This window comes from Acinonyx jubatus, chromosome A1 (assembly GCF_027475565.1).
Source record: "Acinonyx jubatus isolate Ajub_Pintada_27869175 chromosome A1, VMU_Ajub_asm_v1.0, whole genome shotgun sequence".
Lineage (NCBI taxonomy): Eukaryota > Metazoa > Chordata > Mammalia > Carnivora > Felidae > Acinonyx > Acinonyx jubatus.
Genome location: NC_069380.1, coordinates 105,247,698 through 105,319,786, shown reverse-complemented (window position 1 = coordinate 105,319,786; position 72,089 = coordinate 105,247,698). Strand labels below are relative to the sequence as shown.

The 72,089-nt window shown below is 40.1% G+C and overlaps 1 protein-coding gene and 1 long non-coding RNA gene across 2 annotated transcripts; both read right to left on the bottom strand.

The window, feature by feature from the left end:
* Nucleotides 1-2,385: 2,385 nt before the first annotated feature.
* LOC113604570 (uncharacterized) lies at nucleotides 2,386-9,265 on the bottom strand. Its single transcript, XR_003426549.2, has 2 exons — nucleotides 6,582-9,265; nucleotides 2,386-5,918 (listed from the first exon to the last, which is right to left on the bottom strand). It is a non-coding gene; the product is annotated as an uncharacterized LOC113604570 (long non-coding RNA).
* A 28,297-nt stretch (nucleotides 9,266-37,562) lies between these two features.
* ISOC1 (isochorismatase domain containing 1) lies at nucleotides 37,563-55,212 on the bottom strand. The gene is made up of 5 exons (XM_027076776.2): nucleotides 54,839-55,212; nucleotides 45,387-45,506; nucleotides 45,074-45,277; nucleotides 43,330-43,446; nucleotides 37,563-38,679 (listed from the first exon to the last, which is right to left on the bottom strand). Exons 1-5 carry the CDS (start codon nucleotides 55,139-55,141, stop codon nucleotides 38,533-38,535), a joined length of 891 nt encoding a protein of 296 aa, XP_026932577.2. The 5' UTR covers nucleotides 55,142-55,212; the 3' UTR covers nucleotides 37,563-38,532.
* Nucleotides 55,213-72,089: the final 16,877 nt, after the last annotated feature.

Sequence of the window (72,089 nt, the reverse complement as noted above, 5' to 3'; positions counted from 1 at the left end):
CTTAAAGTTGACAGCTGTAGCACTATAACCCTCTGTGGGAAATCTCTGAAGGAAAACGGGGAAGGGGATCTTCTCCATGGGCAGTGCGTGTGGTTTTTCACTTTGCTTGGAAGGAGAAATGGGCAGATGTGCAATTATATACCAATTCATGGACTGTAGCTAATAGTTTGGCTGAATGTCCAGGGATATCGAAGGATTATAATTAGAAAACTCAAGATAAAAAAATTTTATGATGAAGTCTGGGGCTTATCAATCAGCATAGAATGCCTTATCAATCAGCATAGTATTCCACAAAGCAATGCTTTAGATCAAGGAAAGTTTTTTATAGCAAAAGAAGGACAGTGATGGACCCAGGCTCATAGAATTCACTGGTCTTACTATGTTCCTCACCACCCCAAGGCAACTAGCTAGATAAAACAGAGTAATGGCCTTTTGATGACTCAGTTACAGTGCCATTTAAGTAGCAATTCTTTGCAGGTCCTCAACAAGATACCCTAGAATGCTACATACACTCTCAATCAGTATCCAATATATGATGCTATTCTTCCAATAGCCAGAATAAATAGCTCCAAGTATCAAGGAGGAGAAATGGCAGTGGAACCACTCAGTACTACCCTTGATATCTACTAGTAAAATTTTTGCTCTTTGTTCTTGACATAATAGGCTCTGCTGGCCAAGCAGTTTTATTTCCACAGGTAGGAAATCTATCAACAGACATAAAATGAGTCCATTTATCTGGAAGGGAAGATTGCCACTGGCTGGCCACCTTGGGCTCCTAATGTTTCTGAATGACCTGGCCACAAAGGGAGTTTTACTGTTAACTGGGGTATATTGATCTAATACCAAGATAAAACTGGACTCCTACTCTATAACGGAAGCAAGGAAGAGTTTGTCTGGAACAGAGGCAATTCCTTAAGGGCATCACTTAGTAGCATCATGTCCTATACTTAAGGTCAATAGAAAACTACACTAACCCAATCCAAGGAAAACTTCTAACTGCTCAGAATCAAGACCAACTGATGTGCTTCCTCAATACAAAGGGAATACAGAATGAGAAGGCGAAGAAAGTAATTATAAATACCAGTTACAACCATGGGACCATCACACAAATTAGGACTATTTCTGTACAATACACACACACACCTTTTCTTTCCTCTTATTCCCTTACCGTGTAACATAACATGTATTGATTTTGTACCTTAGTAGTCAAGTATTATTAATTCAACATCTTAGGGTAAGTTATAGGATATCAAGGAAAAGATAAAGCATTATTCAAGGATTTTACCTTCTTTACTGGGAAGCAGCTACTCCATTTTCAATTGTACACAGGGCAGTTGTTGCCTAATAGGCAGAATTAAGATCTTGTTATTATTATTTAGAAATTAGATATGGTTTAAGGAGATGTTGTGGGGGGCCAAGTAGATAAGATGTGGACTGGTGGTTCATTTTATGTGTCAATTTGAGTGAGCCATGGGGTGGGTAGATTAAATTATTGTGATGACTTTTGGGGCAGATGTGTCCAGATGAGATTAACATTTGAATCAGTGGACCCAATAAAGTAGACTGCCCTCCCCACTGTGGTGGGCATCAAGCAATCTGAGGAGGGTCTGAACACAAAAAAGGCAGAGGAAGGAGGGATAGGTCTCTTTTTTCCTGCCTCATTAGTTGAGCAGGGCCATCCCATTTCATCTCTTTTGGCCTCAGACCAGACTCATATCATTAGCATCTCTGCTTCTCAGGCCTTCAGACTTGGACTGATGGACACCTGCCAGCCTTTCTGGTTCTCTAGCTTGCAGGTGGCAGAATGGGAGACTTCTAAGCCCACATAACCACGTGAAATAATTTGTTAATGAACTTCCACATAGAGACACCCCAAAGCATATGTACACATATATGTACATATCCCGTTTCTGCTTCTTGCTAGAACCCAGAATAAACTAGGTTTCTCTCTTGAACATTCTAATTTTGTCATTGCTTACAAAGAATCAGAAAAAAAAAAAGTGTTCTTTGAGGCGAGCACCCCAAACGACTCTCAAGATGACAAAGGTTACAAAGCTCAGACTTGAGCAAAGAAGTCATCATGGCTCTAAACCACAGTCTGATCAAGTACAAGATTCCTCTCAAAATGTAGTTCTTCTGAAGAGAAATATGGGGGGTATAGCAGAATCCAAGGACTAAATTTTTCCAAGAACCTTCCATCATGGACATACGGACATACTCTTCCCAGTATAAACATTTTTTGGAGCCCTAACATTTATCTGTGCAAGACAAGCCCAGGTACCAACTGAATTTGCACAAATAACAATAATGGGACAAGCTTATTTAGTCAGCAATGTTGCTACTCCCAATTAGCTATCCCACTGTACCAGAGAGGATTGGTAAAAAAAAAAAAAAAAAAAAAAAAAAAAAGTTAATCTTACTAAATAAAAAAAAAAAACTTCAACATCAATGGATTTAGCAAAGTAAGATTTAAAGTATCTTGAAATAGATGTTTCATCATAATCCTTTACCCACTCACAAGAGTCTAACTGAACAAAGTCAGAGCTGAAAGGTAACAGCCAGGAGAAATTGAAGACATTCCCTGTGGTAACTGCATTACTAACAGTTCCTTGGGTCCATCATGCCAAACTCAAGGGAGTTCATTTTATTGACTCATCTCAACGTTTAACAATTAAAAAAATTTTTTTAACATTTATTCATTTCTGAGAGACAGAGAAAGACAGAGCATGAACAGGGAAGGGGCAGAGAGAGGGAGACACAGAATCTGAAGCAGGCTCCAGGCTCTGAGCTGTCAGCACGGAGCCCGTCAACATATAATAATTTAAGAAAAGAGAAGTCTCTATTTGAGCCATAGAACAAAGAAAAAAACTCTTTATTTTTGATTCTGTATTCATGCCAAACATATTACATCTCTAAATTTACAGATAATAAGCAGGTATTTCTAATTTATAATAAAAAAAAATAGCACCTTTTCATATTGTTTGCATGTTTTACAGTCTTTCCACAGATACTTTGTCACATTGAGCAGCTATAAATTTGACCAAACCAGGAATCTAATAATCCTTATTGTCTATTTTCTGTTTCACTTCCAAAATCCAACCTATTTTCAAGATCCTCATCTTTGCCTCCTAAGCATCTCTGAATGTGCTTAGTTCTCTCTATCCCTGGGGCCATCTAGCAGGCTAAGTCCCTGTTACATCTAACCAGGATTACTAACACACCCTACTAAAAAAACTTGCTGGGTGCAATCTTGCCCCATTCAGGTAATTCTCTATTCTGAAATCACAGCTATCTTTTCAGAACACAAACAAGTCATGATTGGATTTCATGATCTACTTCAAATTCTTACTATGTCCCTTAGGAGAAGGCTATCTCAAGTGTGGGCCACAAACCTGCAGCATCAGCAACACATAGAGCATATTACAAATGCAGGAAAGCAACTTTCACTTCAGACCTATGGATTAAGACTCCAGGCTGGAGTAAGATTACTAGATGTTTTGAATACACATGTCCTGCATCAGGATACAATCCAAATTTTTCTACAAGGCTCACAAGGGTCTTCATGAAGAAGCTCCCATTTACCTTTCCTGCTGTTTCTCTCAATAACCCCCATCCACCCAATGAAGACGCTGAGGTCCCTGCCATCTTTTCCACATAACCCTAACTCCTTCCTTGGTGACCCAAATCTTTTAAAAATTATTGTCAAAACAAAACAAAAAGACCTGACTTGGTGGACTGAGAGGTTTCAATGAGGTACTTGAATGACCCCTCTACTTCTTTATTGTAGAACAACTCTCAATATCGTGATAGTCTGTGTCCTCTGGAATACCGAAAGCACTCCAAAAATAGAAACACAGTTTAAATCACTTACTGTTGTGTACAGCACACCAAAAAATAACATGCATTCATGTACAATACATACGTATTCAAAAGTTGAAAGCAAAAAAAAAAAAAAAAGTCTATCTCATAGCCCAGTTGGGTATTTTTTTACCCTGCCCAACTATGCAGAAGCATAATTTTGTGTGTTTTTTGTTTGTTTTGGTTTGGGTTTTTTTGTTTTTGTTTTTAACTTAAAGGAAACCTGAATCTGGAAACCTAGGCGGAATATTGTAGAATAATGTACTCAGAAACTTGGGTCCATCAATCTTAACCACTACCGCCTTCACAATAAAGCTGGGATTGGCAATTAGGGAAGAGGAGACAATCCAAAAAGTAGTATCTCTGAAAATAAATTCAAAGCCAGGTGGACGGTCTATGAAGTTGTTAATCTTTTTTTTTAAAATATACTTAATGTTTATTTTTGAGAGATAAAGAGACATAGCCTGAGCGGGGGGTGGGGTGGGCAGGGAGAGGAGTCACAGAATCTGAAGCAGGCTCCAGGTTCTGAGCTGTCGGCACAGAGCCTACACGGGGCTTGAACCCACAAATTGCGAGATTGTGACCTGAGCCGACGTCAGATGTTTACCGGATTGAGGCACCCAGGCATCCCAGAAGCTGTTAATCTTAAAGTGGCAGTCAACATGGGCACTGACATTCATATTAGTGGGACAGACAGGGAGTCAATCGTATGGGAGCAAGCTGGTTAGTGGGACAGACAACAGGCAAAATTGCACTGAATATAGTATATAGCTTATAAAGAGAAGTCTGCAGCCATACCTGCAGAAGGTATGGTTTGGGGCACCTGGGTGGCTCAGTTGGTTGAGCGTTGGACTTCGGCTCAGGTCATGATCTCACAGTTCATGAGTTTGAGCCCCACATTGGGCTTGCTGCTGTCACAGCCTGCTTCAGGATCTGAAGCAGATCCTCTGTTCCCTTCTCTCTGCCCCTCCCCACTTGTACTCTGCCCAAAATAAATAAAAATTAAAAAAAAAAAAAAGGTATGGTTCAAGGAGCGAAGAACCCAACTGTTCAAAACGTTATGCTTTTCTGTTCTCTTTCAAGGCTATTTTCTCTTCCTCCTCATTTCATTCCTTTCATGTATAGTTTCCACTTAATGCAGAGGAAAATTTCACATTCCAAGTAATTTGCCTTTTTAAAATGCTGTATCCTCTATATAGCTCTGTGGATAAGGAATTACTGGACTTCCAGAGTGGATGCTAGGAAAATCAGTGTCAATAAGCCAAGCTAGTAATTATCAGTATCTAGACAGAAATTGTGGCAGTCAAGGTGGAAAAGATGGGACACATTTGACTGACATTACAAGGTAGGGTTGTCAAAGTAGACTATGAACTGGAATACAGCCTCATTGGTCATCTTGTTTAATACCACAGTATCTGATGTTTCTAATACATGGCTGAGGAAACTTTAAAAATAAAGTATTCTCTTCCTGGGCCAGCGCTCAACCAGCAGGACGTAATTCAGGCAGGGCCCTAAAGATGGTGAAGCCTAAAGGTGAAAAGCCACGCCACTTCTTTTCTATGTCTCTCAGACTCTCCTTAGGCTGGAGGTTAATTCATATGTGAAGGACCAGCTATGGGAGCTGAATATAATAGCAGCCAAGGAAACTGAAGTTGACGGTCATCAGAAAGCTATTACAATCTTCTGTTCTTTCTATTCCTCAACTGAAATCTTTCTAGAAAAAAAGTCTGTTAAGTCCATGAGTTGGAGAAAAAGTTGAGTGGGAAGCACATTGTCTTCAATGCTCAGGAGAATATTTACTAAGCCTACTTGAAAAAGCTACATAAAAAAAAAATAAATGCATTCAAGAAACCACACTCTGACAGCTGTGTACATGTGGTCCTAGAGGATGTAGCCTCCCAAGTTACGCTGGGCAAGAAAATTGAAAATGGATGCCATGCAGCTCACAAAGGTTTATTTAGATAATGCATGGCAGAATGATGTGGAACATTAAGTTTCAACTGTTTTTCGTGTAAGAAGGTCGTGCAAAAGATGCTCATTTTAAATCCCCAGAGTTTCAGCTGTAAAAAAAAGATGACAAAATATCATTCACACAAAACCCAGAAACATTTATAAGAAACATCTTATTAACACCTCCTTATTACTGCATTAATATCATGTGCACTCAGCAAAGACCAAACGCCAACTCTGGAAGTAAGGCCCAAGGTCGAAGGTAAGGCCTACTTTAAAAGTAACCTGAAACAAATTGAAACCAAGTCCTTAAAGATTAGCAAAGCACATTTTGAAAATTGACATCCCAAGTAACAGGGGCTTGAGAAACTTCCCTAAGCTTTCCAAAGATTCTAAGAAAGCATTAAATCAAGACTACACAAGTCCTAAATGTTCAATTAATAATTTAACTGCATGCTCAAAAGAAAAAAACCTTAGCGTTTGTACAAAATGTTTTCTCAGTAATGTGCTTTCCACATGAAAAAAAAAAATGCAAGAATTACAATAAGTATTGTTAAACATAGCTAAAACAAACAAACAAAAAAAACCCACAGTCAGTAGATACCTAACCTAAATTGGCTAAGATGGTAAATTTATTAGACAATATTTAACACAGGAAGTATAAATACGCTCAAAGAACTAGAGGAAAGGATGTTCTCATAAGTAGAGGAAAATACAGTCTTCATAAATAAACAGGAAATAGAAGCTGAAATACAAAAATTATCAAAACTAACCAAGAAAACTCTACTTCTGTCCATCAGTGGTTAATTTTGAGAGGATTTCACTTTCTCTGTAAGTAGAAAACCTAACAAAATACATAAAACAAGTGATATGTATACATTATACATTTGTTACTTCAACATTACATTGTTTACCTTCATTGCCTTTTTAATTTTTTTTGAAATGTTAGTTTTTATTTACTTTTGAAAGAGAGAGACAGAGCAAGCAGGAGAGGGACAGGGAGACACAGAATCTGAAGACAGGCTCCAGGCTCTAAGCTGTCAGCACAGAGCCTGATGTGGGGCTCAAACCCATGAACCTTGAGACCATGACCTGAGCCGAAGTCAGACATTTAACAGACTGAGCCACCCAGGTGCCCACCTTCATTGCATTTTTAAAAGCACCATTTCAGGCAGCCCTTATTAAAGCAGACTGTGTTAAGACTTTTAGATATAAAATATAAATATTGACTAGAAAGTTCCAATTGTATTTTTATATAAGTAATAAAAAATTTCTCATTTTTTCTAGAGCAGTATACCTTATAGGTAATATAATTTCTCTTTCTCCTGTCAAGTATAACCTTTTACTTCCAGAGGAATTTAAGTGTGTCTTTAAGACAAATACTCTGGGGCCTTAAAGTAGGAAACAAAGAAATTGGCTGCGATCAGTAAAAATAGCAATTGTTGATTTAAAAGTGAAATTTCTAATTTGTCAATTCTAGGTCTTAAATCCATTTTTCTTAAAATGTTAGCATGAAATATAAAGGAACCAAGATTATTTCATAAAAAAGTACAGAATATTTAAACGATATTAGAACAGAATTTGGAATAAGTATTTGAAATAAGTATTTTAATAACTTAAGTTCCCATAGTGTATTTTAAATATCTAATCTTAAGCAAATTTTAAATAAAAATTATAGCACATGTAAGGATGATGCTTTTTGAGAAAAAAAAACCCATTGTTCTTATTAATTCATTCATTCAACAATATCTATTGTTGAATAACTACAATGCTCTTGGCATTGTTGGAGATGCTTGTAGATGAACATACTAGAGAAAGATCTCTTCCGGCACATACCTTATATTCTACCATGGAGAGAAAGAAGTGATTTGTACACATGATAGATTAGTAAAGTAACAGTCTAGTAGTTAATAAGTGATTTGAGAAAAAGTATAAAGAAAAAGTAAACCAGAGTACGAAAGATCAAGAGTGCCAGGGTTGTTTACGTGTAAAATCATCTTAGCAAATCCACTGTAGGTATTTTTTCCAACATACCAGTACTTTAATAAAACATTTTATAGTGCAAATATAGGGCAAATCCTTAGATCCTATCTTAAGAATGCAATATCCAGAGGCTACCTCTGACCCAAGGTTTATTACAGAACAAACATTCCTTTAAATTGCCATCTCTTTTGGAATTTCAGCTAAACAATGTTCACTGCTCCATGCCTTATATATCATGTGAAATAATTTTAAGAGCCATTCTATTAAAATTTAAGAAATATCTAACTTTTCTGGGAACCTTTTTTCGGGTAAAACAGAATTTTCAGGTAAAGCTAGAATTGTATCACCATCTATTGCACTATGCAGAAAACCAAAAAATCCTTAGATATTAGCCAGTTAAAGGTTAAAAGTAAACGATTACCTTGTACCAGAGGATAGTTTGTAATATTATTTATAGTCATATATATATATGTATGTGTATAAACATTATTTAATGCTGAAATTTACAAAATGGTCAATAGCTATAGTTTACTACCTTCATTTTTAATACCTATAATTTTTATTAATTTTTAGTACTGCTTAATTGCAAACCCGAGTAGACTTCGAAGCTGCTCAGCTTAATAATATCCCTGCTTCAAGGGTACTATTGGTTCACAGATCCACAACAGCCAAGAACATGGGTGTTTATTAATGTGCCCTGGGAGTAGTCATTTGCCTGTTGAGTCAGCTACCAAAGAAGAGGCCCAATCCTTCTGAAAAGAAGCTGTTTTAGGTACCACAGTGATAGCTCAGTAGAATGTTCATACTCTAATAAACTTCAACCCAGAGGGCGCCTGATCCAAAGGCACTCCTCCACCTGCAGAAGTTAGACAAGTCAGGCATCATTAATTTCTGCTCTCCACAGCCCAGAACCCTCAGATGGCTTCAAGGTAGCATCAGTCATTAAATTTTTTTTAAAAATGGTTTTACCAAAACATAAAAGAACTAGTCTTTATAAGCTTTATAAAATTATTAAAAGCTTTTGAAATTTAATAATGGAAAGAAACCTTTGAGAGAACCAAACGTACCCCGATTATATTAAATAGGGCACATTGAACACAACAAAACTAGAAGCCCTACATGTCCACAAATAAGCAGCTGAAAATCTGAAAATGTGGCCTCCTCCCACTTAGCTGTACCCCCACTATACTCCACCCGCCTTGAGGTCTTTACACTTATTTGGTTTTAATTTTGCCTTCTTATACACCTGTTAATAATAATAATGAAACAGCACCGTAAAGCAGTTGAATGGGTCAGCAGGCAAGTAGAAGATACTGATGTCTAACAGAACACATCAAGAGGCTCCTGGGTGGCTCAGTCATTTAAGGGTCCAACTTCAGCTTGGGTCATGATCTTATGGTTCGTGGTTTCAAGCCTGGTGCCTGCTTCAGATTCTGTGTCTCCCTGTCTCTTTGCCCCCTCCCCTGTGTGCGCTCTCTCTCAGAATATTAAAAAAAAAAAAACAAAAAAACAAACAGACCATGTCACAATGACAAAATGGACAAAATGACATTATTCTTGAGATCCTGGTCACACAAACACACCCAGGTTCCTCATTCTTCTGTCACTTTTACCTTCGCTATAAATAGATATGAGGTTAACTTGTCAACTCAAGTTAAACTTCTAAACGCTCATGTTTATTTCCATAATTATACCTCATGCTTATTTCCATACTTTCTTCAGGGGCACCTGGGAAGCTTAGTCGGTTAAGGGTCATACTCTTGATTTCAGCTCAGGTCATGATCTCAGGGTCATGAGATCAAGCCCTATGTCTGGTTCCTCTACTGGGCATGGAGCCTGCTTAAGATTCTCTTTCTACCCCTCCCCCCACTCCGCTGGCACACGTGGTCACTATTAAAAAAAAAATCCTTTAAAAAAATGGAAAACTCTTGAACAACTGTCAAGGCTACAGACTACAGACTACAAAAGGTACATAAGGAAGGGTTGCGTTAAATCACACTTTAAATGAAGGCCAATTAAAACACAGGTATTAGAAATTAAGTTACTTATGCTTTGACTGTGGATCAACAAACTCCTAGGCACGAGGATGAATGGCTTAGGTATGTCCTAGCATATACTCTCTTGAAAACTTGGAACTTGCTTTACCCAAAGGGAAGAAAAAAATGGAAAAAATTTAAAAAAATGGAAAACTCTTGAACAACTGTCAAGGCATTTCTTGTGTTGCCCACAAAAAGTTCAAGACCTATTTTATGTTCTGCATTCCATGTACAATTTAGCAAGGAATTCAAGAGGTACAAAATTAGTTCCTTAAAACTAATTGTACAGGGCAAGAAACTTAGGTTACAAACAAGACTAGAAGCTGGTTGGGTGAGGTAAGACAGGTACGTCATTCTCCCCTCTCCAACCGAGAGATGGCTACTAAAAGAGGTGCACAAATTTAATTCAAATGCAGGCTTCCCATAGCTTTGGGTGTCATTCCAAATGCAAGCAATAGCACCTCTCTCACTGATTCCATGGAAATTTGTACCTCTACCAAGTCTTTCTGTTTTCCCTCATGCTTAGTTCTTACTGTTTCTTCTACTCAACTGTCATCAGCTTTACTTCAAGGATAATATAACCTCTTTAACTGTCGCAGTCAATACAGTACTTTTCACCCAGAAGACACTAAGAAGTGTTCACTGAATGAAAATGGTAAGTTAGAGGACCCCGACCTGAGGCGCTCCTCAGTCACCAAATGTTCCCAGATTGCTTTTTAAAGGGCTGAGTATCATCTTCGGCAAAATAAAATACCAACTGTTTTATGGTTAAAAAAAAAAAAAAAAAAATTAATTTCAGCAACTTGCCTAGGAATTCTAAGACACTAAACAACATACAGCACTTGACGATTACCAAACTACATGAAATAGGGAATATTCCCTTTGCCTAAGAACCTCGACTGCATAGGTCATTCCAAACATATATTAATCACTGCTTATACCCTAAAGGTACTTTTCTCAAAATGTGTGCTCCTAACTCCTTCTAGTTTCAAAAGATTTACACATCAAGACAGACTACAAAAGGTACATACGGAAGGGTTGCGTTAAATCACACCTTAAATAAAGGCCAATTAAAACACAGGTATTAGAAATTAAGTTACTTATGCTTTGACTGTGGATCAACAAACTCCTAGGCACGAGGTTGAATGGCTTAGGTATGTCCTAGCATATACTCTCTTGAAAACTTGGAACTTGCTTTACCCAAAGGGAAAAAAAAAATTTTTTTTTTTTTTTTTTAAGTTTACTGACTTATTTTGAGAAAGACAGAGACAGCATGAGCAGGGAAGGGCAGAGAGAGATAGGGAGAGAGAGAGAATCCCAAGCAGGCTCCACACGGTCAGGGCAGAGCCTGAAACGGGGCTCAAACTCACAAGACCATGAGATCATGACCTGAGCAGAGGTCACGACTGAGCCAGGTGCCTCCAAGTGAAGAAAATATTTCAAGGACCAGCCAAGTTTCATTGCCTTTAAGGAAAGAGAAAATTAGAAAGAAATTAATGGTTTTGGGAAATGTAACTGACCAGGAGGGCAAGTGATTTTATAAATTACTTAAACACCATCTGTTGCAGGTGGCAGAGGGAGGCAGTGCCAAGAGGCAGCGGGAGTCGTCTGTTTTCAGAAGTCAGTAATGAGGCTCTATCGGGAAGTGATCTTAAACACTCAAGCTGGAGAAGGGGAAGACATTTTTGTTATGAGTAACTGATACCAAGAAAAAATTTTTTCGTGTCAAAAAAACAACACTGGGGCACCTGGGTGGCTCAGTCAGTTGAGCATCCAACTTCTGCTCGGGTCATGATCTCACCATTTGTGGGTTCATGCCCCACGTCTGGCTCTGTGCCGACAGCTCGGAGCCTGGAACCTGCTTTGGATTCTGTGTCTCCCTCTCTCTGCCCCTTCCCATCTCACACTCCCGTGTCTCTCTCAAAAATTTAAAAACAACAACAACAACAAAAAAACACACCACCACCACCAGCAGGCTTATCTCAGAGAGAAGTAGCATAAAAAACAGGGCCTTGTCAGAATCAGTGTTGGATATGATCTCACTAGATATTGAAGTTTGCAGATGGCCATAGTAAACACCTCTGGACATTCAAGTGTGTAACTGATGAGAGAGTGCTCCAGAGCTATACGGATACAAACAGTCCAAGCAAGGTCAAGTTAGTGGGTATACTAATATATAGAGAAGGAAGTGAATACAACTCCAGAGTCCATCAGCCTTAGTAAATCAGAATAGGGATCATTTCCATCCTTGCTAGCACCTGAACCTGACAGTGGACAGTGGTCATTAAAGTCATCAAGCAGACACGAGGGGAAGGAAAATGGAGACCCATCACAGAGAACCCCATCTGTACCCTATCAAATACAATGAAAAAGGGATTATTTAAGCAGTAATAGCATTATACTTCTTTTCATTATAGATTTGTTTTTAACTGAACTATTAACTACTGAAAAAATGTTCAAGTTTTATAGAGATGCATGTATGTTGATGATCAATGAGGATCATCAGTGTATTTTGGCTCTTCAAGTAATTTTTTGACACTGTTATGACAGTAATCAAGCCCTCCCACAATAATCTTTTGATGCCTCTGCCAGAGACAGAGCCCAGACCTAGATGGAAAAGATCATTTAATCCAAATCGTGGAAAGACATAAAGCAAAGCTTAAAGGTTGTACCTCTTCTTTGGTTAATAGCCTGTAAAATTTTATACAATTAATAAAAATGTTGCTTTGTTTGATGTGAGTCCTCTCTTTACCCCTAGAAATACATGTTTTATATGTTAAAAAAAATGTATTAAGAAAAAAAAAAAGTTTCCCCAAGAGTCACCTTTCCTCTATCCACCCAGTGAAGTGAAAACACGTCCTGCCTGTTTGAGTGCCCAGAGTATGCGTCCTGCTGTTTCATGGTTATTTAATTATGTAATGACTCATCAACTTCTCATTTAGTCACAGAATTATAAAAAAGCAATCATCATGAAATCAACACTGAGGATAAGTTATACCAAGGGGCAGGATTTAGCAACGTTCTATTGCTGTTTTTCTTCTCTGTTGGCCCCTAAGCCTAGCATTCTGGATGTTGGTCAGGAATCACTCACCAGTGAGACTGATGAAGAATTTTCAAGATGTGTTGATGGAACATTGGAATATTCTCCGTTTACCTCTGCCTGCTGGCATTTTTCTGCATCTGCTTATGGTCTTTAAGACAAAGAAGGTTATTTTAAAATCCTAAGACAGTTTTAGAAATGCTATGGCAATGAAAATGAAGTCCTATTCAGATTACTCTATGCAGTAGACAGCAGTAATAATCTTGATTGTGTCCTGGCTGAGACACAAATTAGGCCATTCTTCTCAAGTGGTGCATTAGGCAGAGTTGGGGGCCAAGTATAAAACCCAAGAAATTGAGCCTGCAACTACTACCATTAAGAAACCCATGTCCACGAGAACATCGGCTACCGGCAGGTAAACAAACAACTATGGAGGCAAGTCACTAACAAGCAACACAAAAATAAATCAACTTGTAAGAGTCAAGAGAATTGTAGGTGGTCACGAGGGAATTAGAGACTAATAATTGTCTCCAACTGTGAAAGTCCATGGAAATATACTAATGAAAATAAAGTCCACAAAGGAGTTAAAATGGAGGTAAAAGCCAAACTACCCAGAGGAACCCCTGAATAGCCCCAGCTCAGTGCATGCAGCATAAAGCGCAGGAATGAAAGGAGTAAAATAAAATACAAGTTTTCCTATCATGTCTGTCTACAGAGCAAATACACCAGCCAAGTACACACATACACATAGCTTACCTCCCTCTTGCAGCATAAGACACTCTTAGCTTCTTGCAAAGATCTGTGCAGAGTATCAAGAGCTGCCTGGAAAATGCTGCAGTACTTTTGTGGGTGTGGATATTCCAGAAGAAGTCCTCATTCTGGCATGTGGGGAACTCCTAATTTACAAGGCAGTTCTCTGGCTCCGACCACATGAACTGTTAGTCAATAAGACTTAACTCAGAGAAATACAGACAGACAGCCTTTACACTCAGCATTCTCATTCAGGGGAGAGTCCTAATGAGTAAAGCACATGTACATATACCACAGAAACCCGTACCAAATACTTGCTATCATCAGGTTTTTGTTTTTTTTGTTTTTTTTAGGATTTTATTATTTTTAAGTAATCTGTATACCTAACGTGGAGCTTGAACTCACAACCCAGATATCAAGGGTTGCATGCTCTACTGACTGGGCCAGCCTGGTGCCACATTTTTTTTTTGTTTTTTCTTTTTTCAAGATTCTATCATCACGGTTTTAGATTTCTAAATTTGAGCAAATAAGGACTCATTATTGGCCATATGAAGATACTCAGTAACAAAGAAGAGTAAGATAAACAAAAGTGATCATGATTAATAAGCAATTCAACAATAAAAAGATTTTATGTAATAAGCCGTCCAGATTCTATATATCTTAGCATATATCGCATCTTAAAATGCAATTTGTTCATCAGGCCTAGAATGGATACGGTCCAAATGAGAATAGGAATCAACACACTCTAAAATGTCTGTCTTCAAATAAAAATCTCCTGACTATATTCAATAATAGAAATAACTAAATGTTTGGAGAGATTTGGGTATTTCTTTTTGAAAAGTAAAGGGTTTTAAATACAATTTTTACAAAATTTTTTAACCAAATCTGAAGCAAATTAAACTGTGATCTGATTTTTGAGCAATAGAGTAGGAGAAACTAATATTCACCTGACTTGTATGCTTAGAATGTAAGAAATAGGATCCTTGCACCTATATAAATTTTGCAGTAGAGTATACATGATAATAATGCCCTGGATTTATTGCTTTTCTACATTTAGCTTCAATCCACAGACAAGGCCCAGAAGACAGTGTTGATAGCAAAAACAAAATGTGTTAAGTATTTGTATCAATTTCCTGTCATTTGGAGCCATTTATTTTTCATTGTTCTGTAACAAATTAACTAAAATCTCCCAATTGTTAGAGGCCATTTGCAGTTCTTAACTATGTGATGCTCTCCCAACAGGGGGCTTACTTTTTCCAATCCACCAGGAACATCTCCCTTCTGTCTCACAGAGCAGAGCAGTCACAGGATGGACTATGCCATCACCTTCACTGCTGTCCCCTTCTATTCATGAGCCCTGCCCTCATTCAAGGCGAGGAGACTATTTAACTCCGCCCACCACACTATTTAAAAGTGGGCACTGGTTCAACCTAATGACTGGTTTCCAAAGAATCAAGTAAGAACAAGAAAAATAACTTGACAGTAGAGACACCTGACCAACACTACTGTAACCAAGGATGAAAACTAGTATCACCAGGGATTTCGTGGGCATGTCATGTGGCCCTGACGGGACGTGGACATTTCACTCCTGTGGTATTCTTCCTCAGATCTCGTAATGCTAATATAATCCTGAGAAAAAGCACGATTCTTCTGAACATCCAACAGCACTCAAAGCCCTCAACGTCATTGAAAACAAGGGAAAAACCAAGAAATTGTTGCAGACTCAAGAAAAGTAAGGAAACAGGAGTAAATTCAATTGCAGTAATCCTGCATTGGAAACTCAAACAAGAAAGGGACAGTAAGCAAACTAGGGAAATACACATCGAGTCTGGTATTTATTTATTAGTGATGTACCAATGTTGGTTTCTCATTTTTGACAACTGTACAAATGATGAAGAATTTAACAGTAGTGAGAAATGTACTTTCTACCTCTGCAATGTTTCTACAAATCTAAAACTCAAAATAAGTTCATATAAAAAATATGTTGTTAGTCACTACTATTTACATCTGACATAGTAGACACATAAGGGAAATTGCTTAAAGGTGACAGAGGATACACATACGATATTAAGTTTAAAATATACTCAACAGAAGAGATAAATTACTCATAACTTTTGGAGAAAGGTGAACAGGGTGGGTGGGTGCAGTTAAGTGCATATACAAGGTTATCAGTAGTCATTTGCAAAGGAATGTAATTGGCTTGAAAATCAGTTTGGCAGTTTCTAGTACATCTCTGTGATTGTACTACTTACAACAGAGTAATTCCATTCCTATTAATCTACCTAATGGACATCTGAGCATATGTCCACCAAGAAGATATACCAAGATCGTTTGAAGCAGTCCTATTCAATGTTCCTTAATATCAGGGCCGCTAAAAAACTATTCAACAACAGGCAAAACTCTATTGTATTAGATGCCAGAACAGAATTTACTTTCAAAGGGAGGGAAAAAAAGAGGACAGAAAAACACAGAGTGCTTCTCAAGAACTGATCATCTATTTCTCAATTTGCTGATTATGCAAGTTTGGCCACTTTGTGAATTCATTTAGACATTCAGGTATGATATGCATACTTTTCTGGATATCAGCTATTAAAAAACGTTGATTTTTTTTTTTAGGAATTGGGGTGGAAAAGAAAGGAGCAGGCATGTTGTTGGGTTAAAAGATTTTAAAATATTTTTCAAATCTGCATTTTAAAATTCATGTCAATTTTTACTTTTTTTTTTTTAATGTTTATTTTTGAGAAAGAGAGAGAGAGAGAACACGCACACATGCGAGGGAGGGGCAGAGAGAGAAGGAGACACAGAATGCAAAGCAGGCTCCAGGCTCTGAGCTGTCTGCACAGAGACCCAATGCGGAGCTCGAACTCACGAACCGCAAGATCATAACCTGAGCTGAAGGTGGACGCTTGTTCAAACGACTTAGCCACCCAGGCACCCCCTGGTTGACCTTTTTATCTCCAGCATAAAACATGGCACCTACTAATAGTACATACCCCAACATCTATGGAATGAGCCAGTTAATGAAGGCAAGACTAAGAGGCAACTTGAGAGTAACCGGGAAATCAAGTGCACTGAGAATATGAAGTAGCTTCAACAGAGAAGCAAAAATCCTAGGCATATATGATTAACCCGGAAAATAAACATTCATTTGTATTTGACTTAAAGATATGAAGGGAACCATCACACACCTATTAGAGTGACCGAAGTACAAAACAAAGACACCACCATGAGCTGATAGAGGTAGGCATCAGCAGGAATTCTCTAGCTCACTGTTGGTAGGGATGTGAAATGGTATAGTCACTTCGGCAAAACATTTGCCTATTTTTCTTTTTTTACAAAACGAAACATATTCTTACGTATGATCTAGCAAATGCATCCCTAAGTTACCTTAAGGAGTCGACAATAAATGCCTACATGAAAACTGTACATCGATCTTTATAGCAGCTTTATACATAATTATCAGGACTTGGAAGCAAGCAGGTGCCCTTCAGCAGGTGAACTTAATAAAGAAACTCAGACAATAGGATGCATTTGGTGCGGAAAGAAAAGAAAAAAGCAAAGCAAAGCAAAGCAAAGCAAAGCAAAGCAAAGCAAAGCAAAGCAAAGCAAAGCTATCCTGGCCTGAATAGACAAGGAGGGACCTTAAACACATATTACTAAGTTCAAGCAGCAGATCTCAAAAGCCAATCATACTGTAGGAGTGCAACTATATTACTAACTGGAAAAGGCAAAACTAGGCTAACAAAAACATCAGTGGTTGCCACAGGGGGGTGAATGTGGGAGGAAGCGGGGGAGCAAGAAATGACAAGGCAGAACATAGAGGATTTTTAGGGCTGTGAAGGTACCCTATATGTAATTCAACATTTGTCCAAAACCACAGAAAGTAGAACAACAAAAGGGAACCCGAAGATAAACAATGGGCTTTGGGTAATGACGATGTAGGTTCATCCCTGATAAAAATTAAGTCCTTCAGTACCATTCTGGTGAGTGATGTTAGTAATGGGGAACAGGCTATGCATTTTTGTGGCCATGGGGTATAGAAAATCTCTATCTCCCTCTCAAGGTTGTTATAAACCAAAAAATGCTCTAAAAAAATGAAGTCTTGAATAACTTTTCTAGAAAAAAGAGGGCAAAAAAAAAAGCTATGAGGGAAGACAGAAATGGCACTAAAGCTGAAGATTAATACACTAATATTAGAGGACATAAAAATTTTTATCAGGTTCAACAACAGGGAAAATGCATTATATTAGATATAAGAATTTACTTTCAAAGTGAGGAAGAAGGGAGAAAAAAGAAACACAAAGAGTGCTTCTAAAGAATTACTAATATGGGGCACCTGGGTGGCTTGGATCCTGCTTCAGATTCTGTGTCTCCCTCTCTACCACCTGCCCTGCCCCACCCACCTCTGTGTCTCTGTCTCAGCAATAAACATTAAAAAGAATTGGTAATGTTGGATTTCTTAATTTGCTTAACCTCAGGTTTAAGCCTCATCATGTGATATTTACGATTTAAACAATTCCTAACATACATGAGGTCCAACATTGGAACAAGTTATCAAAAATAACTTCTCTCCAGGATCTTTAAAAGGATACAAATTCGTTGCCTTCAGTGGTTTAAAAGTGGCTCTATTTTCTTGAGTCAATGAACCACAGAGACTATTTTGCTAACTATACCCTAAACCACTCTATCACACTGTTGCGTTCGCCCACTGTTTGTCATACGCAGAGGGTCTGAAGAGACAAAGGAAGCATCAGACCACCCCAGATTGATAGGTGGCAGTTGTAACAAACAAAGGAAGTCACAAGTCTTGGCTGGGGTGGCTCCAAGGTGAGGAGGTATCTGCCACCCGCATGCCACAATCTTAGTAGTATGTGTGTGTATATATTTATATTTATATTTATATCTTTGTGTATTATATGTATACATATATGTATCATACACACAGTTGTGTATAGTTCAAGGTCTCAATACCTTACTCTTAAGGTTACATCCTTGAAATGGCCCCCAGCTTTGGCGACAGTGCTGGACCTCCATTCCAGGGACCAGGAGGGGATGAGCTTCCGGGGATCCAACTGTGGGGTCAACTTCTGGTCATGTCATCTCAACGACCCCACCCCCACCCCCGCAACATGTACTTGCTATTCCCAGAGCTGGCTTGTTAGCAGTCTTGATTGACCAAGCCCACCTTTATTCCACGTGTTCCCTATCAGAGCTCATCTCATTCTGACAACTGTAAATGGCACCTCTGACCTAGCCGATTGTGTACTCTTGATCTTTGGGAGAAATGCCAGCTTGTCCATTGTGCACATACCTCATGGACAACTATCCCAGACAACAGTTTGTTGACTGATTATCTAGGAACATAGTTCATTTTAGTAACAAGGGCTCAGGAAGAGAGGGTTGGGGGTCTGACTTGGCACCTGTGTGTGAAAGCATGGACAAGTCTGCTCATCTCCCTAAACGTGGGTTTCCTCAACAGTAACATCAGAGCATTACCCCGATACTCTTTCCTTCTCTAAATGTCAAGGATATGTTTTCATTGTCAAGGGTGAAACATCATCTTCTTTGGTACGTATGGCTGAGTATAACAATACAACTAGCTCAACTCCTACTATTTTGGTACATCCAGGTCTCAAGCAGGTTATGAAAGCACGCCTCTTCTGCCTTATGTTGGTTCCAAGTCTTCATCATGTGGAAACAAAACTACAGTGTCTTACCCCTTTTCCAAGTCACCTGGCTCCATCTGGATGTTTTTCCTCTCCGTGAGATGTATGGTTTCAACAGACAATCTTTTGGAGGATATGAGAAAATCACTCATCAAGGTGAGAATTAGCTTCCCTTAATAATTTACTACCTTTGAACACCTGGGCTTATTGAATTTTGACCTGTAATTTAGGAAGTTTACTTTTCATTCTTCTCGAGATTTTTTTTTTTATGTTTATTTATTTTCAGAGAGAAAGAGCATGCACACATGACCAGGGGAAGGCACAGAGAGAGAATCCAAAGCAGTTTCCACGCTGTCAGCACAGAGCCTGATGCAGGGCTCGAATTCACGAATCATGAGATCATGACCCGAACTAAAATCAACAGTCAGACACTTAACAGACTGAGCAACCCAGGCACCCCTAAGGACTATTTTAAATTTGAAAAATCCCATCAATTTTCCAGTGTTTTGTTCCAAATTAAAAACTCCCAGTGATTGACAGTTTGACATTGTACTCACAAACTCAGATATCAGGTTTAAAAAAAATCAAGAATGAGGCACGTGGGTGGCTTAGTCGGTTAAGCATCCGACTTCAGCTAAGGTCGTGATCTCAAGGTTCGTGAGTTAGGGTCCTACGTGAGGCTCCATGCTGACAGCTCAGTGCCTGGAGCCTGCTTCAGATTCTGTGTCTCCCTCCTTCTCTCTCTGCCCCTCCTTTGCTCATGCTCAGTCTCTCTCTCAAGAATAAACAGTAATAAAAAAAAGTTTTTTTTTAAGCTAGAATGGTAAAGCCTGTCAATTTTGGCTATGAGGAATCCATGTATTTTTTTTTTTTCTGACTTGATGCATCTAGTTAGATAACTACTCAAGTTTCACACACATGGATGGAAGTTCACTATTTCCAAAAAATTAAAAATGGGAAAACCAAAATATTTCCAGTAAGAGCAACCTTACCTATCCTTCTAGTAGAGACCTAAGAAAGCTCAACATTCAACAAGAGCTGATACCATGATGATCAAAAAGGGAAGGGATTCTACTCTTACTAAATACAGGTCCTAAAAACCATCACTTAACTTCTCTTATCGTCAGTGTCCCCATCTGTTCAATGGGCTATTATTAAATTTCAACCACACAGAGTCTTTGAAGGGTTAAAATGTGAGCTCAGAGCTATTGGCATCCTGTTACACTCTGTAGAAATTGAGGGTATTAAGTGAAAGTATACACTTCAGAGCTGGGATGAGAATCACCAAGTTTTGCTCCTAATTATTTACTGCCAATCATCTGACCCAACTGGGCCTCAGGTTCTCTGTCTGCAAAAGAGGGTGATGTATTAGACAGTGTGATTTCTCCATCAACTTCGGAATTTTAGAACTGAATAACTGCAAGCTGGGTAAATTTATCATCTGATGAGTATTTCAGTCTGTGTGAAATCAATGTAGCCTCACAAAGCCTGCCAGGGACAGGACTTAACCCAGGGTACTTTCCACCCAGCCATCTCAGAGTCTATAGATACCTAACACTTCCTGAATCCATCATCAAATGCCTATTGACAGCCTCCTACAGGCCAGGGAACACAAGAAGCTCTGAATTAACAAGTTTTAATCATGCATGTTTTTACAGCAGCCTAACTCTTCTATTCCATCTATAGACTCTCAAAATGAAACAAAACAAAACCCTTTCACGAGTAAAAATCACTAACTCCACCTAAGTGCTCCACTATCTGATGGGTTGACAAAACACATCGGTACTATTTCACGAATCAGTGCAGCTGTTTTCTTGCTCTTTTTACCGTAGCACATTTTTTTCCAGCAGGATATGTACTTATGACACCACTGTCCTAAGTCTCCATGATAGAAGACAACACATAGCATTCTTGCACAGTATAGTCAGTTCATGCAAAACCCATTACTTGAAAGTCATCTCCATTTTCATAGCACTTTATAGGAAATATAGGTAAATGTTCATACACACATGATTCACAGGGTTTTATACAGATTCATCTCATCTTTCATTTGGTTTAGGAAACTGTAAAAGGGAAACAGAAGTAAACATTTATTCAGAGGCCCATTTTAATTCTTTAAGGAGGAAGCTATTTTTCTGACTACCCTATTATGCCAATACTGAGGAAATAATATCAAAAGGTCAGGGTGGTTTCACGGGAGGTAAGAAGAGTCTCAAGGATTTTTATTTCAGAGAAAAACCCCAAAGCCCCTCACCAATGTTTTCTGAATTCTTGCTAACATTCAACATCCTTCTTGAAGAGAAGCTGGTGGCCCCATTTCCAGCAGAGGGTCATAATCAACACTTTACCAAGTACAGCATCATCAGCAAGCAGAGGTAAATAACCTCCTCCATCTACTTCACAAATCTGATCCAATGTTAGGTCATGACCATGCTTGAAGTACCACCTTTTAAATAGATTTAAAATTATCCCTCAGGGCGCCTGGGTGGCTCAGTCAGTTAAGCATCTGACTTCAGCTCAGGTCATTATCTCACGGTTCATGAGTTCGAGCCCCGTGTCGGGCTCTGTGCTGACAGCTCAAAGCCTGGAGCCTGCCTCAGATCCTCTCTCTCTCTCTCTCTCTCTCTCTCTCTCTCTCTCGGCCTCTTACCCACTCATACTCTGTCACCATCTCTCTCTCCAAGATAAATAAACATTAAAAAAAATTTTTTTTTAAGTATCCCTCAAACCGGCAGCCAAGGATCCACAGGACTTACCTACACATTTAGCAATCCCTAAACTCTACATGAATGTTTACTTTTCATGCATTTATTTTGATGTTGAATCCCAGGACAATGTGTTCTGCTAACCGTAAAGCCAAAAATTCCCTTTTGCTGTTACACTTCCAATTGGAAAACATTCTCTGAGAATTCAGTATCCGTTTCTCAGGTTAGTATCTATCCAACAAAGTTATCTGGAAGACTATTAAGCCTGAAAGAGGTTTCCCCTTTGAGCACACGTGGCTCAAGTTTGAGACACAAAGACTAAGGAAAACTTGCAACTGTTCATGCTCTAGGTGACCTAGTTTTGCAATCAGTCTGAATCTATCAAGAGAAAAGAAGAGCACCTCGAACAGACCTTAAGTAATGCTCAGCATTTAATTGTACCGGTGATTCAAAAGGCACGGAGAGTAGGCCGGAGGCAAAGGAGCCTGGAAACAATTCCACACCCTCAAGTTACTGGTACACATGCTTCGAGTCCCAGGGCACTTATTCTGTGTTTTTATTATGTAGCTACTGCCATCAAAACGACTTCAGACAACCTGATAAAATTTGAGTCTTGGCCCAATTCCAAGCTTACAGTCTCACAATTTCTTGGGCCTGAAAATCTGCTTTACCCTAACTTCCCCAGGTCATTCTGACACCCAGATCAGGGTGAACAGGTAATTATGCAAACGCATAGCACATCCCCCTGATGATCCAGGGGCATCCGTGAGGAAAGAAAGCCCCTTGACAGGTGTTCTCATTCTCAAAATTCTCTCAGAAGGTATTAGGAAAACTGATGTTCAGCAAGTGTATGATTAGCTCAACATGATGAAGGCTATACATAAAAAAGTTAATATACACTTACACATTTTTGTACACGGCCAGGGGCTTTCAGTATCTAACATGTCCAAACATGTGAGGAACATGGTAAAGAACCATCTTAGTCAAATTAATGCAGCCTGATAAAAAGATCGTCTGTTTAAATATTAAGAGAGTAAGTTAAATAACCTGCTTTCTGATAATTTAAGGAAGCATGTTCAGTAGAGAAAAATGGTCAATAATGGAAACCATACGGAATAAAACCTAAGACACTAAATATTAGCCTCAACTAAAATGCACGTGCTAAAAGCACAGTTTTTCCTTCAGGCAATCCTCTATATACAGTACTTTGGCAATGTCAAATTGGCTATTCAATAAATATTTGTTTAATGCAATTCGAAAGTCAATGGCAACTAATGGGCATGTTGACAAACTTCCTCTGAACCATGTATAGCCATCTAGGTTTCTTCCCTAATAAACAAGAAGAATGAGAAATTGTTATTTGAATGTCAAGAACACATATTCATATTAATATATTATATATTTTTCACTTTACCATCTTCCCCCTGGAAAGTTTCTACCAAATAATACTCCCAACTGTATGAAATTGGCTTTTTCTTTTTGTAAACATTGTGAACAGTGGTAGCTCCCTATGTGCAATTTTTTATGACTACTGAGCTTTTTTTTCATGCCATAGTCATTTACATTCTTTTCTGATGCCTGCTAATTTCCTATTTGTCCAATTTATAATGAAAAAAAATCTTTACATAAGAATGTTAGGTTTTTAATTAAATGTTGTAGACTTTCCCCCAGTTGCCATTTGCTTGTTAACATCATAGGGTTTTGTCCAATAAAAGACTTTAATTATGTTGTGGTCCCATTCCTTAGTAATTTCTTTTAGGAATTTTTTCAACCCCGAGATAAGCCTGAAGTAATCAAGAGGGCATATTTACTCATTACATATGGGAGGTCATGAGTTTAAATTACAATTCTGCCATAGCTTCAAAATTATGAGCCATTAGTGACCAATACTGTTGTGGTGGTAAGTTAATACATTTGATGAAAGAAATACACATCCTAAGCATCAGTGTTTAGAATATTTTTTCATCCTGTGGCCTTTAAATAATATTTTACTATCATTCTCATTTAAGATTAATACCTATTCTTAGTCTTCTCAGTCCTTCTACCACTGTAGATGAACTTTAAATCATGCCCAGTAGTCTTTCTCATTTGACTTCTAAGTGTGATTCTTTGACAGAAAACAAACACCCAATTTAGAGGATACAGGTAAGCTTATTATTTTCTCCTGAATTTGCCAGCTCATTTCTGTCTATCCTTACTGTAGGATGGACAAAATCAACCATTTTGAGAAGGCAATGGTATTCATTTAAAATTCATTTTTAAAGGACCTCAGTTATCTAACACTGTTACTACACTTGAATTCTAATAAAAAAAACTTAATAAATTTCTTTTTAAAAAATGAATTACTAAAAAATAAAGGATAAAAGCTATCAGCCCATCTGGCATTTAAAATGACCTGGAAAGTAGGTCTAATTCAGGATACTGAAAAGTCACTTTTGTTTCAATATTTAAGTGAAATAATGCATACAATCTTCTTTGCTGTAAAACTTAATCATCTCAGAGTATTACTCCTTGATTTTGTGTAGAGAGGGTTTGTGTAGGGTGCCTGGATGGCTCAGTCAGTTAAGCGTCCAACTCCAGCTCAGGTCACGATCTCATGGTTCATAGGTTCAAGCCCCGGGTCAGACTCTGTGCTGACAGCTCAGAGCCTGGAGCTTGCTTTAGATTCTCCATCTCAGTCTCTCTCTCTCTCTCCCCCTCCCCCCTCTCTCCAAAAAGAAATACAACTACACGTGAATTCACTGGGGATAAAACACATTGGTGGATTATGGCTTTGCCAGAAATCTTTATCTGATTAAATTAGATTTCCTAGCATTCCCTCTACTGATGCAGTTTCTGTTTGCATCAAAGAAAAATATTAACATTTCCAAATACCTGAAAGAATTTAGTTTCACTAAATTTTTTCAGTAAAAACTAAGCTTTTAGTGTCTATGGTATTACTGATTACTAACAGCAGTTCCAGTGAAAGCTTCACTTTTGCATTCTAGATCCAGTACAGTTTCCCTTAAGGATATTGAAGTACCTTCAAATAAGATCATTCTTTATTAGCGTCTTTTTCTGAGAATGCACCTGACAAGGAGAAAACACAAAACTCAAAGCTGGAGACAGAACACATCTTAGAGAAGGAGTAATTATCCTTGTCCAGTTGAATTTGAGTCCGATTTCTGGCTAGTTACTTGTAATAAAGGGAAAACCATCACAAGTCTCAGCAGAGCAATGCAGTTTTTTCTGCAATTGCTCATTTTCTACCCTTTGCATGGAATTCTTTATTCAGGCATCACTGCATTCACAGTGCAGAGGAGGTATGGAATACAAATATTCATCACAGTGATGCACTCAAAAACAACACAAATGAGTGGGTTAAAAGCCCGTCAGGAAGTTGTATGTAACAGTATAGGATTCTTGTTAGCTAAAAATAGTAGGCATACTAATTCAGAAGTAATTTTCCAGTTTATCATTTCACATTCATAAATAATGAATCCCTGTTTTTCATACCTTGATGCAGCTTTTCTGTATCTGAAGCTACTAGGCCTTAAAAGCTTTAGTTACCAAGTCAACACCATCTACCAATTGTTTTATGGTAAAAAATTAATTTCAGCACCTTGCCCAGGAATTCTAAGACACTAAACAACATACAGCACTTGACTGTTATCAAACTACATGAAATAGGCAAGATTCTCTCTGCCTAAGAACCTCTTCCTTTAATAGAGGCCATGTGCACCAACAGGGTGAGGGGAGGGGTAGAAAAAGAGAATCTTAAGCAGGCTCCATGCCCAGTGGAGGAACCAGACACAGGGCTTGATCTCATGATCCTGAGATCATGACTTGAGCTGGGGCACACTGTGGAAATAAGGCTTTCAACGCAGCCAGACTCTTAGGTTATAATTTTTTAATGTTGCAGAGAAATCTTAATTTATAGGTAAGTAAGAGTCCTTGCTTTTGTAGAGCTTGCATTCTGGAAGTAATAGAGAAACCACTTGAAGAAAATGAAAATCGTAGATCACTTCTTTACGGACATGTTTTCAACAGTCCTTTTGGATTCTCTTAAAATACCTAGGAGCCTGTTACTTAATTTCGCCAGTTTTCTCTTTTTGTTTATGGAAAGGCATGTATCTTCTGTGTCCATGTTAGTAAACCTCCATGGTGATCTACGCTGAAAGAGTGAATGCTTAATTAGAGAAACTAAAAAATTTCCAGTAAACCCATCAGAGAACTTAGCTGCCTCTGCCTTTATGGAGGAGATCCTATGAAGCAGACCTCCATTCCCAGCCGTCAATGCGTTCAGCAGGCTTCAGTGTCTTCTTAACCAGCCCCCATCAAGGCCTTTGAGATTGCCCAACACCTTTGAGGAGATGCTAGAGCTGGGGCAGATGTTTTTTGACCAGGATCCCAGTACACTTGTACTATGATATGCATTTGAGCATGCGGCTTCTCCTGGACAAATATTGTCAGTTTACCCCAGAGCGTCTTAAAGAGGTCAGCATTTCTACTACTGCTATGATACCACGATTGGAAACCACTGTAGTACATGACAAAGATAAATTAGTAGCCTGAGGGTCACGATCTCAACATTCGTGGGATTGATCCCCACGACGGGTAGGCGCTGTGCTGACAGGGCAGAGCCTGCTTAGAATTCTCTCTTTCCCTCTCTGCCCTTTCCCTGTTGGTGCACATTCTCCCTGAAAATAAAGTTTTAAAAGTTTAAAAAAAATCTTTAGAAAAAAAAAAGGAGAAAACTGTTACCCAAGATTAACAAGTGTGACCTATGGCCCCTGTGACCAAAGAACCTTCAAGTACATTCGATTGTGGGCTCATCCACAGCATTAGCTTTCCAGCATTGCCCCGAAGGGCTGAACAAACTCAATTGTGCAGCTGAATTGATTAACTTGTCTGGGGGGAAAAAAGAGAACTTCATTTCCACATTAATAAGGATCATTTGGCTTATCAGGGATACCTCTTGTTTCATTATGGTAAGCCATGTCATCTGCATAAACAAAGGTAATTATTTTCTTATTTTATGTGATCAGAAGGCATACAACTAGTTCATTCAAAGAAAAAAAAAGCTGCTTTCATTTGGGTCTAAATTAAAGACAGGGGAAAAAAAAAAATTAAAGACAGGGAGGCCAAGGTCCTTGATACCCACCATTTAAAGTATCTTCCATCCAGAGAAGACATTCTGCCCTATTGGATTAGGCTTTGAGGCATAAGGCTTGATAATGTGTTCATTGGAAGAAACAGGAGTTCACAGCAGGTGATCTCCAAGTCCCCTCAGGTAAGACACCTGGCTGACAGAGTCATTCCTGTGTTGTATTATGGGGTAGTGTGGGACTACAGAATTTTAACTGATTCTTCCCTTCGCCCCATCAGAATGATCTCTATGGGCTCCGTCAAAGTACAATCAATGTTTTTCAGTAATTTTGCTGTATACACAGATGAAAAACCTCCGAGTCAAGGGCTGCTGTTTACAAACTAAGGCCTATTGAGGCAGAACAGTATAAGATATGTAACCAATTATCATGTATTAAAGTACATGCACACAAAGGAAAGTAAGTTTTTAGAAGAAAATACTCTAACGAACAGACGAACCTTGATGGAACAGCTAACAGTTTTGTTAACAACCACAATTCTCTTCCTGCCTTTCTGAGGTATCAGATGACTACGAAATGAACAAAACTGGACTACAGCTGTTATCTTCAACGCTGGCAAGACATTACCCTCACCGTGCTAAGTTTTTAAAATACTGATGCCCAGAACTTACCAAGGATCAATTAAATTACAATCTCCCGAGACAGACTATGGATATGGGTACATTTCTAGTCCTTGGTGATTATAAGGTGTGGCCATGGTCAAGAATGACTGTTCTGGGGCACCTCAGTGGTTCAGCCGGTTGAGCATCCTACTCTCTATTTTGGCTCAGTTCATGATCGCAGCATAATGGGATTGAGCCCCCTATCAGGCTTCACACTGAGCATGGAGCCTGCTTAGGATTCTCTCTCTGACCCCCTTTGCCCCTCTCCCTACTTGAGCTCTTAAAAACAAACAAACAAACGGAACCCACGGTCTTATTAGAGCTTAAAATTAAAAGTGCAGTCCAACTGGTTACATGATAATCATTAGGCAATGCTGTTGAACTTTAACCCACAGAGGAATTGCCTTTGACATGAACTTCTGGTTCTGTCTCAGGAGCACAGGGTAGGGCCTGACATTCTGCATTTGCCACAGACATGATGGTGATGATCTGACAGGTACACTCAGCAGCCACATCCTTCAAACACTAGTTCTTAAATGTGGCTGCACACTGGAATAAGCTGGGGCCCAATAGTGTCTGGGCCCCTTCTACAGAGATTCTGATGACTCTGGGTACTGGGGTTTTAACAGTTCTCCAGGTGATTCTAATAGGCACCAAAATTTGAGGCCACTGCCTTAGCTTGTACCTCGTTAAAGAACCCAAGACTAACTGGAAAACCATGCATGAAGAGGAGTAAGAAAAGCATCCTGTATAGGTGATGGGCTGCACATACTGACAGGTCTCCTAGCCAAAGCACCAACATGTGACAAGTCACACTTTTCTACAACATTCAGAAGCTCTGCCACCACTGGATCTGCATTCCCCTGTGGTAGCAGGCAGGTAGGACTAAGTACAGTCTGTCCCGTTAGAAGGTAGTCCACTTGGGGCACCTGGGTGGCTCAGTCGGTTGAGCTTCCGACTTCAGCTCAGGTCACGATCTCACAGTTTGTGAGTTCGAGCCCCGTGTGGGGCTCTGTGCTGACAGCTCAGAGCCTGGAGCCTGCTTCAGATTCTGTGTCTTCCCCCTCCCCTGTCTCTCTCTGCCCCTCCCTGCTCATGCTCTGTCTCTCTCAAAAATAAACATTTAAAAACCATTTTTAAAAAGAAGGTAGCACCCTTTCCCATGTGTCAGGCCCACCTGTCCATTCCCATCATCTGTATAATCTGTCTTACCCTGTAGACAGTCGAGTCTGACAACTCTGGGTGAGGCAATGCCTCCTGAACAATGACTCCAGGTCACCTGGCACAACTAGCAAGTAGCCAGCAGAGCTTGGTTCCATCCAGACTGTATATAAAATCAATCATTGGCTTCTTCAGTTTTTAGACACTGTATATGTACTGATGAGCTGTCCTTTCCCAAACCTATTATTTAGTAATATTCAAGGCCTCACAGTTAGTGACTAAGCCCATTCAACAGATCACCCATTACATCTGACTCCAAGTTGTTGACCTCTGTGTGTGGAGTCCATCGAGGTCAAGCTGCTATTACCCATTTTCTATCTATGCCCTTCATCTGTGCACAGAGCTGAATAAGCCCTGTTCAGGCTGTGCAAGTCTTTTCAGAAAACTAGACTGTAAGCTCCTTCAAAAGACTGTGAGCTTGCTGTAAAACTGTCCTTTTATTATTTTTATTTTTTAACGTTTATTTATTTTTGAGAGAGAGAGGCAAGTGTGTGCAAGGGGGAGGGGCAGAGAGAGAAGGAGACACAGAATCCGAAGCAGGCTCCAGGCTCTGAGCTGTCAGTACAGAGCTGAAACAGGGCTCGACTCACAAACCATGTGATCATGCCCTGAGCCGAAGTCAGATTGCCTGTTCTTTTAAAGTAAATGCCAGGAGGGGACCTGGGTGGCTCAGTCGGTTGAGCGGTTCAGGTCAGGATCTCGCAGTTTGTGAGTTCGAGCCCCATGCTGGGCTGTGCTGACAGCTCAGAGCCTGGAGCCTGTTTCAGATTCTCTGTCTCCCTCTCTCTGCTCCTCTTCTGCTCATGCTCTCTGTCCCTCAAAAATGAATAAACATTAAGAAAAAAATTTAAAGTAAACGCCAGGGGTACCTGGGTGACTCAGATGGTTGAGCATCCGCCTTTAGCTTAGGTCATGATCTCACAGTTTGTGTGTTCCAGTCCCATGTTGGCCTTGGCACTGACAATCTCTGCCCCTCCCCCCACTTGTGCGCTCTCGCTCTGAAAAATAAACATTAAAAAACCAAACTCCAGAAAGTATTTTAACAAATCAAACCAAACCAACCAACCACCAAGCACTAAGAAAATTAAAATGCAAGTGTACCTTGGACTTAAAAAGCCATCATCCATCTGGTGAGAATCTGTCATAAGGCATTCCCTGATTGTGTCCAATGTGTCATCTTTGTACTGACCATGCTCTGTGGCCTTTGTTTCATCTATCACTAGACTGAGTCCCTTCAGAAATAATAGCTCTCTCGGCTCTACCCCAGTGGGGAAGCTTTCACAGGGTGGGTCATCAATAAAGCAGTACTCCAAGAATGAATAAACCCACATACACTGATTCCAGAGAGCTCCTGGGAGCTCATGTCTGCTTGTATTTTTTGTTCTAATACTTCAAAATCTATGCTGGCAGAAAGCTATTGGTGGAGGATGTGAACACACAAAAAAAGTCCTTGTGCACCTGGACTTTATGTTTTCCACACCCCAAGTGGCTAAAATTGTTAAAATTTGGATTGTACATCAACTATCAACAATCACAGTAGGATTGGTTTTTCCAGAACTGTGCTTCATTATTTTCCAAGTATAGACGAAAATCACTGCATACTTTCACACGCATCTTTTAGGTGTATCTTTATTAGGTCTTTCAGTAAGGAGCAGTATTCAAGAGCAAAGAGGACATGCTCAACCTACTTCAATTATGTTCTGACCAACCAAGCTGCGTGGTACCATTCAGCAAAACCGCTGTAATCACGCAGTTTGTTCCTGTCCATTTACTTAATAGAAGAATGCATCAAATGTATTTCAAAAAAAAGCAAGCAATAAACTCATCCATTTGTTCTCTGAATTTATTTTTGAGACAGAGACAGTGCAAATGAGTGCGGGGAGGGGAGGGACAGAGACAGAGAAAGAGAGAGCAGAGCCAGACCAGGGCTCAAACTCATGAACCCAACCCTAAGATCATGACCTAGGGTCAAGAGTCGGACACCTAACTGACTGAGCCACCCAGGCGCTCCTCCACCATTTGTTCTTGAAAAACACAAACAAAAAAATCCCAACAATGAAGTAACTCTAAAATATCTCTAAGCTAGTTCAGACATTCCACAAAGAGGACCATTTTTTAAATGCTCACAACACCCTATGCCCAATCATCGCACTTTTTATAATTATCAAAAGAAAAAAAAAAAGAAAATGAGGTAATATTTCTTAGTCATACATTTCTAATTGTGCTTGCATTTTCTAAGATCTATTTCTCTTGAAATTACAAGGGGCATCCTTGATTGAACAATTACAATGATTCATTTTCCCTTCTAAGAATCCATTTAACAATTGAGGGCGGCCCATCATACTATGTTTGCATTGCTTGGTTATGTGAAAAATCTCTAAGCCTCAATTCTAACACCCAGTGGCTAGAGGAAGGGGTAGATATTTTTTGTCATCTCCTCCAACTCCCCTCGCTATAGGGGAAAACCCAGAGAACTCACACAAAGTCTTGCTGAGGGCCACTAGAGCGTGAGCTAGCACAATAACCAGAACTCTGTCAGAGCCTGCCCTCCCCCCCTGCAGCACACACCCTCTATCTGTGGGCAGATATGGTCTGTCCTTCAGTGCCTTATGCTCCCACAGGTCTCGCTGGTGTGTCATGTCTTTAAGGCCCTGAATGCTTCCACCCCAGCCACTTCTCAGTGTTGTTGATGCAACTGGTCACCTTCAGAGAGGGGCTAACCACTCCTTTTGGACTAAGAACAGTCTTGCTTGGGAGTGCCTGGGTGGCTCAGTCGATTAAGTGTCCAACTTCGGCTCAGGTCACGATCTCATCGTCCACGAGTTCAAACCCTGCATCAGGTTCTGTGCTGACAGCTTGGAGCCTGGAGCCTGCTTCAGATTTTCTCTGTCTCTCTCTCTGTCTCTCTCTCTCTCTGTCCCTCCCCCACTCACACTTTGTCTCTCTCAAAAATAAATACATGTAAAAAAAAAAAAGTCTCTGTAGACACTTTAGCTTCTGAGTAACATCAAATACCAAGCTTGACGATAATTTTAGCTTGAAAACTCATGCTTATAGGTCATGATAGCAAATTATTTGATTATAATTCCTCAGAATACTGAGATTGGTCATTAAGGCAAACAAAAACACCCAAGTGTTATAGGGTATGGGCATTCCCATTACTCACCATTCTATTAAGTTCTTATGCTATTTTTGGTCCTAATCATTCAAGTCTCTAAAGACTTTCTATTTCACCGATCTTCAAGACTGAAAATATTCAAGGGTTTAAGAGACAGATTCAGTCTTCAGTAAGTATAATTTATCATTAAAATAAGCAAAAATTAAATTTGTCAGAGCAAACATTCACCAGAAAAAAAGCTATTTATCTGAAAGTTCTGAACACATAGGTTGGAGGAGTCGATAAACAGTATCTAGGTAAGAAAACTGCATTTTTTAATGCAAATGTGAAGCAATTTAAAGAACCTTCAAAGGAAGTTTAAAGAGAGCACGATGGTTGACATTTAGTGAAATTTTCATGTTTCTCAAGGAGCTCTCTACACAAATTAAATATTTAAAGTAAAAGGGGAAGTCTACAAAACAAAAATCAAGCTATTTATAGCAAATCTCAGACAGCAAAAAAGGTTATCTATATAAAGAAAAAACTTGGGGGTGCCTGGGCGGCTCAGTAGATTGAGCATCCGACTTCGGCTCAGGTCATGATCTCACAGTTTGTGGGTTCGAGCCCTGCATCAGGCTCTATGCTGACAGCTCAGAGCCTGCTTCAGATTCTGTGTCTCCTGCTCTCTCTCTGCCCCTCCCCCACTCATGCTCTATCTCTCTCTGCCTCAAAATAAATAAACACTAAAGAAATTTTTAAAAAAGAAAAAACTTGGGAATCAAGAACACCTATTTGTCACTCATGCTTTAAGCATTATTATGGCTTGCTCTTAGAGGTCTCCTTAGCACCTAGCAGGATAGCAAGAGGGCACACAGCAAAAAGCTATCTAAATTCCAATCAAAATCTCCACCTCTCCACTTCTAACCAGCTCAACGGCCTTGGGCAAGTTACTTAGTCACTCAGTTCTTCAGTTACATCATAGGGATATGAGGACTGAGTCCATAGACACAAAGCATTTTGGTATACCTGGCACATTTCCCTAAGATGATGGGAACTCAACCACATGTTCAATTTAATTCACTTTCAAAATGTGCAGCATAGAATTTACAACTGTAACGAACCCTACTCATGATGGAGTGTAGTCCATTCTCTTCATTGCGCAGATGAGAAATTTGCTTCAGGTGCCAGAGCTATTAATAATGAAGCCAGGTGTGACCTCTCAATGCATTACATAACCAGCGGCTACTTTTCCAGTAAGAAAACTCCCCATTCTTCTCTTTTTCCTGCCAATGCCCTTCACTGACAACCCCGACCTTTTTTTTTTTTTCCCCACATTTGAGAAGGGTAGGTGATGAACACATGCACACACAGTGTTGTGGAGAAACCATGTTGTCTATCTGCATGAACAAATTGATGAAATCGAATACTGACATCCTAAGATATTTTGGTTCTGCCGAATTCTCTAAAAGAATAAAGCACTTACTTATTGGCACACGAGCTATACAACCAAGTAACTACTAACATTTGAGTAGCAGCCAACAATTTTCATGGGTGTTCTTCACAGGTATCATGCATTCTTTCTAGGGTCTTGGTCTCTTGGAAAAAAAAAAAACCCTGCACATTTCCAGCCTGTAGTTTACAAAGCATTCCACACTTTCAGCTGAGGCTGCCAAAGAGCCTATTCTGAAAGCACAATATGCATTTTCCAAAAGCCCAAATCAGAGCCACATGTGTTCAGTATACGTCAACAGTGAGTACTTGTGTGTTAACTGTAGGCTCTGAGACACATCCCCTTTCATTTCTTGCATTTAGTGCCTGAAGAGGGAGGAACAATTTAACAAGGAAACAGCTGCGAGAACAATGTATAAATCTAAAGCCTAGTGGCTTTTAGAGTATGGTAGTAAAATGTACTATGCAACTAACAATTATATCAAGAAGTGAAGCCTCCTATGACAAGTGTGCTCTAACTTGACTTGCTGTGCACTCAAGAATACAAAAAGCCAACGAGGACAATGAAAAAACACAGTATTAGAAGACGTACATTTTTCCTTCCTGCCCCACTTTTCTGGAAACACATAAATAGGAGTTAACTGGAATATAAAATAAAAACATTATTTTATTCTCTTGATAACATCCCACTTATTTCCTTCCTTTCTTCATGTAAACATGATTACACATTAAAATAAGATAAAATAAAATCAAGAATTATTAGTTTCCTATTGCTGTGTAACCAACTGTCACAAGTTTAGTGACTTAAAACAAGAAAACGTATTATCTCACAGTTCTGTAGATCAGAAGTCTGGGCACATGATGGCTGCATTCCCTGCTCAGGATCTCCCAAGGCAGAAATCAAGGTGTCAGCAGGACCTCATTCTTGTCTGGAGCTCCTGGAGGAAAATCTTCCAAATCGTACTCACGTTGTTGACTGAATTCAGCTCTGTTGGCTTGCATAATGTGAGTCCCTGTTCTTTTGCCAGCCACCTGCATTTTGAGGCTTGTGATCCCCTCCATCTTCAAAGTCAGCAGCCGACTCTCTCTGGGGAATCCCTTGCACACTCTTTTGTCAGGAAGAGCCAAGTCCCTTTTAAGATCTCCTCTGAATAGCTACAAGCCACAAAACCCAGCCTCCCTATATTGAGGGGCACTGATTTGGGGCACCTGGGTTGTTCAGTCAGTTAAGCGTCCGACTTCCGGCTCAGGTCATGATCTGGCAGTTTGTGATTTTGAGCCCGGAGTCGGGCTTTGTGCTGACAGCTCAGGGCCAGGAGCCTGCTTCGGATTCTGTGTCTCCCTCTCTCTCTGCCCCTTCCTGTTCATGCTCTCTTTCCCTCTCAAAAATAAACATTAAAAAACTTAAAAGAATAAAAGATGCACTGATTTGAAACTTGAATCACCTGAGCAAAACCCTTTACCACCATACTGACCTTGGGTGTTTAACTGCCTGCCTGGGAGAAGGGGCCTCTGCGTGTTCCCACACCAAAGTGGGACCTTTGGGCGCCATTTCAGAATTTTGTTTCCTACAGCCGGCAAATCAAGAGTATACTCTACTCAACAGGAATTAACAGGTTATTTTTACTTAAACACCATTTTGGATTTCAATCTCTTCTAAAAACAAACTTTCTTGTTATCTGTTCAGACCTAAAAGAAAAAGAAAAGCAATGTGGAAGATTTCTAAAAGCCAATTTCAATTATTTAGAAAATCCATTGCAATCTCATCTAAGTAATTGATACTTCTCATTACGGTAGCCTAGTGATTTTTAAATTCTTTTAAATCAAAGGTTAGACGTTGACAAAAATGCTCCACGGAGGATTAAGGAAACATTAATGATGTGCAAATATTGATGTGTAGTTACTTGACAATGAAAATAATTTTACATTATCGGCCATCCTCCCGAATTAGTGAGAAAGCCACCTGGAGAGAATACTAGATTGAAGACTGCAGCACAAGAAAAGCTGTAAGCATGGGAGTATCCCATTAGCTCTGCTAAGTAAAGGGTGTGTTTTATAGACTGTAACATGTATCCCTTTTATTGTTTTTCCCCTCTCCTTCCAAACATCTTTATAGCATTAACCACTCACGTCAGGAAGGACAAGACGATGTGTTAAAAGAACCCTGGTTCCCATTCTACTATGCCTTTAGCCATCTATGCATCTTTAGAAAAGCCATTTATCTCTACGCCTCATTTGTAACATAAAACCATTTTAGAATTTTTTAATTTTAATGTTTATTTATTTTTGACGGAGAGACACAGAGAGAGAGACACAGCATGAGCGGGGGAGGGGCAGAGAGAGAAGGAGACAGAATCTGAAGCAGGCTCCAGGCTCTGAGCTGTCAGCCCAGAGCCCGACGCGGGGCTGGAACCCACAGACCACGAGATCATGACCTGAGCTGAAGTTGGACATTCAACCGACTGAGCCACCCAGGTGTCCCAAACCATTTTAGAATTTTAGAGCTAAAATGGACCTTTGAGATCACGATCTTTATAGTTTCAGCCAGCTCTAGTCAAATTTATCCAAACACCAACTTTTAAAAAGGGAAAATATTCCAATTAGAGAAATGTGATATTTAAATTGATATAGCAGGTTATTTACTTTCCTGGTTGGAGAAGGTTATCACTTTTATTACTTTTAATTTTAAAGTTCTGCAGATATTTTCACATTTTGATAAATGAGGCATCTTAATCCTTCTCCTAACCCCGTTACAGTTCAATACACTGAGCTATGGTTCTGCTTATGTTCTCAACTTCATTATTTACAGCAGTTAAAAGAATATTGTTATCCTACAAAACTGTAGACACTTCCAAATTCAAAACCTAATGTGTTAAAATCAGTTCAATCTTCCCAGAATAAGGCCATGGAATAATAAGGCCATGTGACCTTGCTTTGGATGATCTGCAAGAAAGAAGGGAGAAGCCAGATTCACAATTACTCTGAACTTCTGTTTATTGACATTCCTGAACCTTTGACATAACCTAATTCAATTTACATTTACAGAGAGGCTATGATACATCTGATTTTGTATCGGACCAGAAATTTCCCACGGGCATCTTTTTATCCTCAGCACATAGTATGGTGATTAGAACTTAGCAGGTTCTCAAAATATATTTTTAGAATGAGTCTAGAAACTGCACAGGTCCTGCTTTCAAAGAGCTGACAATCTAGTGAGAAAGATGGATTTTAGCCCAGTGACACCCAGTTCAGGCTTCTAACCTACAGAACGGTAGGAATATTAAGTTTGTGTTGTGTTAAGCCACTAAATTTGTGGTAATCTGTTATGCTGTTATGGTAGCCATAGGAAACTAACTTGGGGATCAGGGAATTAGTTTCAGCTCTGACAAGGCTTCACTGTGGTGGTATTTCCGGAAAAAAAAAGGGCCGGGGGAGGGGGTGGGGCAAGAGGCGGGGAAACAGGTGTTGTTGATTAAATCCTTGCTCTGAGCAGCACTGGCGCAAAGTGGCCTTTTATGTGGAAATGCAAAATGTCAAGCCCTACACCACACCTACTGAACCAGAGTAAGCAGTTTAACAAGATCCCCAGGTGAACTACATTCTTATTAAAGTTTGAAAAGCACTACGTTGAAGTTATTAAAAACTATTTTAGAATGTGCAGAAATCTTTGATTCTTCTTTTTTGAAACCCAAATTTGCTGGGGGAAAAAATACTCAACCACACCCACAACAAGACAGCTGGCTGCTGTTTGTTACAATGACAAAAGAAATATAAACAATTCAATTACTCTTAAATAATGAAAAGGCCCTTCAGTAAAATCCATTTGCCCCACCTGCAAAGGATTTTCCTTTGACAACTCCCTTTGGTTGAGAGATTTTAAATGTCAAAAGTTTTACACCTTTAAATAAATATTCGAATGCCTGGTATAGTACTCATACAGCTATATTGTGGGGAACAAAATAATTTCATTCACATAATTTTCTTTAATTACTTTAATATAAAAGACAGCAATGTTCCATATTTCACATAATATTAAAAAAAGTTTTAAAACCCTCTAATAAGTTTTTAAAGAAAATAAATTTATTGAAGAGTAGCAATGACTACAAAATTAATACTACCAAATCATTACTCAAGCCTTTGCATTAATTGTAATATTTGGAGGGTACGAAGAGAAAATATCAAATAAGAATATGGACACTGAAAAACTCGATTTTACCCAGGCTTTAACTCTTTGCTAAATCTGGTGCATATTAGAATATGTATTCAAGATTGCTGTAAACACATTCAGCCAAAGTCAGCTCGTCACTAATTATACAGTATTGTAAATCATTCCATTTACAAAATTAAAACAAACAACGGCCCAATGAGTCTTTCTAGGTAAAATATCCCAGTAAAAAAAAGAACATTAACAGAATTTGTGATGATGACTAGAACAAGAAAATTAGCATACTCAAGAAAGAAACATAATTATTCAATATAATTTTGTTTGGTTAGATCAATGCAACTCACTCAAGTAAGATGACTGCATTGTGAAGGAAAGGGGTAACATGATCCAAAGGCCTGTTTTAAGTTCTCACCTAATAATCCTCTTTCAATCAACCTGTAAAGTAAAAGCACAGAATCCATACTACAACATAGATATGAATGATACTACAAAAGTCAAACCATGATCGGCATATTTTTCTTTACAGTGCACAATTTAAGAAAACGTCACAAGAGTATTCACTTTAGAAAATAATGATCTGTGGTACAGTAAAGACAAAACAGGCACCTCCATTATAATTTTTAATAAATAAAAGCACATTAAACAAAAACAAAAAGAAAAGGAATAAAGCAGCACCTGAAGCCTTCAACACTGTAACTAAATGCTGGTACCCGAAGGGTCTAACTGCTTACGTTTTACTAAGAGGCGCAAAAGAAGAGCCAATTTTTGACTTGAACGTTTTAATTCTAGTAGAGACAAGAGCTTGTCTGGGCTTACAGTCCTGTCACCTGATGCCGAGGAAGAGACCAGTCCTTCAAACGTCCTTATACTTTGGAAAGCAGGCCTGACTCTGGGGCGCTCGCCTTAATTAAATTCTGAATTTCCTTGAATTTTGGATGGTCTTTATCTGCCACCAGCTGTAGCAGAACAGCCTCACTGGTCGTCACTATGATCCCAGTTCGAGCAAGACGCTTAAAAAAAAAAAACAAAAAACAAGATAAGGACAAATCAAGAACTAAGCATGACAATGAACAGTATATTACAGAAGCAAAAGCAAGGGTAGGACACAGTTAATTAGCGTCCTCTAGTAAAGCTATGGTCCTTAGTCATACCATCAAATTCACTCATGGAGACAAACCAGAAACCCATTATGATTATTCTCTATATTAGTAATATGGACAAGAAATAAGCAGAAGAAAACACATAGCTAATATTATGATTTATATGTACCAGGGAGAAATCAAGACTATGAATGCACAACGATTTTTATTTTTTCTCTATTTCCGAACATGTGACCTACAGCATGTGTGTCCTTCCTGTAAATAAGAAATGACCAGTGGCAGAACACCTTCAAATGAGGGCACCTGTGTGGCTCAATCAGTTGGGTGTCCAACTTCGGCTCAGGGCATGATCTCACGGTTCGTGAGTTCGAGGCCCACATCGGGCTCTGTGCTGACAGCTCAGAGCCTGGAGCCTGCTCCGGATTCTCTGTCCCCCTCTCTCTCTGCCCCTCTCCCACTCACGCTCTGCCCCTCTCTCTTTCTCAAAAATAGATAAATATTACCAAAAAGAAATTTAGAAAAAAAAAAAAAAAAAAAAAGAAGACCTCCAAGCAAGGTCTAGAAATGTGCCCCTGGGATGATGATAACAGAACCACTACCACTGCCACCATCATAAACTTCAGAATTACTAAACAGGAGTGTAAAATTTAAGGCTGTCTAAAGTTTCACTGACAGGTCAATGAATGTCCTTGCCAAATTGCCCCAGGGAAACCATAATAAAGAACCAAGGACAAAAATCTCAAGGAGGGAAGGAAGAGGGCAAAGAAGACAAAGTCGAGAAAAAGGCAGAGAGTGATCGAGAACTGAATGAGAATTCTAGAGTAGAGAGGTACTCTTAGATGTCTCTGTTATCAGAAACTACAGGGAAAAAACTGGCCAACTGCTATTCCAAGAAACATCTACTAAAAGAACCATGGAAGACAGGTGGTTAGAAATAATTCCCAGGCAGGTCAGAAGAAATGACCTAGATCAGTCACTCCTCATAAAGAAGGAGTCCCATGAAGAGCCAGGACATCCTTGCAGAGTGAAGGTTAATCCTTCATATGACTGTAGATGCACCTGCCCAATTTTCCCACGGGCATTGCAACCCCTTCCTTTTTAACCCCAAGGACGCAGCAGGGAGTAGGAGCCATAGCCTACTCTTCAGAAAGCAAGCTTGGACTCAACAGCCAGTGTGGAAGGGCACGCAGAGCAGCTGACGAGAACTCTAAAGAAATGAACAAACAGCAGAGTTACAGAGGGAAGAGCGAGGAAAGACAGCAAGCGTGCTACGCTAGTACTCTTTATGTTGAGACAAATAACCCAGGTAAGTTATCTCTGAGTTTCTTAAAGACTTCTGGAAGCTAATTTCCTCCTCCTTGCCTTTTAGTCAACTTCTGCCTACCATACTAAAACCCTAAGAAATCTCCAGGGCTGTGTGCTAGGTTCGGAGACAAGGGCAGGGGACAAATATGAGACTAGATGCAGCGCAGCTGTGTGAATGTCTTCAGACGCAGCTCCCTCCCTCACTAGCTGGCGGCCCTGCCCAGCCTTCCTCACTGACCAAGGTTCAACCAGCAGACTTTCAATGATTTGCTCTGAATCCCAATCACATACTTTCAGTGTCCGCAAGAGTGCTTTACACTCAAGAGTGCCAACAGAGGTCAGTCCTTGCTTATCTCTCTAGTTCCTTAGTGAGGCAAGAAGGACAGAGAACTGTTTGTTCCCAGATGGAAGGAAGAAATCAGATGATTCCTGAAGAAACCAGCTTTCCCTAGTGCTCTGCTGACCACAATCTGCTTGACTGCAGGCCAACAATTCTCAGTGACGCTGAGGCGGGTCACCGTGGCGGGAATAGGCTGGAATGCTCGAGGCACAGAAACACATATTAGTCAACTGAAACCTACACAGTGTTACTTAGCTCCAAGACGGAGATATGGCCAGTAGTGACTGGACTCAAAACTAATCAAGCCAAGAACCTGTATGAGGGAGGCATGGCTCAGCAATGTGCAAAGCTTTTAGAACAGACTCCCAGACCTTCCCATGGTGCCTGCCAGCCCCAACTGAAAGGTACCTGAGCAGAGAGAGAAAAGCACCAACTTGTCCAGACATAGGCAGGTTCGTGTACAACAACATGAGGTGTGAGGACACCTACAGTACCGGTCCCAAACTCTCTTTCTTTCCTGGATTCAAAAGAGGCAGTTAAAACTGCACATCTTTAATGCACACAGATACATAACTTATTAGGCTTCTGAAATTCATCCCCTACACTTTGCAAAAACAGTCCAAAGAGGCCTCCGAAAAAGAAAAGTTACTCTGATCCACAAATCTCCAAATGCAAGGGCACAAAGCCATGACAGCTTCAGAGAGGGCAAAGCGCAGAACAAAGACAAAACCCAGTACATTTCCAACCAACATCAACAAACCTCCACAAGTACAAGGGTATCAAGTTCCAGAGAGGGTTTTCTTCTCTTTTATTTTGCATTTACCCTACCAATTATTAGTTGAAAGAAACAATGCCTGACAGATGGCCGGTGCTCAAAATATTTTGTCGAATAACCCACATACCACCAACTCTGGCACAGAAGTTTCAGTAATAGTAATTATAAATCATCTTAGTATAATAATCTCAACGGGGAATATGGGGAGTTTCAGGAATTCCTTAGGTAGTTGTGTTCTAAAGGAACAGAGAAGGAAGCTGACCCGATTGCTATTTAACTTTCAAAGTCACACGTTAAAAGAAAGATACTTAACATTTCTCCCAATAAATGAGGTATAAACTACAACACCTCAAATATAAAATTAAGAAAGGCTAAGAGAAAATTGTGCAATGTGGCATGCCTCCTCCATCAACACCTGACCTCATTCTTTTTTAACTTTTCAACTTCCACGCTGGACCCCAAGGCAGTGCTGGGGGCTCTGTCTCTGCCAAAGCCACCCACACCAAATTCTTTCCTTCCCTCCTGAGAACTTCTCACGACTGGTCCCTTCTGGGTATTACAAGCTGATGTAATGCTTCTACGTTTCAGAGAAGACTAACCTCATAGAGACTATTATAAATAATAACAATAAAAGTAAATGCAGCAGCTAACCTGTGTTTACTGTTATCAGGCACTACACTAAATGCCATCAACACATTATCTCATTTAATCCTCACCAAATCCTGCCATGTAGTGGCTATGATTATTTCCATTTCACCAGTAAGAAATCTAAGGCATATGTACTAGCTAAATTGTCCTTGGACACAGATTTACTAAATGCCACAACCTGCATTCAAACCAGTATTATCCCTCCAGTGTTTTGACTCCTCATCACTGAGATGAGACTACTTCTGAAAGAATGAGTAAATATCCTGACTATGTTTTTTGTCTGGTGAGAAGACAGAACTGCCAACAAACTTGATAAATGCCATAATATAAAGACATGTCTCAAAAACTTACTTGAATGTATGACAGAAGTCCTTGCAACTTATTATAAGGAAGTAAGATTTTTTTTTTTTTTTTTGGATGTTTGTAGTATTCCAAGTTCTGGACCTCGGCCCTCCTAGAGAAGGGATGGCCAACCAGGGCCTTAGAACAACTGCTGTTGCCAATTCCCCAGATGCCTCTGCATCAACCCTCTGCACTGACTTTTCTCCTTTCTTCCCTCTGACTCTTTTTCATTTGCCCTACCTCACCACCCTTGGGCACACTGTCAGCTAACGAAATGATTTAGCAATCCAACAGAGAAAGTGGTTCACAGGCCAGCTTGTGCCCCAACACTGGAGGATCTCAAAAAAAAAAAACAAAAAAAAAACAAAAAACAACAATTTGTATTTCCCGTTCTCAACAGAAATAATCAGTTAAAAAACTTGCCAACTCAATCCACATGGACATTACTCTAAAATTATTACAGAATTAGAATTAAACAAGAGAGAGAGAAAGAGAACAATCCACAATGTGGAGTGAATGTTTCAAACAATTATGTGGTAGTTTGCGTCTCAACAGGAAGAGAAAATGCTTACAGAAGACGACTGTTAAGCAACCTTGACAAAACATCACTGATTCCCTGACTATGATCCAACCTGACACGCTGGTGCAGACAGCCAAGAAACAATGTGTCTGAGTGGTGTCCACAGGCAGTGACATACCTCCTAGTCCCAGAGATTCACATGTGAGGAAGCTTAATATAAGCAGAGTCAGTCTTAGGCCCACCACACCCTAGTTTTGGGCTACATCTTGGCTGAGTTAAACCAAGGTGGGCTGTTTTTGATTTGCAAATCTCTAAATGGTTCAGACTAAGCTTTCTGGAATACCTCGTAGAAGTTCAAACATCAAACCAAAACAAAGTCCAATGAAAGATGTGCAAGAGCTTTTGGTCTCACTAGAACTCCAGACCTCAGGAGACAGAAGATCTAAAACAATATGGTGGCAAGAGCTCAAAAGTTGGTCAGCACATGACTCTGGAAGTCAGTGAGTCCACTATGGTCAGAATACAACTCAAACTGAAGAGGTAAATGCTTCATTGCTGTGAAGTACTCATTATTCTTCAAATTAATTTGGAAAATTTGACCAATCATTTGTTTGAAACCAGGACAAGTACCTCAAGAGCAAACATCCGGTCCATCATGCTTCTCGATGAGGTGGCATCAGCAACGATATGAACCTCAATACCTCGGCCAACTAGTTCCAGAGCTGTTTGCTGGATGCACACATGAGTCTAGTAGGAAAGTAAAAAATCATACGTAAAAACGCAGTAAAGCATTTTACAAATGCGTGACACCATGATAAAGCAGAAAGAATACTACAGCTCTCACAACCTTGTCCTACACCTAGATTTGCCTCTAACTTGCTAGGTGCTCTTGAAAATAAACAGCATCTCAGGCTTTGGTTTCTTCATTGTAAAGTCAGGAACTGGATTACATCAGGTTTTATTCACACTAGGAACTTGAACATATTCTTAGAGCTCTGTGAGAATTTTTTTTTTTTTTAAAGATTTTCATCTGTCATCTGAATGACCTTCATACGACTGACTACTACCACTCGGTTTTGATGCCACTTGCAGTCGAGTTTATTTCTGAACTCACACTGAGTGCCTAACACAAAGAATGAGTCAGCAGTCCTGCATATTGAGAAACAAGTAGAAAAACTAAGTTGTTACTGGGTACCCAGTAGTAAAGGTAGGCCAAGTTAAAAATAACAAGTGACAAAGGCAAAAAATATCCAGTATACAGCCCAAGCAGATGTATTATATAGACTCCATTTTTGTAAGTACTAACTTGTAACAATTCATTAGCAGAGAATACAGAGTAAAAACATGTCCCAACAGTAACTGGGTTATATAAGCAATGAAAGCACATTCAGTAATACCAGGATGCCAACCTTATGTGCACATGACAAGTGAGCTTTGGAGAATTATCAACTGACATTTCATTAAAATTAGCACTGGAGGACTGTTCAAAGATGATTTTGATTAGGCATGAGGTAGAACAATGATGAATGAGCAAAAAAAGTGCAGAAGTCAGCAACAGTATTTGGCATGACATTAATACAAACAAGCTTACCCTATATCATCATTATCGAAGTCAAAATACAGAAATATGTAACGTATATCTAAACCCTAGGCTACATCTTAAAACCTACTGTATAAATCCTACCATCAATACATCATAGGTGTATGAAAGTAACACTATTTGGGCTGCATTGTTTTTACAGTTTTCATAACTTTTAAATTTAATTCTATAGTTGTTTAAATGCTATGAATAAATACATGTATTCCATTCATAGATATCCAAAAAAAGATCAAAAAATCATTTTAATCAGCATTAAGAATCTATGGGTTTTCTGTTCCTTTAAAAAGGTATGTAAGCGATCAAGCGTGAAGGACAATGAAATACATGATTTCTATGGTTTTTCTACAGCAAAAACATGACCAACGTGAAATCCTACAACACATAAATAAAAATAACGCCTTTAATAAAAACGTGCTCCAAAAGTAGTTAAAAGGAAAGGTGCAACAATCAATCAACCCACATTCAAATTCAATTCCATCCCATAACCAGCAGTATGACCCTGGGCAAGTGGTACAACATCTGTATTTTCGTTTCCTCATCTACATAACAGGGGGAGATGAAAAGTACTTAATTGGCTCAGAAACTCACTGGGGAGTGTTTAATGAATTAACAGATGCAGATCACTGCCTTGCACACAGTCAACACTTAATAAAGGGTGGCTATTTTTCATCATTACTACCGCCTACCACCTCGGTCTATCTACAAAACGGCACTGTGGACATATCAAGATTTTACAAATGACATTGTGCCCAAAACATAACAACAGGTACTTACTTCCACTCCAAATAACACAACACTCCTGACTCCAGGAATCTCTGCTAACGCTGCTTCTACTTCTGGCAATACCATTGAAAACTTGGTCTTTGGAAGTACCAATTTTACACCTGTTAAATCAATTTCTTGAACAGTGCTTCCAAGACCTTTAGGATACTGTTCTGTTACAATAACTGGAATTCCTAACATCCGGGCCCCTTGTAACTGGAAAAAACAAACAAACAAACAAAGACAATTAGTAATATACAATTTGTATATATATAAATGTATATCATGCTTCTGCAAACTGGAAAAAATAAACAAACGAACATACCAATCTTTGTCCCACACTAATTATATCCCCAAAATATTTGATGGCTGGTCTGAATCGTTCCTGCATATCACAGCAAAAAAACACAGTGCTTGAAGGTGTAAGATTTCCCAGGGTGGTGAGCTGAGAAAAAAAGAAAAAAGAATGATTTAGCACTCGTTATACAACGACATTTATTTTCAGTGGAGGTCAATGAAGGAGAAAAGTGTTCCTACTGTTTGACCCAGTAAGTCAATTTCTACCACTATTATCTAAAAGAAATGATTCAAATTACAAAAACAAACAAACAAACAAAAATTATCCAAAGATATTCCCTGAATTGCTTTCAATAGTGAAAATTAGAAATAAACCAAGGACCAACAATACAGAAATGACTACACAAATTTTAACACGTTCACATGATAAAACATTTTTTAGAGAACCAAAATAACATATGCAAATAAGTTTTCAAAAAATTTGAGCCATCTACAAAGAAATGCTCATAATCTAATGTTAATTTTAAAAAGAGAGCACAGTTCAATAGTATTTCAATAATGTAAAAATACAAATAGAAGATAGAAGCAAATATAGGAGACTATTATCAAGAAGAAAAAGCAAATATATGAGTATTAACAAGTAGATACCACTTTTATTTTTAGTGGTATGACTGTTCGAGTGACTTTGTACTTTATTATCTATGTGCTGGTCTGAGGCACTCTGGCATCAACCTTCCTTTGGTGTGAACTCTACAGACATGCAACACCAAGGTCACGGCAGAATGGGTGTGCCATCTGTAATTTGAACATTAGGTACAGGGTTTTCCTACTTTGCCAACAGAGTCTGATTAAAATAAATATTCAGTCATCTTAAATTATACATTCTATCATTAACTGTTTTAACGGGAGTTAGCAATGTTTTTTTCTTTATGGTTTTCTTATATTCTCCAAATGCTATTTAAAAACCCCTCCCAATAATATTTAAAAATACACACTGGGGTGCCTGAGTGGCTCAAGCATCTGACTCTTGATTTGAGCTCAGGTCATGATCTCACAGTGGCGAGATCGTGCCCCACATTGGGCTCAGCACTGAGGCATGGAGCCCGCTTAAGATTCTCTCTTTCACCCTCTCCCTCTGCCCCTCCTCCACTCTCTCTCACCCGCACTAAATAAGTAAAATAAAAAATAAATAAAAATGCGCACTGCTTTTGTAATTGGAAAAAAACGTTATGATAGTAAACTGGCAATGCTTACAAGTATGAAAAGTAACAATGAAAATAATCTGTAGCAGAGACTAGGAAACATATATCTAAAAAAACAGAAATCCACTGGGCAATCCACTGGGTGGCTCAGTCAGTTAAGTGTTTGACTCACGATCTCTTCTTTTCAGCTCAGGTCATGATCTCACTGTTCATGAGCTTGAGCCCCGGGATGGGCTCAGCGCTGACAGTGAGGAGCCTGGTTGGGATTCTCTGCCTCCCCTCTCTCTCTGCCCCAAAAATATATAAATAAACTTTAAAAAAAAAAAAAAAAAAAAAGAACTCCAGGCTTGCTGCTGTCATCAACACAGAAATATCAAGATGCTGTTCTCAGGAATAACTTCTTAGAGTTCAAAAAAGAAATGCAATAAAATGATGCCAAACACATCACCACCGTTAAACAGACAGACATAAAGGTGACATTTGCTTTCTTAAAAAGATTCATCACCATCAGGAAATTAACGAATTAAGGTTAAAAGCAGGCATTAGATCACCAAGCTTTACGTTAATTACTGTAGTTGGGCTACAACTTGGGCCCAATATGGATTTACCAAAAAGTAAAAACCACTGTTGAATATAAGAATTTAATGTCACTCATAGATTCTTCAAGGCCCATGCTTCTTTCCTTCCTACCTTCTCTAATTTCAGAGAGCATATATATAAAGGAAGCAGCCCAGTCCTGAATGAACCCATACTCTTCCTCTTACTAGCCACCTCCTAAGTCTCCCCTCTAGCTACCCTGTTTTGCCCTAAAACCATCCATAGATAATAGCCATTAATAATTTCCTAAAGAAACCCACGTCCCAATCACATGGTGGTGGCTTCCCCACCAGCCTGGCCCTAGACCCTGCCTTAGTGTCAGTGCCCAGGGCAACTTCTCAGGAAACAACTGCTACAGGAATTAAATGAATCATTAAAAGGAATCTTTTATCCTGAGTGGTATGACTGTTCTAGTAACTTTGTACTTTATTATCTATGTGCTGGTCTGAGGCACTCTGGCATCAACCTTCCTTTGGTGTGAACTCTACAGACATGCAACACCAAGGTCACGGCAGAATGGGTGTGCCATCTGTAATTCGAACATTAGGTACAGGGTTTTCCTACTTTGCCAACAGAGTCTGATTAAAATAAATATTCAGTCATCTTAAACTATACATTGTATCTTTAACTGTTTGCTTACTTTAATTTTAATGCAGGTGTCATGCCTCCATTTTGGTCCTTTTCCAAAGCAGTATGATGTATACAGAGGTACTCAGGACACAGTTTTAAAAACCAATCACTATATATGAATATGTACTTTACATTCTCAGTAAAAATTAAATTTTGGCTAGAAGGGCTCAAAATCCAAGTGGGTCCCTAGTCATCCACAATGTGTTTAGGGCACACTACAAAATGCAGCTTACCCACAATTGGTCTGTTTCAGATTATAGCAATGCAACTCAGCCATTCTCGCCACTCTACAGCTATGAGAGCAGGAAGCAGGCAAAGTAAACGGGGAAAGGTTTAAGTGTGCTGGACGGACACGCACTATCATCCTGACAGCTCATACCTGCTGTATCTTCAGCTCACAGATCTCATCTCAGATAATGGACAAACTCTGTATACATTCCTAACACGGGTGGTTGTGCGGACTCTAAATTCACAAAAGGTTATAAACGGCAAACCAGAAAGGAAACTGCTGGAGACAAGCAAACTGGTATCAGGAAGAAATGATAGATGACAGAGAAAAGATTCAAAATACAATAAAAGCAGATCACAATTCAACTAGTTCCACACTCTAGCCTTCTAGTGGAGGACTAACAGTATGTACATAACATATAAACTGGGACAAGATCGTTTTAGAGCACGCTCAATTCAGAGAATGTTAAATTATGTAATACCCCAGGACCACAATACTAAAATGGTCAAAATACTCAATATTGGGATATTGAAAGGAATAAAACCTCACCTACCCAGAAATCCTAAATATTGAGAGTTGTGGTCTCCTGGGGTTTCTGTTACCTGGTGCTTCCCTCTATCTCCTTTCAGACTGTGAGGCATCCTGTTCCAGGCAAGGAACCACATCAGATATATGTCATAGTAGTCAAAGACTGGGGACGTCAGAAAATGCAGCCATAAAATCCTCACCACCTTGCAAAACCCTTCTAGTATAGGAACTTACCTGCAGGCCTCCAGCAACCAAAGAGAGAAACCACAGAGATAATGGCAAGGCACATTATTATGCAGCGATGATTTGATTATAACTTAGTTAATGAAAAATGCCCGGATAGCCTTCTCTCAGCGAGTCAGACTTTAACTCCTGACACCCCCAGGACATGGTCTGCACCAAGTAACTTGCTTCCTCAAAGTAGAATATAGAGGGAGTATGGTGACTTTGTAGTGGAAAAACCTGGTAGACATTGCCTCAGCCAGGTGATCAAAACTGAGATAATCTGTGAGGTCATATTGATAGCATATAAGACAAAATGTGATGACAACAACCTTCATGATCTGGCTCTCAAAATCCCAAAACCCCATTTTAAGCACTAGAAAAACATCAGATAAACCAAAACCGAGGTACATTCTACCAAAATATCTGACCAGTATGCCTCAACATTGTCAATGACATCAAAAACAGTACAAGTCTGAAAAACTTTCATAGCCCAGGGGGACCTCGGAAGACATGACAACTAAATAATTAGAATCCAGGAATGGATCGTGGAAGAGAATTTGCAGGCTAGCAAATTAAAAGTGGTCTTGACCAAATGCCATCACAAGCAAAATACAACTACAGATTGATGCATATTCAGGAATCATGAAAAACTCACATATAAAAATATATGGATGTATACATACACACCTTCATATATCTATATATCTACAAACAACCCTGTATATACACATACAGGTAATACATATTCCAATAAATATTTAAATACAAAAAATTGATTGGAGCCAGTAGCTTCCCCAACAAAAAAGTGTTCCAATATAAACTGGTGACCACTTTCTTAAGAACTGTCATAGCTGCTTTTTGACCTTAGATTTCAAAGACAAAAACCTTTTCATCCCCAAGTACATTATAACCATTAACATGACACTATTTTCCCCTCTTCTAGTGAAAATGTGTTCTGACATTTTCTCACAATGGCTGTACATCTGCAAGGAACCTGTACCTCCCATGCTGAGTGCCTCAGGTTACTCAGGGCAGACACATACAGGGAGGCTGGCCTTGCTTAGGGATGCTCTGTGTACCAGTTCTGTTCTTCCGTAAAAGTAATACATGGTGTTATATGTTAAATTGTGTCCCTCAAAATGCATATGGTGAATTCATAACCCCCAGTACCTCAAAGAGTGACTTTATTTGGAAAGAGAATCACTGAAAATCTAGTCAAGATGAGGTCACAATGGAGAAGGGTGAGTACCTAATCCAACATGACCAGTCTCCTTATAAAAAGGGGAAATTTGGACAGAGAAGGCCTTGTGAAATTGAAGGCAGAGATTAAGGTAATGGGTCTATAAGCCAAGCAATGCTAAAGACTGCCAGCAAACCACCAAGAGCCAGGAAAGAAACATGGAACAGATTCTCCCTCACAGCCCTCAAAAGGAGTCAGCCCTGATCACTAGCCTCCAGGACTGTGCAGAAACAGATTTCTGTCGTCTAAGCCACTCAGTTTGTGGCAGTCTGTTACAGCAGCCTTCCAGGGCGAACTACTACAGTGTGTAAACTGTGTACCTTTAGGAATGATTAAAGTTTGGAATTGTAGCGGCGCCTGGGTGGCTCAGTCAGTTGAGCATGTGACTCTTGATTTCGGCTCAGGTCATGATCCCACGGTCGTGGGATGGAGCTCCACCTCAGGCTCTTTGCTGAGCAAGGAGCCTGCTTGAGATTCTATGCTCTCTCTCTGCCTCTCTCACCTGTTCTCTCAAAAAAAAAAAAAAAAGTTTGGAATTGTAAATATGATGTGTTCAAAATTGTAGGAGTCTATTACAGTCACAAGATAGGCATGAATGATGTGCTTGGGAGAGAGTCCAAAGGGGTACAAGGTATCATTATTTCACTGAGAAGTGTTTCCAAGCAAATGTGATTACCACAGTAACAGTAAGGCCTTGCTCGAGGACTGACTCCCTGAAAACAGATTTCAGCGATGTGATTCCCCTGGGGTTACAAGGCTCCCTACACCACAGAGCTGTGGGCGTTGGAATCTGAGACCAAATCTCAATTTCACTAAACTCAATTATGTGAAATGGGACAAATCATTAACATTTTCAAACAGCAGTTTCTTAATAAAGCAACCAAACAGCATTTCCCTCAGAGGGCTACGTCAAGGATCCAATGAGCTGCATGTAATCAATCAAAAAATGCATAGGTTCCACTCTGAAACACAGAGTGTCATGAACACACATATTTACAGGTAGCCTCCACGGGCGGGGTGGGGGGGGGGGCGGTAGTATACAATGCTTTGGGCAGTAATCCAAAGTGTTAAATGTTAACTTTTTTGAACGTGACACACACACAACCCCACTGAACCAATGGAGTAGACGCAAACCACACCCTCAAGATCCAGCTGTTTCCTCTCAGCGCCCTGACACTGGTCACCTCCCAGAGATCTGTCAGGCCTGCTTCTCCACTGTTTCTCATCATTATCATTTTCCTGCTCCTCCTACATGCTCCCACGGTAAAGGTTTCGTTATCAAACATCGCCACCTTCATACCAGCAAGCCCAAGGGGGTACAGCTTCTTTTCTCTCTTCTTTCCAAACCCTGCCTTCTCTCCCTTCCCACCACAAACCCTGGGGTCTCTTCTAGCTAAAAATGTCCATGTCCCCTGTTAAAAACAGTAACAGTAGCAACAAACCTCCAAGAAAGCGAAAGCTGGAGTCAAATCCCCTCCCAATTAACCATCTCAGGAAAGGTCAAAATAACCTTCCCAGGGAAGCCCTTATCTTCTGCCCACACAAAGCTGCCAGAGCCTTCCCTCCTATGTACGGAGGCAAAATGGCGTCACTGGCATCCTCCCTAAAATGTCCATTTCTTCCTCCCTTCTGTCTGGGCTCTGCTTTCCCTGGTGACAAGCTGGAAAATAAAGTGGTGGTTATATGGTATCAAATTTACAGGTATTCCCAGGGTTGAACGTTTCAATTAGTTAAAAATTGGGAAACACCTTTCGAAAATTAAAAACTGTAAGTTATAAAAATGACCTAAATTCCCACCGTATAATCCTTTCATTTACATTTCTTCTTCTGTGTCTCAAAATTCCTCAGACTTCAAGCATTCTGACAAAGCAGAAGACACATAAACCATGCTTGAAACATGAGCACTCTGCAGCTACCTGAGCTGTCAACGGACACTCGGTCATTTTGACAGTGTTTCAGAGAAGACACACAAAGGTCCAACACTGGCAATGGCAGTCTCAAAGATCAGTCCCCACAGAATTGCTTAACCAACCAGGGTGCAGACAGTATGGCACAAGCGACCACTGTGTTTTACAAGGTCAGTAGCAGTAGCAGTCAGAACAAGCATGAAAGCAAAGTCACAACCCTATGTAAATTGAGAATAAATTCTAGAATATACAGTATGTGAGCCAGGGCCCTCGAGGCTCTAAGGTCTGTGTTCAGGAAGAAAAAATAACAAGTTACATTATTTAAGCAGTGGACTACATTTGGCCAAATTTATGCTCTCTATCCCTGCTTCTGGGAGAAGGGGCCTGCCATGCCCAGTAGCAGCACCTCAATGATGGGCCATCTTGAGCCTTCCTAAGCGACAGGCATCGACAACAAAGAGCAATGAACACCAGCAAAACAAATGATATTACAAGCTCAAGTTTGTGGCCGGTTTCTATTCAGCGTGATGCTTTCATTAAGCACAAAAAGAAAAGATGAATGCTATAGGCAGCTAAAAGGAAGGCCCTTCCCAGCTCTGCCAGCTCCACCATCACCTTGGAGTCTTGGGCAATTTGCCATCTGTTCTGCTCTTTTGCAAAGTGAGAGTTACGGTATCAGGTAAGGAACAAGAACTGGGTCTTATCCATGTTTGCTTTCATTGTGCCAGGCACTTAACACTGCCACTCAAATGTTGGTGTCATGAACTCTATGGTCTCATTTAGCTACAAAATGTCCATGTCTTTAGATTCCTAAAACCTAAAGGTTCCTAAAACCAGCTAGGTTCCAAAACCATGTAATAAAGCGTTCATGAAAAGAAATAGCTTCCCCTTCACTTCTCTAAGTATACTCAGACATAAATACACAAAAACAGGTTTCAGAATAGGTTTATGGATATATATGAGGTGTGTGTCCTTCCACATTATTTTTAGGCTAAGGGAGGCACCCAGCGGGACAAGTCAAAGTATGATGAGTACTAAAATGAGATAATATAAAAGAAAAATATTTTTTACAACTTTGAAATATATGAAGTATTATATAACAGAGGCTTAGGAATTCTTGGACTATTTAGTGAAGTATAAATAACATTTTTAAAAAGATGGAACAGAGTACTGCTATTATTATAATTTTATTTTAAACATCATCACCAAAAAAATTGTTATCTTCTGTACCAAGCAAAATACTTCAAAAGCCACAAGTGACCTAAATTATATAACGCCTTTTGAGAATGTATAGGATGTTTCTGGTATACACATGTTTAATTAAAAAGAGTTGGCATACCTGGGCATTGAATTTTTCAAAATAAAAAATCTTATCTTGGGCAGGGGGGTGGGGGGAAGACTTACAGATGTGGGGTGGGCAGTCCCTGATTCAGCATAACATCTTATCAGGGAACTGCCCACCCTCCCTCCCAACCACTACAGGAAATGCATCACAAAGAAGTCTGCATCCTCAGGATAGCTCCATATCTCCTCAGTTAGTGTTTGGATTCTGGCCTTTATTAATGGATTTGTCAAAGGGGCATCCAACTTCTTGGGTATTTTGGCAGCAATTATCTAAATACACTGACAAAGAAGGTTGCAAAGAGGTGTCAGCCACGAAAACTCTTGAAGACATAAAAATGGGGGTGTAGTAAACACCTACAAACCACAATTCCCAGCATGGACACCAGGGCAAATTCTGGGGGATCAGAGATATCCCTTTAGGATCTCCAGGAATAGACAATGGAATCTCACTGCCTTTGTCCTCTGAACCTAAGAAATCTATCGAAGTAAAAAGTACCTGCTTTGGAAGCTTCTGGCATGGGTGCTGGTGTGACAGGAAACAAGACCAATTCTGCAGCCGAATACAGCTGGAAAAAACGAATCTAGAGAATAATCTTAAGAATATGACATGTGAATATTAAAATGTCTTCTAAGCCTGAATCCCACATTTCAGTTTGGTCTTCGGAAGAAATAGCTTATCAGTTTCTCAACTAAAGAAAAAAAAATGTGGACAGTGTAGTATTTAAAATATACCTTACGTTCTTTCTTTTCAAAAATATAAATCCTCCAGTTAATCTTCTGAGAGTAAAAAGGACAGGAGACAAACCCGCACGGTATTACGGCACAGCTTCAAAAAAAAAAAAAAAATTTAAAGCTATAAAATAATCCTCAGGTGCATCAACTTTCTCAAGCCAGAAAATCGTGGTCTAGGAAAAGTTGGGTAATTAACAAGGTATTACAGTCCTAGAGTCAAATGACTTTTTCAACGTAGGTGACGCATATATAATCAACAGATTCAAGTAGCCAGATACCAGGAAAAGGCTACGCAAATGGTTATTTCACTTAAGGTTAGGGGAAGCTTAAACTCCAGAAACTGAAAGCTGGGGAGAGGAGGGGGAAAGGTCTAACTCCTGAAGTTTGTGTTTCCGCAAGTGGTAAACACAACTCCGGGTAACCCTAAGGCCAATACTCCGCATCAACTCTTTTACCCCATTCGGCATGAGCCCAAAATAAAATCACAGCTAGTACCGCGCAGCCCTTAGGTTACGCAGGCGGCTGGACTTGCTCCAGGCACACAAAGCTGATGCGGGAGATCGAGGACCACACACGTGGGGGCGTTCGCTCGCGCCGCGACCCGCTGGGAGGCCCCCGCCCCCGCCTCGGGGGCGGACAGCTACTGACCGTCACCTTCCTACTAGCCCATTCTCTGGGCCGTCCCCGAGGACTGCGATCGCCCCACCGCCCTTCCAAGCCGGCGAGGCGCGCAGGGCCCGGCGCCAGGGCGGCGCGGGGCACCTGAGGAGCGCGGCGGGGGCGGAGACAGAGACGCACCGGGACTGGGAGCAGCGGCTGGGCGCGCGGCCCTCCGGCGGGACCCACCTGGATCTGCAGCGGCACGAGGCGCACCTTGCAGCGCTCGCTCACCGCGAAGCCCTTGGGCAGGTCCACGTACTGGCCCCACTCTTCCGCGAAGAGCTGCACTACGAATTTGCGGTGCATGTCGATCTGGTCGCCGTACAGGCTGAGGAACTTCTGGATGAGCAGCTCGTAGCCCGCGCCGTGCGGCACGGACGAGGGCCGCGCGAAGACCGAGAAGCAGAAGAGCACGGGGACCGTGCCCGACGGCGCCCCCGCGCCGCCGCTGTTGGGGAGCGCCGGGACAGCCAGCTCCGCCGCCGCCATGTTCCCCCGAGCGTCTGCCAGCTCCGAGGCCAGCGAGGCGCAGACAGGGCCGGCCGCCGGGGCCCCGCCTCCCCGCGCCGCCCGCTTGCTCTGGAAGGCGAAGGGGCGGGCCCTGGCGGCCGCGGCTCGCGCGCCCTCCTCCGCCCCTCAGGGGGCGGACCGCGACTGAGGGCTGGGCGGTGGGGCCTGGGTGAAGGCGCTAGCTAGCGCCTGCGCCCGCTGCCGGGACCGCCCCCTCCAACCCGGACTTGTCTCGGCTGCCCGGCTGCGGGTGTAGTGCGCGGAGGAGGTTTGTGGCCCCCCCACTGCCCTCGCGCTCCGCCCACCTTCCAATGAGCGCAGTTCGCGGGGAGTTTACGTGGGACCCAGGGCTGCCCGGCTGAATCTGCTGGGACGCGTTACCTGTTGGCCTTGTGCAGAGGGTTGCAGTCATTCCTCCTCGAGGATGGCAGCAGTAATCGCAAAACCTGTAGGTCTGGCTGATAGCCTAAGAAGAACCGCAGAATGTAATGTTTCCAGAGGGCCACCCGAGGCTCAGAATTTCATATTTTTTTAGTCTCATGGAATACAATATCTCTAGCAATGAATCTGAGATCTTGGCTTCCCTTTATCTCAACTCAATTTCAGGAAGAACTTGGATTGCGGATGGCACTTGGATGGGAGTAAAAATCGAGACTTTATATTCAAACTGAGCGTTTGTTTTTCAGTAAAGTGGATCACCTGCAAATAAAATAATCCTCTGCCTTATGAACACTGTCAAGCACTGTATACAATGAACCGGAATTAGAGAAGCATATACTATGAACTAAGTTTCCTTAACACCAGGTCCTGGGAAAATAGGATCAAGAGTCTAAACATTTTTTAGATAGTAGGGGTTTCCTCTTCTTAGAAGGTAATAACTTTTTTTTTTAATTTTTAATGTTTATTTTTGAGAGAGAGCACGCACGCAGCAGGGGAGGGACAGAGAGAGAGGGAGACAGAAACTGAAGCAGGCTTCAGCTCTGAGCTGTCAGCACAGCACAGAGCCCCACAATGGGATCAAACTCACAAACCATGAGATCATGACCTGAGTGGAAGTTGGGTGCTTAACTGACTGAGCCACCCAGGCGCCCCTGAAGGTAGTAACTTTTAAGTCAGGGTTTCTCAACTGGAACTGTTGATATTTGGAAGGCATACTACTTTTTCAGGGGCTAGAGTTGGTGGGAAGGGGGGCTGTGGGGAAGCAGTATCTCCTGTATTTGTTGGATGTTTAGCAGCATCCCTGGCCTCTACCGAGTAGATGCCGGTACTCCTGGCTCCTTCTGGGTATTCATAATCAAAAGTGTTTCCAGATTTTGCCAAATATCCCCCAGGGGGCAGATTTGCTCCCAGTAGCTTTGCTACTGCTTTCAAATAATGCTAAGACCATCATTTGGCCTTTATTGCTTACTTATACAGAAACCACTAAAAATAATGTGTTTTCTGGTTTCTCTTCAAACTTTGGGAGATTCCATTAAAAACTCTTATTATCTGAACCTGTCAAACCCAAAATAATGTTTTGGCAGCTATTCCTCCATTGAAAGGTCTTCCATATACAGATGTGAAAGTCTATGCTAATAAGAGTGACAGTTGCAAAGCTCCACTGATGCCCTAGGAAAAGATAAGGAAAAGATAATTTGCAATTAAAAGCTAAATGCGAAAGCCAGAGGCCTATTTGGTAGCATTGAAAGAGGCTCTTAATTCCTGCAGTAGGAAGGCAGGGAATGCTCAGGACCAAGAGTAGGAGTTAATATTAAACGTAGCAGAGCTCTAAAGAAGGTTAAACTCTTATTAAACAGTACATATTTTCTATGCCAAAGCCAGAGCCCTCGTTGGAAACTGGACCATGACACATGGGATAGGGTTGATGATGCCCAAAATCATGAGTCCTCAGATTCCTTAATGACACATTCCTCCATTTTTTTTTTATTTTTTATTTTTTTTGAAGACAGTGCAGAGGCTTTTCCTTAACAAGATGTGAACTCCCACCAGGATTTCCCTCCCATCTTTTCTCCTGGTACTTAGGCCCATAACATAGCCTTAAGTAACAGCAAAACTAGGCCACAGATATACTGGGCCTAATAAGGAAGGAAAGGGACCATATCCCAAAGCAATAAGAGAATCCAAAGGAAGAGCTGAGAGATTCTCTGTAACACTGGATTACGAGGACATGTGATCAAAGATGTAGAGCAAAAATGTTATCAGTTAAGAAACACTCTACCAGCATATAAGTTTTAACACCATGGTAAAGCTTTGGAGAGATAGACTGAACACAGTGCATATAGGGTAGCTCCTACATGAGCCATACATGTACCTTTTCAACCCAAAGCTATGTTAACTGTTTTTCCCTCTGTCATAATACAGAGACAAACGGGCAGAACATCACATTTGTCCACTATATTGTATCATCCTGTTAATTGGACAAGATGAACAAAAAGTAACTATTTGTGGAAGTCCTTGGTAAGACACAAGAACTCCAGAAGAGAGAGAACCTCTGAGAAGTTTTAGGGGCCCACAACAAGGAGATATGGGATGGTGACATGAAAATGTTTATATGGGAAGGAGCACCAAGTGTGACAATTTTCATGTCGCATGGTAATGCTCACTCAAGAGGATCCACTATAGAAGAGACACTGTACCAGCAAGTGGATAGCCAGAATACAAAAAGGACTCTTTTTTTTAATGTTTTTATTTATTTTTGAGACAGAGAGAGACAGAGTATGAGCAGGGGAGGGACAGAGAAAGAGGGAGACACAGAATCCGAAGCAGGCTCCAGGCTCTGAGCTGTCAACACAGAGCCCAACACAGGGCTTGAACTAACAAACCCTGAGATCATGACCTGAGCTGAAGTCAGACATTTAACCTACTAACCACCCAGCAGCCCAAAAAGGACTCTTTCTAATGAGTGATGAAAAGATGACCCAGTTGGGGTGCCTGGGTGGCTCAGTTGGTTAAGCCTCAACCCTTAATTTTGTCTCAGGTCATAATCTCATGGTTTATGAGATTGAGCCACTCATCAGGCTCTGCACTGACAGTGTGGAGTCTGCTTAGGATTTTCTCTCTCCCTCTCTGCCTCTCTGTCAAAATAAATAAATAAACATTAAGAAAAAAAGACAACCCAATTAAAGTGGGAGGAAAGACTTGAACAAGCACTTGACAGAAATAGATGAACAATTGGGGTTCCTTGGGTGACTGAATCAGTTAAGCATCTGACTTCAGCTCAGGTCATGATCTCATGGTTCGTGGGTTCAAGCCCCACATTGGTCTTTGTGCTGACAGCTCAGAGCCTGGAGCCTGCTTCAAATTCTTTGTCTCCCTCTCTCTCTGTTCCTCCCTCATTCATTCTCTCTCTCTCTCTCTCTCTCTCTCTCTGTTTCTCTCTCTGTCTCAAAAATAAATAAACATTAAAAAAAAGAAATAGATGAACAAATATCCAACAAGGACATGAGAAAGTGCTTAATGTCACTAGTTGTCAGGAAAATCCAAATTTAATCAACATAAAAATAGTACCTAACATACACTAAAATAGATAAAATTAAAAAGACAATAAGAACAATACAGAACTAGAATTTTTATACATTGCAGTAGGTATGTAAAATGGCAAAACCCATTTTGGAAAAATTGATATTGTAGCTATTTACATAGTTAAACATACATCTATTCTTCATCCACAAATCTCAATCCAAAGTATTTATGCAAGAGACATGAAAACCTATGTCCACAAACACTTATACACAAATATTTATGGAAGCTCCACTTATGATACCCAGAAACCAGAAATAACCCAAATTCCAGTGAGGTTTGATAAACTGTTGGTGATACATTCCCACAGTAGAATACCACAAGAAATAAAAAAGAATGAATATCTGATACACAGAACAACATAAGTCAATCTGAAAAAACAACCACAAAAGCAAACACAGACTGTGTCTGAAGCCAGACACAAAAGAGTATATATTGTGTGTGATTCCATTCAAATGAAGTTCCAAAAACAATAAAACTAATATCTGGTTTCCAGAGATTAGAAATCAGAACAATGGTAGCCTATGGAGAGATTGCAAGGATTGGAAGGGGGTCACAAGATTTTCTGTGTTGGTGGAAATATTCTATTTTTTGCTTGTATAATTAGGATCTGCATGCCCATTTTACCATATGTAAACTTTTACCTTATAATAATTTAAAATAAAAAGTACAACCCAATGTCTTATTTCTCTGATCCTAATTTCTGCCATTCACTCTCATTCCAGCCCCTGACCCATTGTCATTCCACATCCTTTGTGCTTGCCATTCTTTCTGCCTGAGAACTCTTCTTCTCCCAGGTAGCCACATTCTATCTGGGTTTTAAATGGATCTCTATGCGTTCCTGCTGCCTCACTGAATTTAGGTCTATGTTTAAATATGTACCTCAAATCAAGGAGGTCCGCCCTTTCTTTCTGACATAAGATAGATCACTTACTGTGATTACAGTAAATAAGTAAGTAAGCACCCATTTCCTGCTTCACTTCTCTTATTCTTAGCACTTATCCCCAGTTGTATGTATTGTGAGAACAGAAACTTGTTTCTATTGTTCCGTGCTGTATGGCAAGCCCTAGAACACTGCCTGTCACACAGTAGGCTTTCCACAAGTATGATGAAGGGTTGTTACAATGAATGTATCTTTAAGCTCACTGTACTGAGAAATCAGAGGGATGCTCAATCAAAGATATTAGTATTTGGGTGAATGCTTTGTCTACATTGTAAATTAATCCTGGTACAGCTATTAGTAGAGGATCACTGGATTTCTTAGAAGGCTCCAAACAAGATTATCTGACCCCACTGGTATTTTCTGAAAACCTTGTGATAAGGAAAGCAAAGAATGTCAAGTATCAGACAGTTTTTACACCCTTCTCCACGGAAGGTTCTGACAATTTTCTGCAACGGAAAGGACAAGTGTCAAGATGTCATTTCATATATAGAGGCAATGTGGTACAATCAAATGACATGAAGAGCTACCAGGTAAATTTAAAAACCAGAGGAGAAACCTTAAGATCATCCACTAGAGATATCTAGCAGAAAATTATGGCCAGGATTTATTATTTCATTATAACATCATCAAAGATCTTAAGTTGATTGCTGGCACATCCAGCTATGACTATCTCTCATAATGTTATTCAAACTCATATTAATATAAAATTGAATTGCTTGCATTTTCCATCTAGTCAATCAATGAATATTATATACTTAGGATTCTGTAGTGAACAAGAAAGATAACATTCTACAGAGCTCCTTGCTGTTATGGAGCTGACAGTCTACTGGGGTAGGTAGACTATAAACACATAAACAAACAAATGAACGAAATAACCCTAGTTAGCAAAAACAAAGAAACTGCATTAAATGCAATAAAACCTGGTCCTTATCCCTTATATTCCCCTAGAACTGCCCTTGTCAAAATCACCAAGATACTTTCTGTCCCTTGGCAGTGGTAGGATGCAGGGTATTTTATTTTTTTTTTTTAATGTTTTATTTATTTTTGAGACAGAGAGAAACAGAGCATGATTAGGAGAGGGGCAGAGAGAGAAGGAGACACAGAATCTGAAGCAGGCTCCAGGCTCTAAGCTGTCAGCACAGAGCCCGACGCGGGGCTCGGACTCACGAACTGCGAGATCGTGACCTGAGCCGAAGTCAGATGCTCAACCGACTGAGCCACCCAGGTGCCCCGGATGCAGGGTACTTTAAATAAATAGTCTGTGATCTGCTTTTTTAGAAGGCAACATTTAAGCTGTTTTCTGAGTGGTAGGAAAAAGTTTTCCAGAGGGAAGAACAAGTACAAGGGCTCTTAACGTGTGACAAGCCCACTATGTTTGAGGAATGGTGTGGTTGGAACACAGTGAACCTTATGAGATAAGGTATATGATGAATGGCTATAACCACATAAGGAATATGGATGTTTAAAAAATTTTTTATGTCTTTTTATTTATTTTGACAGACAGCAAACACGAGCTGGGGAGGGGCAGAGAGAGAGAAGCAGAGAGAGAATCTGAAGGAGGGTCCATGTACTGTCGGCGTGGAGCCCAACGTGGGGCTCGATGTCACAAATCACAAGATCATGACCTGAGCTGAAATCAAGAGTCTTCAGCTTACCTGACTCAGCCACTCAGGCACCCCAAGAATTTGGTTTCATTTGAGTAAAATGTTTTAATCAGGGATATGACATGAAATGATTTATGATTAAAAAAAACAAAACAAAATACCTCATCTTAGTAGTATGTGGGAACTTGAATGTGAGTGTCAAAAGTAGAAGCAAGGAGCCCTGTTTGGTTGGCAACTACAGTCATCCAGGCAAGAGGTGAGGGCTGATTGTTCTGGACCAGGTATTCTCAGCCAGGGGTGCTTCTTCCCTGGGGGCATATTGGGCAATGTCTGGAGACATAAACAGATAGGATGGCCAACTTTGTCAAAGACTGCTGAGACATTAAACATGCTGAAAATGAGCAGAAAAAATAAGGGGACATAAAGTCTCTTGGTGATTTTGACAAAGGCAGTTCCAGTGGAACATAGGGGATAAGACCTGGTTTTACTGAGTTCAAAGAGAAAATTGGTAATGAGAAATGAGTGGACCAATTCATTAGATTGAGAGGTTCACGAGTTTAGAAGAATTTCTTCAAAGACAGGAAATGCCAGGAATATTAGATTAGCATTATACAGTGGTGAGAATTAACCAGGAGAAAAGGGAACATTAATAATACAGTAGAAGAGAGGATAACTAAAGGAGCACAGTCCTTGAAAAGGAAAGAATCCAGAGCACAGAAAGGGGGGGGGGGGGCGGTGTTCATGCTTCTTATAGGAACAGAGGTCCTTGTTCTATTGAGAATGAAAGGCAGAGAAATTGGGTAAACATCCAGGTAGAGTAATAACTTTGGAATAAGAAAATAAGTGAGTCTATTTTCTTTTTCATTATATATAATTTTACTTACTATTTATTCATCAATATCTATTATCCTTATTTCTTGGTACAATTTAGATATATATTATTACATTAAAGGCAGTCATAATTTTGGCCTGGTATTCCTAACTCTGTCTTTTCTTAGTCTCTTTTCAAAGAACATACTTTGGGAGTCACATATCTATTTTAAAACACTCATTGCCCCATGAACATCTTTGAAGGATAGAAAGGTGTTTATAATTCATTCTCTTTTGTATTTCAGAACCACCATGTATCTCATAAGGAAGCCTCTGTCTCATGTGGAATCTGGTTCATTTCTCAACAAAGGGACTCCTGGACTGGAAAGGAAAAAGCCAAATTGTAAACTTGTTCTGCTCAAACTGTTCTTGTCAAGATCATCAATGATCTCCTTCTTGCCAGTCTTGTGACTATGTCTATGGCTGAGGACCATGTCTGCATTCTGAACTTACTACACTTTTCAAGCATATGCGACACAGCTCTCATCACTCTGCTTTTTGAAATCTTTTTAGGTTGTAACTGCCATTACTTTACATTCTCCTGCTTTTCCTTTTTACTCACTGCTTTCAGCAGGCTTTTTTGTTTTTTTTAACTTGTGGTTCTCTTGTTATCTGACTTCTAAATGTCAGCACACAGTAGACATCAGTCTTGAGTCCTTTTCTTCTCTCTGCACACTTTCCTTAATTGATATGATCTGGTCCCTAATTGCCATCTCTATGTTACAACAATCAAAGTTTTATCTACGGTGTTGACTCCTCCCTGAAGTTCACACTCCTATGTCACACTGCCTCCTTGACCCCTCCACCTTGTGTCTCCAGCTCTTCTCACACTGTGATCAAAATGGAACTCTTAATTCCCATCCTCTATACATCTTTCTTCAAAGGGCTCCCTCATCTTAGAAAGTGCAGTCATGTCCCAGTGATCAATCTAGAAACCTGTGAGTCCTTCTGGACTTACCCCTCCAGCACCAACTTTTGCCAGCAAAGCCCATTTCCTCTACCAACCAATTTTGCACAAGCTGCCACCACCCTAGTGGAAGCACATCAGCTCTCTCCTGGATGGTTGCCAAGGGTTTCTCTGGTTAAGCTCTTGCCCCTTAGGCCATGCTTCACGCTGCAGAGTAAACTGTTAACAAAGTAAATGAGAACATCTCACTTCTCTGCTCACAACCCCTCATTAGCTTCCAACTAGATTTAAAATGAAAGGAAATCCATTTCCTTTGCCTGGTCTGCTAGGCCTTACAGAGTCCGATGTATCCCATACATCTCCTTCTCTGCTCTCAGCTCCTGTCTTCCTTTCCTTAAACTCCATGGCTCCGGCCACATCAAACTTTCTAGAATTTTGTGGCTTCAAAGCCTTGCACTTATTCTGCGTGTAAGATTGTTTCGCAAGATTTTCCCATGCTGGGCTCCTTCTCATCCTTCAAATCAGCCTACAGTAGATTACCTCAATCCTATCCTTTCACTCTTATCATGTTATTGTCTTTATTTTTTCCTCGGCACTTGCTATTCCATATTCTTTTACATAAGTTTATTTATTGAAGTGTAGACACTGTATGAAAGCACAAACCCCACCCCTTTCTTACATCAAAGCATTCCTAGAGGCGCCTGGGTGGCTCAGTTAGTTAAGCGTCTGACTCTTGACTTCCGCTCAGTTCGTCATTTCACGGTTACGAGTTAGAGCCCCGCATTCGGCTCTCTGGACTGACAGCACTAAACTTGCTTGGGGTTCTCTGTCTTCCCCGCTCTCTGCCCCTCCCCAGCTTGTTCTCTCTCTCTCTCAAAAATAAATAAGAAACATTTAAAAAAAAGAAAAGTATTCCCAGGAGCACAGTGCCTGTTGAATAATACAAACTCAACGAATACATGAACAAATCAATGAATAACTAAATGTAATTGATTTACCTTTTTCCGTATTCTTTTTAGTCTCTGGTTGAGTAATTTGAAGTTATATCCTACCCTCTCCCTGAAGATGTTCCAGTGAATTTATGATTTACGTCTTTGTGTGCTCCAAAGTCCTTAAACCTAAATTATTGACAGCCTGCATTTATTTGTCAAGATTCTATCAATTACAAATACAGTTGTTTTCTCTTATCTGTGGTTTCATTTTCTGCCGTTTTAGTTACCAGCAATCAAGCACCTTCCAGAAGCAAATGACTCTTCTTCTCATGTATCCTCAGAAGGTTAATAGCTAATTATTCACCTTACTTCAACTTATCAGGTAGGCACTTTATCATCTCACATCATAAGATGAAGTCTGACTGCAGTACAATATGATATTTTGAGAGAGAGGGAGAGAGACCACATTTACATAACTTCTCTCATATTGTTACAATTGTTCTATTTGATTATTAGTTATTGCTAATCTCTGTGTCACACCTGTGCCTAATTTAGAAGTTAAACTTCATCATAGGTATGTACGTATAGGAGTAAAACATAGTATATATTGGGTCGGTAATGCCCATGGTTTCAAGCACCAATGGGGGTATTGGAATGCATTTGTCGCAGATAAAGAGGGACTACTGACCTTTTATTTTCAAGAAACAGAATGTCTGACAAACTGTTACATGTCGAATGTAACTGGAAGTCCCAAAGAAGGTGGTGGCGGCAGCTCAGTGAGGTCATCATTTAAAGCAGATCTCTCTCTAATTCTCTTACTCTTCCTTTCATGGTCTCATGACTGGGGCTACATACAGTTCCAAGCATCGCACAACTATATTCAGTGGCTCAAAGCAAGGGCACCACAAGGGCACTCTCCTTCCCTTGCAATTATTAAAGAAAAAAAATATTTTCCAGAACCCCTGAGCAAAATTCTCCTGACATATCATTGGTCACAAGCGGGTCACATGCCCACCCTTGGACTTGAAGCAGGTATTTTGCTCTTAAGGAAGAAGGAGGGAATGGCTTCTAGTGGATGAAAAGAACAAGGGGTGTGAACTATTAGGAGATTAGCCAAATTCGGCCTTTCATCTCTGGCCTTGCTTCATGAAGGCAGCAGGTTGCAATTGGCTCAGTTTACACTTCATTACACAGCTCACAATCTTGGGATGCTTTTCAACACAAGCATTGCCGTGGAAGCAGACAAGGAGCTTCAGGCTTTTTCCACTTGGGTGATGCATGTCTGGCTTTTCTACATGGCCTCTGTGGCCACTTTGTATTGTCGATTCTATCACCTCCATTAAAATTTAAAATCTGGCTGGGCGCCTGGGTGGCTTAGTCGGTTAAGCATCTGACTGCTGAATTTGGCTCAGGTCATGATCTCACAGGTTTGTGGGTTCGAGGCCGGCGTCAGGCTCCATGCTGACAGTGCAGGACCTGCTTAGGGTTCTCCCTCTCTCCCTCTGGGCTTTCTGCTGTCAGGGCAGAGCCCCCGCTTTAGATCCTTTTCCCCCCCCCACCCCCTTCACTCCCCCTCTCTCTTTACTGCTCACCTGCTTGCACCCTCTCTCTCTCTCAAAAATAAATAAATGTTAAAAAAAATTTTAATCTGGCTATGATGAAGTTAAGTGATTTCTCATAACCTCCTTTCTGGAGCTAAAACTTGGCAAAAATAGGATTTCTATAATTATTATTGCTTTAATGCCAGAATCTACTTTCACTGGCAGGATTTTTCCCCACTTTAAGTTTATTGAAAAGTTGGACTATTCTCCTATTGCTTTTCTTTTCAGGAATAACCTCTCCTGTCCTAATATGCTACCCCCAGACATTGTGCCACCAGACTTTCATGCTTTAGAGAGTAAGGCAAAGGATATTTGGGGCTAACCCGAAAAACATGGTGGGATCTTTTGCGTACAATTTTTTGTGCTTTTCCTCAGATGCACCTAAATCAATTGTCTATGTAAACTTCCATTGTTCCTGAGTGAATCTGTGCCTTGGTCTTATCTTTTCTGGTTACCGTTCATTGAATATTTACTGCTCACGAGGTCTAAGACTAAGCATTTTACATGTGGTTCTTTAATTCGCACGATAATCCAATGAGAAAATGCGTCTTCACTGTCCACCCTCCTCCCCGCTTCTCAGTTTACAAAGGAGGCTAAGGGCCAGAGAGGTGGAGCTGCTGCTTGGGATTTGTAACTTGTAACTACAGAGTAGGGACCCAGTAGGAGGTCAGCTTATCGGGCTCCAAAGGTTCTCAGTCACTTTAGTGGACCACCTGCTCCTGTATGAGTTTCTTATTCTTTGGGAGGCAAAGTTTTAGCTCTAGATACTGCTCAGGGCCACTGTCTTAAGGCCTTAACAACTGTGTCACATCCCCTTCGACGTGATTTTACGGCACGAACCATGAGTAAGACCTTAACTTAAGTAAGCAGAAGGAGAAGGCTGTGGCATGTGGCCATTGCTTCCCTCTAAGGCTCTCAAGTCCTTCTCCCTCGTTGCTTCTGATGAAAATGTTTTCTGGTGGAAGGTGGGATGCCACATAGCAGGTTCTTTTTACTTGCCTCTTCAGAATAAGCTTCTGTCTGGAAATCCCTTCAGTAGTCAAGTAAACACAAACACACTCCTTGAGAATATATAGTTACTAGTCTTTGAGCTGTCTCATCCTCAGTACTTCAGCATGTGCAGTTCTGGCTATTTTCTTGGAATGCTAATAGCAAATGTTTTATAATGCTTAGCATGTTAGAAGCACAAGTCTCAGTATTTGTAGTAGTTTCCTGTGGCTGCTGTAACAAATGACCACAAACGAGGTTACTTAAAACAACACGAGTTTAGGGGCGCCTGGGCGGCTCGCCTGGTTAATTGTCCAACTCTTGGTTTCGGCTCAGGTCATGATCTCACAGTTCATGAGTTTGCACGCAGCCTGCTTGGGATTCTGTCTTTCTCTCTCTACCCCGCCCCTGCTCGCTCTCTCTGTCTCTCTGTCAAAAATAAATAAACTCAAAAAAATAAAAAATAAAAACAAAAACACAATGTATTTTCTCACAATTCAAGAGGCCAGAAATCTGAGGTCAGTATCAGTATCACTGGGCTGAAATTAAGACGTCAACAGGCCCATGCTGCCTCTGGAGACAACAGAGAAGAGTGTGTTCCTTGCTTCTTCCAGCTTTTGGTGGCTGTTGGCATTCCTTGGCTTATGGTCACATCACTTCAATCCCTGCCTGCATCAACTTAGCAACTTCTTGTGGTCAGATTTCCCTCTGCCTTCTTCTTATATGGACACGTGTAATTTCATTTAGGGTACCTCTAGATAATCTCCCCATCTCTACATCTTCCTTGACTTAATGACATTTGCAAAGACCGTCTTTAGCATAGAAGGAAACACAGACGGGTTCCAGGAATTAGGACCAGATAACTTTGGGAGCCGTGATTCAGTCTACTACAAATTTTATACATGTAACTCACCTAATCAACATGGACATTGAGGGAAGTATTATGATTATCCCCATTTCCTGGTGAAAGTGAAGCACAGAGAGGTCATTCAGCTTACCCAAGATCAAACAGCCATTAAGGGGCAGTGTGTGGACTTGAACACAGGTTTGTGACCTGAAAAAACTAGCTGCCATCGTAATTCCATGAAAATAATAATTCCTATAGAAGAACCCCCCTGGGCTGAGTGTGCCAAGATTGAAGTCAAATGTACAGAGGTTTCTCCTTTAAAGGCAGTACTCCTGGGTTATGGAATTTCCTCACTTTCTCCTCTTTGGCAGGACTCCTTGCTCCACTGTGTACCTTATCATCTTATACATACACAATCACTCTAAGTGCAGGGCTTTTAGAGTAATGTGAGAAAAGTGTGCTGTATAAACTGTAGGCAGGGGAGGTATCTACTAAATGAATGGACTTTTAACCGATCCATCAAAGGAACACCATGTTTGAGTTGGCAGTAAGCAATAAGCAAGCTTGATACTCCTCTTATTTTTTGAATTTTTGAGACAGATCCTTCTAGAACAGCTTGCTAGACTCCTATATCCCCTAAATCCCAGCTTAGTTAAAGATCTTCTATAACCCCTGTATTTCAGGAAAGGCTTTTCTAGACTGAAAATCCTTTGGCATCAAACTTATGTAATTCCAGCAGACAATTCTGTAACCTGTGGACTACAGAGCATTGAAGGCTCTGTCCTTGGAAATCTCAGACCTATCCATCTCTGCCTCTGGCTCAGGTCAGGCTGTTTTAATCAAGCAGCCCACTTCCGTATATGTTCTGGAGTCTCGTCCAGAAAGCTCTGTATTTACATCCTTTCCCAAGTCTCTATTCTTTGGAGTATCCTTTCAACTAGTTAACTTTTTATTTTTTCTTTTCCATACAGAGTTTCACCAAAGCACAATTTTTCATATCACTAGACTCTTAAGTTCAGGTCACTTGGCCTGAAGTTTAATTCCTTTCATGTGAATCTCATTCTCCTCTGACCAAACTAGCACAACAGCTCACATGCCCTTCAGTTTATGGCCTTAAGCTATCCTGTCAGTGCCGGGACACCACAGGTATGACTATTCTACAAAATACTGGAAAGATGTATTCAACGCATAACACCATATCAAATAATAAAAATGTTTTTAAAAAATATTGTATGTTGGGAGGTGAAGTAAGATAGTCCCTTATACATTTCTGGTGAGCAGGTAAATTAACATAATCGTTTTAAAATGCAACTTGCCATCATCTATCAAGAACCTTGGAAATATTATCTTTGATCTATGAATTCTACTGTGTAAGTTGGTATAGGTTGAGGTGCTATATGTGAGAGATTCAAGCATGTAAACTGGTTTAAAGACAATAGACTCTTACTTTTCACTCACGTGATAGCTCCAGTTGAGTGACTTTCTTCAATACGGTGATTCGGAGATCAAGGTCCTTCCTTCCAAGGCATCGCCATACCCGAGTTCTTCATCATCTGCATCTGGCAGACCTAAGAGAAGGGAGAACATGGTATTCACTTCAAGTTTTAATGCAGAAGTGACAGCTGTCACTTCCCCTCACATCCCCTGGTGAAAACCCACAAGACAACCCACTGCAAGAGAGACAACAACACAGTCTAGCCTGCATGCTCAGAAACAAAAGGAATTAATATTCTGCTGCTTAGCTAACAGTCTTGGCCACATCAAGCTTTCCCAAGAAGCAAGCCTGAGTATCATACCAGAAGCATAGTGTAGTGGGAAGATTGCCCTAATACTGAGCATATACAAGCATCATGGACAGATAGGTGAGCTTAAGTTTGAAAGCTGGCTCTGGCCTTCATAAACTGGGGCCCTCATGTAATTTAAAACTTGTTTATTTTACACTTTGGAGTATTCATTTTCATGGGGATTTGGTAAAGATTAAATGGGATACTGTATTCAAAGAACTTACAAAAGTACTTGTTATGCCATAATCATTTAACAAATGGTGACTATTATTATAACTGCTATTATAAGTTATATATGAGCATATCTGACAGAGATTCTTGTTGAACGAAAATAATCTAACTGTATCAGTAAGTTAATCAGGGCACATACATTGAAGCAGGAGATATGTGTAAGGAATATGAATTTAATTAGGTTAAACTACTCAGCTATATTAAAATCCAAAATGCAATAAAATTTTAACCCATGTTATCTATCATTTTTCATGTTTTGTTTTGACTTTTTATTTTTTTGAATTTTTAGTGACTTTTACTGGTTTTTTTCTTGCTTTTGCTGCTTCTTATGTTAAAGCTTATTTAAAATAATAAAATACTATAGATGTATTTGAAATCCCTTTAAATTTCTCCTGATACCCCTCTCTCCCTCTAAGAGAAAATTTTTTCTTGAGTTGATATATGTCCTTCTTGATCAAATTTAACTCTGACCATGCATATATGTTCACATAAAAATATATGATAATTTGGAATGTTTAATATTACATAAATGTAATATTAAATTTGATTTATAAATTTATAATATATAAACAATAAATAAATTAATTATATTTGATTTATTTTTTTCATATAATATTATGTGTCCAATATATTTCCACATTTAGTCTATAGATCTAGTTCACTTAAAATTCTAGTCTTTCATTGGGTGCACATAATACAATCCATTCATTCATTCACCGTAGATAAATAAAGATTTCCAATTTTGTGCTATTCCTAAAAATATTGCAATGAACATTCTTATATATGCTTCCTGTGAATGTGTCACAGATTTCAACTTATAATTTAGTTTTTTGCTATTTGTGATAATCTTTTACTTATTCATTTGTATGGATCTCTCTCTCTATATATATTTATATATACATATATATATATATATATATTCTCAAAACTACACACATTTTACTGTATAAGTACCCCAAATCCCATTGCCTAATTGTGTGTCTTGATACATTGCTTGACAAACTTAAAACTCAAACTAAGATTTGGTAACTCTGGTGGGAAATTGCATTTATTTTCAAGTTGTTTTTATTGTAATATATGTGCTTCACTAAAGAGATTTCTGGGGACAAATGTATATTTCACACAGATCAAAGATAGACAAGCCATTGAACCTCTTGCAGTTCACCTTCCCTGTAGCTAAAGACAACAGAATCTAAAAATGTTGCCAACTGTCAAGGATTTTCATACTGCTCATCCAGGCTGAGATATCTGCTAATTTAGATAATGGCTACAGCCCATCAGCTAATAGTATTTACAACAAAAACATATGGCCAGTACTTGGAAGGTCAGTTATTAGCTAATGTGAGTCATTTCCAGATGAATTAGAGATAATTTATATTGTCAGTATGAATTCTTTTTGAGTAGTATGGCATTTACCAGGGTTGACCATAAGAATAGACATTGGTGGCTACTTAGGTGTTAACCCTTGAAGGACTCTGAAAAAGACTACCTGCCCATCACAGATTAGGGATACAGACTGAAAAAAAAGCACTAAAGCTTGAGGGAGGAGGCAGCAGTGGGGGAGGGGAAGGGACGGCAGGGCAGTGGAGACATAAGAAAAAGAAACAATCAGAAAAGAGTAGGAGGATAGAGACTGAGCAAGTTAAAGTCTGTATTAGTCAGAATCAGTGCTATATCATGCTGCAGTAACAAATTGTTCCTAATAACAATGGCTTAACCCATTAAATTTTTTTTTTCTGCTTACATACATATTCCTCAAGAAGTAGAAGTTTCTATGATCATCAGAATTTCCTCACAAAATTGATATACAGCAAAACTCATATTCTGATCATACCTGAGTGTCTATAGCAGATCCCATGGCTACCTATAACTTCCACAGGAGCTCATATACCTTCCATGGTAGCCTGGAAGTAAATGAACTGGAAACATTTGGTAAACAGCATACTGACTACCAAAGATCACCATTTTGGTTATCAACTGTTGGTTCAGTTGGTTCACTCTCTATTCCCAAAAAGAGAATACATCTACCCCTACTCCTAGAAAGACAACCCCGAATCCCACCCAACGGAGCATGATATTACCAAACCCCAAGTTCAGCTGCTTGTCACTTGAAAGACCAATACTCAAGAGACAGTTTTGATTGGAAAGGAATTTGAGGTTTATTCAAGAAGCCAGCCACCTGAGGAGAAGGTAGACTCTCGTCCAAGAGCCAACTCTGAGGTTTCTGTCTGGTCCAGGGGTTTTGAAAAGGGCTTAGGGTAGTTAATCAGGAAAGGGAGTGCAGTGGTCTGCAACATTTCTTGATTGCATGCCAACTCGATGGTGCCAGCTAACAACGTTATCTCAGTGCCCCCGGGGGTTGTACAAGCAGGTTCTGTTCTCGTTCCATCATGTGCAGAATATTCTGTTCATTCTGCAGAGGAGGGCAAAGTCTATAGCTACACAAAGGGAAGTTAGTAAAACCATCTCTGTGACCTGAAAAAAGAAAAACACTTTGTTAAAAAAAAATGCTAGGTTAATCAAAAAGCTGAGGTGGCTTCAAGCAGACTTGCTGGCCTCTGTGGCCTGGGAAAGTTGTGGTCCTACACTCCTCAAGGCAAGTGGCCTACTTGCTGTGGATCATCAGAAAGGAAAGAGTGTGTTAGCTTGAAGCAAGTTAACTCTTAGACTAGTTACAGTGCTATTACAATGGCATTATGCTC

Coding starts and splice junctions, on each gene's coding strand:
- ISOC1 (XM_027076776.2), bottom strand. CDS start 55,141: ATGGCGGCGGCGGAGCTGGCTGTCCCGGCGCTCCCCAACAGCGGCGGC. Junction 43,447..45,073: donor TTGTGTTATTTGGAGTGGAA/GTAAGTACCTGT, acceptor CTTTCCTACTAG/ACTCATGTGTGCATCCAGCA. Junction 38,680..43,329: donor ACCGGATGTTTGCTCTTGAG/GTACTTGTCCTG, acceptor TTTTTTTTTAAG/CGTCTTGCTCGAACTGGGAT.